Raw genomic sequence first — 72,089 nt, forward strand, 5'->3', positions numbered from 1 at the left:
TATGAGTGACACATGGCCTAGTTACATCTATTTTTCCCTGCCAATAGCCAACCAAATACCAGATGTGTGAGTGAGGCCACTGACTACCAGTTGATCATATACATGAATGAGCACAGATGATACCATATGGAGCAGAGATGAGCCATCACAAATGGGTCAAATCCACATTTTTGGTTGCTGTCTTATGCCAGTAAGTTTTGTGATGATTTATTACATAGTAAAAGCTAGCTGATGCAAATACTATGTGCTCTATTCCTAGATCTAACCTGGCTTGACAGGTTCTTTTAGCTCCTCAGTAGTGGCCACTCCAGATTCTTCTTTGGGTGTCTTCTTATTTTTTTCCACCTAAGCAAGGGAGTTTCCACATTATTCCTGACATCCCCTTTGTTTACGTCCCACAATTGTTAAATTTCCCTTTATTCCATTTCTCCCAAAAGTCAAGGAAAAATTTAAAAAACTATTTATGGAATTTTCCTCCTAGGAGGAAGCCTATGGTAAGAAGCAGAGAATTCTTTAACACATTATTAATCTGAGTAGGACATGCATTTAGAATTGCTTTTCAGTTAATGGAAATAAATTCGCAGGTAAGGCTTGTACTTATGACATAGCAACTTGATGATGCCTGAATTTTTTTCTTTTTACATTTTCTTTTCAATTTTTGTTTCGTTTTCTTCTTACTCAGAGTAAGAAAACGGTGATCTGAGGAGGGACCATGGGGATCACCAACATTTAACAGGTGGAGACAGAAAAGAGATAGAGAGGTGAGAGGAAAATGAGAAGAAGATGGAGTCACAGAAGCCAAGAGCTGAAGAAAGGAGACAGTTTCAATAGCATTTAATGCAGATGAGAAATCCAGAGAGGGCTGGGACTAGACTGGGAAATGCCATCGAGTTGATTCTGACTTGTAGCGACCCTATAGGGATAAAAATATTCACTGGATATGACAATTAGGAGGTTACAGATGATGTTGGCATGAGTGGTGTTCATAGTGTAAAGAGAGGAAGCCTGACTGCAGTCATTTGTGGACTGAATGGCATGTGAGAAAGCAAAGACAATGTGTATGGAAATCTCATTCCAGAGGCATATGACAGAGATAGAATGGCTGCTGTGGGCGTTGGGGTGAGGGGGCAGGGGGCACAGTGTGACTGGCAGGCAGAATTGAGATGTGAGCATTTTTATACCCTGGAAAAGGAGCCCTGGTGGCACAGCAGTTAAGCATTCAGCTGCTAACTGAAAGGCTGGCAATTCAAACCCACTTATCAGGTCTGTGGGAGAAAGACCTGGCAATCTGCTCCCATAAAGATTTACATTTACTCCAATGTAAAGATTGTTTATATTACACTGTACTCTGTCAGTTTCTGGAGCCTTGTTTTTTGCTAATTTCTTCAGTGCAGCTTGGCTTTCTTCCTTCTGCACCATCGATTCTTGATCATATGCTACCTCCTAGAACTGTTGAACACTGACCAATTCTTTTTGATAGAGGGATAGGAGGGGAGAATCAGACTGTTGGATGCTGTGCTGATTGAAATTTGAACAAACATCTCTTTGACCTGCAGGATAACGTGATGTTACACAAGGTGCCGGCTTAGCCCCGTAAACACTCATTACCATCCTTGGTAAGTGACGTGATAAGGAAGAGTTTAGTTCGGCTTAATAGAACCTAGGTGAAAGACTTGAGTGTGACTTTCTCTTGCTTCACTGTTGTTGTTAGTTGCTGTCAAGTCGATTCCAACTCATGACGGCCCCATGTGTTCAGAGTAGAACAGCTCCATAGGGTTTTCAAGGAAGGTCGCAGATTGCCAGACCTTACTTCTGAGGCATGCCTGAATAGGTAAGTTTGAACCTCCAACCTTCCTGTAGTAGTCCAGTGCTTAACCATCTGCACCACCCAAGGACTTCAAAGGGTGTCAAAGGCAGTGCTCTCAAGAACTTGGAAATGGAATTTCAAAAGGAGTTGTTTTTTGAGAGTAAAATTATGTAATTATTATCTAATCACTGGAGGTCCAGGTTGTGAAGGGAGGGAAGGAGAAGCGTATATGGGCTTCTCATGCCTCTGTTCAGAACTACTACATTTTTCTGCAAATAACACATGCCTTCTAGGTTTGTTTTCCAAACACTTCTTTCCCCGTGAGGTATTTTCGTAAGCTTGCTATACTGATTTTTTTTTCTTACAGCAAAATGTAAGAAAAATTGGCGTAGCAGCACTTACAAAAATACCTTGTGCGCAGAGGGAACCATTGGCGAACAATCGTAGATGACATGCATTATTTGCGTAAAAAATAATATGCTTCACTTCCGCTCAGAGTCCATTGGCCAGAACTAGTCACAGGGCCTCACTTAAGTACAGCTGTGAAATATAGCAGAACAAATAGGATCTTTAATGACTATAACTGTCTAGGTCACACTCAGTTTCCACACTTGTTGATGAAGATAATAAATATAATAGAATTTGCCTCATAGAGATGTGGGGAGGGTTAAATGAGATAATGTATGTGACGTACTTAGCACAGTGCCTGGTCCACAGAAAGTGCTCCATAAATTTTAGCCATAAAAAACATATTATTATTATTGTATATTAATTATTATTAATAATAATTATTATTAAGTGAGCAATAAATTATAGTGTTCTTATTATCATTATCATTTTGTGATTCTTCTAAGAACAGAAGTGACCATGACTAAGCTCTTAACCATCTGTCAGTTTTGGGACATCCCGTTATTCTGCCTTGAGCTTCAGCTCCAGGATCAAGAAAAGGGCCATTTACAAAAGACTCCAGGAAAACTAATTGGTGGTGGTGGGAGGGCGGGGGTTGCTTTTCACTCTCTAACCTTGCCTGTACCTTTTGCCAGTACTCCTAGCCATGAATGTTTCTGCCAGCAACCCATGGAAAAGTCTGAGGATGTTAGAAGCCTCTAGCACTTTCTTCTCCTAAATGATTTTCCAAGGATCAGCATCTTCCTACACTCCTAGGCTGCCAGAGAGAGAAACGTGGCTGTGCCCATGGGAGGCATCCTGGGGCAGTTCAGGATTCCTGGCAGTAAGGTGCATATGCAAAGAGAACTGGAGCCAGAAGTACTCATAAAAATGGTCCTACTCAACAGGCAGACTCTTGTCTGGAAATGCTTTTCAGCTTTCTATTCTCTCTTTGGTTTGCTAGAGTTAAAGATTCCACACCATCTGACTGAAAACAAAAAAAGACTGTTGAAGGAGAGACTGTTGCCTGTTTGTTGGTCAGCATTAGAATGTAGAGAAAACTGTTCTAAAGGAAGGAGCAATGATAGCTGGTCTTTGAGTCTGGCACATGGTAAATAGTGCAGCAAGCTTCTGTTATAGCCTGAGAGTTAAGGCTATCTTACGACCTTGGCTTTTCTTCCTTATATCTGGGCTTCCAACTCAGGTTTTACCAACTGCGGGAAAGTGGGAACTACCCTTCAAACAGCATGAAGAAAATGACTGTTGTTTTGAGGAAAGCAAGGTTTCTTATCAAGAATTATTATGGGAATTTGGAATCCCAAATCAAATATTCTTCTGTATTTTCCACCTATTTAAATGCTAAGGAGCTCTATTCCAAACTGGTCAATGTATCACCTGAGTCTGGGGCTCTTGGCCATTTGTTCTGCGCCATCAACCTGTGGGACAATCAACGCTAGGTGAGCTCTGAGCAAACTTTTCTTATTCATCCAGTGCTGCTATAGCAGAAATACCACAAGTGGGTGGCTTTAACAAACAGAAATTTATTTTCTTAGTTAAGTGGTTAGAAGTCCAAAATCAGGGTGCCAGCTCTCACGGAAGTCTTTCTCTCTCTGTTGACTCTGGAGGAAGGTCCTTGTCCCTTCAGCTTCTGTTCCTTGGCTCCTTGGTGATCTTCATGTGGCATGGCATGTATCTTTCTGCAACTCTGCTTACTTGCTTGCTTGTTTAATTTCTTTTATATCTCAAAAGAAATTGACTTAAGACACACTCTACAAGAAAACCCATTCCCAAATGGGATTTTAACCACTAGACGGGTTAGGATTTACAACATGTATCTTTTTGGGAGCACAATTCAATCCATAACAGAATTTTACAAGGTAAAATCCTGCAGGAAACTCTGGTCTCCTATCTTGGGTTTCCCTGCAGGTAGCAACACAGGGATCTACTTGGTGGCCTGGGAATGATTGGGTAGTTAATGTCCCACGTGGCAAACCTTTGACCACAGGGAGATAGAAGCTGGCAGATAAATTATTCTCCCATCCTTGTTAGTTTTTCTCCTTTCCTTGTTTTTCAAGGCAGAATAATGAGCCTTTGAGAACTACAAGAATTTGTACTCCACTCTTAAGACCACTATCCACAGACAATGGCTCCATAGAAGTTATTTTATTTACATCTTCCACCAGTAGCGATGCTGATTCTAATAAAAATGTATGAAGCCCCAGCTCAGAGTCATCACTGGGCTATGGTTCTCGGATTACAGATAAGTCCTCAAGTAGGGAAGGAGAATCAATAATGAGTAGGCAAATTATAGTATGTTGCGATAAATATCATAAAAGAGGTATGAATAAAATATTGTGGAAACAGAGAAGATGGGGGAAATAGTTATTCTTGGGGGAAATGAAAGACAGTGTATTTCGTTGGAGAAACTATCTCAATTCTCTTGAACTCAGAGTTTACTGGAGTCTCTGGATGGTGCAGTTAACACACTCAGCTGCTAACCAAAAGGTTGGAAGTTCTAGTCCACCCAGAGGCACCTCAGAAGAAAGACCTGGTGATCTACTTCTGAAGGAGCAACGGTTGAAAACCCTATGGCACACAGCTCCACTCTAACATGCATGAGTTTTCTGTGAATTGGAATCATAAGCTCTATGAGGAGAAGGGCCATGTCTATTCTGTTCATTTCAGTACACCTGGCAGCTAGAATCATGCCTTGTTCAGAGTAAAGCACTGAGCGAATAAAATAGATACGGAGTGACTACGATGGGCCAGGCACTATGCCAAGTGCTTTCCTTGCATTATTGCATTCTGTTATTAAATCCTCACAGGTACTTTATAGGCTCTGTAGGAGAGAACCATGACTTAGAGAAATTCACCATGATTTCTCAGCAGAGGCAGAGCTGACGCTGACCCAGCTCTTTCTGATTCCAATTCCATGCTCTCAACCACTAGGCCAAGCTCACTCGGTGAAGGGGAGCTGTGTTGCTGCGTTGATGACTGCTCTTGATATGATCATTATCCATTTGTTGGCTCTCTTACCTATTTTCATAAGCACATTGGAGACTGTCAACAGCTGGGATAATTAGAATGGGGCATGAGAATCCTTTGGCCAGGTGCCCTCTGGAAATAACACTACCAGTTTGCACAACATGGAGAGCTTCATTCCATCCTTGAATTGTGTGAGGATTTCCCTGATGAACCGCTGTTGACCAACTGAGAACTAATTAGTCCTAGGAAATAACTAATGGCTGACCACACAGGGACCTTCTTTCCACCTGTTGGGGATCCAGATGCTGGCCAACCGTTCGAAATGGCAACTTATTTAGGATAAGGCTCAATTCCGGTACTTGAAAAGGTCATCTGGGAATTGCCTGCCTCAGAATAGAAGGTGTGCTTACTGAAAAATCCACAGTCCTGGGTCAAGCTTCAGGCCTACAGATTCATAATCTCCCAGATGATTCTTGTGCTCGCTGACCTCTGAGAATAACTGCATTGTTTGGTGTTGGGAGATTAAAGATGACACTTTTGTTTTTAGGTTTAAATTTTCTACTCCAGCTTCTCCAAAGAAGTTTCCAATAGGTTGTTGCTCTTTGGTGCTGATGAGTCCATTTCGACTCCTAACAACCCCATGTGACAGAGTGGAACTCCCCACAGGAGTTCCTTGGCTGTAATCTTTATGGAACCAGATCCCTAGGTCTTTCTCCCATGGGGCCACTGGGTGGGTTTAAACAACTAACCTTTCAGTTAGCAGTTGACCTCGTAACCGTTTGAACCACCAGCATAAAAACTGACAGCATAAAAATCCCATGGCTCCTTTCCATTGGTAGTTGTTGGTGTTGCGTGCCGTCGAAATGATTCCAACTCATAGTGACCCCATATGAAGGAGCAGAACTGCCCCATAGGGTTCCCTAGGCTGAAATCTTGAGAGAGGCAGATCGCCAGGTCTTTTTCCCACAGAGCGGCTGGTGGGTTTGAACTTCTCTTGATAAACCCCCAAAAGTGGCAACATGTAGGTCTTCTTTTCTGAACCAGCAGTTGGCCAGGTTTTTGTAGATGCTGTTATGCCCCCTACCCCTGTCAAATTCATATTTCAAAAACCCTATTTATCTAATATTAATCCTTTGCTTTAAAATTTTTTACACTAGCCACCATTTACTGAGTATCCACTGCTTTAGGCACTTTTACATCACTCTTTATTTCATGCAAGCTTCGCAAGATTCTACAAATTAGGCACCAATGGTCCAGCTTTGTAGTTGAGTAAGCTGAGCCCCAAGGCCACACTGATGGTGAGAGACAGAGTGAAGCTTCAAATCCTCATCCATTTAACTTGAAATACCAGTGTTTTTCCCACTTGACCTGCCTTTCTCAAATTCAGGTACCCGTGTTCCTTGAGTTTACTCCAAACCACGGAGTAAGAAAGACACATCTTTCCGGCGTATCAATGTTTCTCAAAGTCTGTGGCAGGAGATGCACTATTTTTAGAAACTCCTTCCATCCATGGATCCATTCAGCTACCATGTGCTCAGTGGTAGTAAGTAGCCAGAGAGAGATGTTCTGCACAGAGTGGGGCCCGACATCAGTAGTGGCGAAAACTCCCTGAGTGATTCCCATGGGCAGCCAGCTGAAGAACCGCTGCTGTACACGAGCAGCCCGTTATGTCTCTGACCTTCCTTCCTATTACTCCCTCTGCCCCACCCTCACTTTGTCCTGGGTATACGGGCCTTGCTTTATCTGGAACATGTCGGGAATACTTATGCTACCGAGTTTTTGCACTAACCAGTCCCTTTCTGAAGCTCTTCCCTTACACAGCCCCTTGTCTAACTCCCACCTCTTTCAAAGTCTGGTCTTCTCACTGAGGCCTACCCTGACCATCCTATTAATACTGCAGCCTAACCTCTTTTAGATTTTTTATCTAAGGTTATTTGTTCATTATTTGTCTTCATGCTAGAAAGTAAGCTCTATGAAGTCAGAGAACTTTGTTGCGTGCATTCATGAACTCTAAGCACCTTGCATAGGTTTAGAATTATCCAAAATTTAAGACTGTGTGCTATTTTAATGTCATGCTGGAAACACGCTGATACAGTAGCCACTAGTCACAAGTAGCTATTGAACACTTGAAATGTAGGTAGACTGAATTGAGATAAGCTATAAAATACCTGCTAGATTTTAAGGGCTTTGTACAAATGTAAACTATCTCAAATTTTAAAACTACTAATGTTTTGAAATATTTTGGATATATTGGATTAAATAAAACATTTTTAACGCGGGTACTAGAAAAATTGAAAGCTACCTATGTAGCTTGTACATTTCTACTGGACAGCACTGAAGGTATAAATTTAACACGGTATTTGCTATTAATTAGGGCCCAGATGTCTTACAACCTGTTACCATTTTATTGTTGTGCCAAGAACCAGTTTTGTATTAAATCGGTGATCTTTAGTATCCCTCTTTTCATTGAAAGCACAAAAATTCCATTTCTTGTATTATTGAATGTTGTCATCTTGCTGGTTCCCTTATCAATGAGTTAAAGAGAACTTTGACGTGCGCTGCTTGGTGTGTGCGCTGCTTGGTGTGAGCATTGCATTAACATTTTGACAATTATGTTGACAGCACTCAAATTATCTGTTGCATGAATGGGGGCTGCTGATCTCTTAGTTGAAGTGCGTGCGGTCCCTCCATGTGGAGATGGCCCTAACATGATGCACCCCAAGATCAGAAAGGTTAGGGACCTTGCTCAAGGTGCGTGCAACTAAGTGGCTTGAATCAAGGCCAATGTTATCCGCATTAAAATTTAGCTGTATTTTCAAAGTGCTTTTAATTAGTTCATAGGGATTTTTACAACTCTTAGAACCAGGGAGGACTTGAATTTCATTTTATCTTACAAGTGGGCTCAGATAGATTGAAGCTTCTTGAGTTTTAGGCTCCATAATGCAATTAAGATCAGAGCTTGAATTTCCAGACCCCAGGTGATTTGAGGATACACAGATGACATAACCTTGCGTGTTGAAAGTGAAGAGGACTTGAAGCTCTTACTGATGAAGATCAGAGATCACAGCCTTCAGTATGGATTACACCTCAGCATAAAGAAAACAAAAATCCTCACAACTGGACCGATAAGCAACATCACGATAGATGGAGAAAGATTGAAGTTGTCAAGGATTTTACTTGGATCCACAATTAACAGCAGTCAAGAAATCAAACGACATATTGCATTCATTGGGCAAATCGGCTGCAAAAGACCTCTTTAAGGTGTTAAAAAGCAAAGTATCACTTTCAGGACTAAGGTATGCTTGATCCAAGCCATGGTGTTTTCAATCACCTGATATGCATGTGAAAGCTGGGCAATGAAAAAGAAGACTGAAGAATTGATGCCTTTGAATTATGGTGTGGGTGCAGAATATTGTACAGACCACGGACTACCAGAAGAATGAACAAATCTGTCTTCAAGTAAGTACAGTCAGAATGCTCCTTAGAAACAAGGATGGCAAGATCATCTCACTTAGATTGCACATGTTATCGGGAGTGACCAGTCCCTGGAGAAGGCCACCATGTTTAGTAGAGGGTCAGGGAAAAAGACGAAGCCCCTCAATGGGATGGACTGATACAGTGGCTGCAACAATGGGCTCAAGCATAGCGACGATTGTGAGGATGGCACAGGACTGTGCAATGTTCCGTTCTGTTGTACACAGGGTCACTGTTAAGTCGGAACTGACTCAACGGCACCTAACAGCAACATTCTAGGCTCCAATTTTACATTCACAGAGGCAGTCAGCCCCCTATCTTTGGGTTTAAGGATGTTGTGTGCGCTGTCGATTCTGATTCATAGCGATCCTACAGGACAGAGTCTAACTGTTCCACAGGGTCTCCTAGGCTATAATCTTTAAGGGAACGGATTGCCAGGTCTTTCCTCCCAAAGAACAGCTTGGTGGGTTTGGACTGCCAACCTTTTGGTTAGCAACTGAGTAATCACTGTGCCACCAGATCTCGTTTGAGGATATCCTTCGTGGACACTTGGTGCTTAACAAACTTTGGTATTCCTACTTCGGTTGGCATCAAACTATGTTTACGACTTGGCAAGGTTTAAACCATAAAATCTTAGTACCTCAAAGCCCACAGCTGGGGGCAGGACTAGCCAGAGGCTTGGATGCAATATTCCAAGTTCCTGAATGCCTCAGCTTTCAGTAGGCTCCTCAGATAGACCTAGGCAATCTCCAGGAACTGCTCACTCTCCTAGCTTTGGACACAAGATTATAAACCCACAGCCATGTCAATTTGTGTATACTTAACAGTTTAGTGTATACCTATGCCCCAAAGCTTTCTTGATAGCACCAGCCATTTGCTGGTTTCATTTTTATCTTAAGACATTCTAACACACATTACAAGATTAGACATTTATCAAAGTTTGAGATCACATGCTTTTCGGTTAACAAGGAAAATGTTATGAAGACACACTATTCTAAGTCTTCCAATTTTAAGTCAAAGATCTCTTGAAAAACTCATTATTTGTATGAAAAATCACTCTAGGTAAGAAAAACAAAAAGGTGGAGGTTTGGCTATGTTAACTTCTTCAATCAACTTTTTACTAGGGAACACCACCAACTGAATAACCAATACTCCAAAACTGACAGCTTATAACACAACTTTTATTAGAAAAGTTATACATAACATAGCATCAACTATTTTCAAGAACAATATTAAACCCGATAAACAATAAAAACCAGACTAACAAAATGTGTAACAAGAAACTAATGACCTTTCTATAATCAAACATTCAATTATCTACAATGTCTTTTTACAAAGGGGGAAAATCCAAGGTTTACAGGCACATCATATTGAAAATAAAGCTGCAATAGCAATTTTATACAATTATTCTCAAGAAACTGAATCATTAAAACAGTAATTACGAGTTTATAAATTTAAAACATTTCACATAATTTTACATTATTGGGTATACACTTAAGTTTGAGTTTCAAGTGATTTTTTTTTCCACAAAAGTGCCAACACTTATGCTAGAACTTTCAGTGTGAGTAATTTTGCCCTAAAAAGTTAAGACATGTTTCGATGATCATAATAGTCACATAATTTCTGATGCTATCTGGTCTTTTAATAAAAAAAAATCTTTAGTTGGATGTGTGCGTGTGTTTCTTCACTTAAATTAGAGGAAACCGAGTACAGAATTTCTGTTGCAAAGCTATTAAAACAAAGTTCCAAACACAGGAGTGTGCAGCATTGGAAAAGAGATGAGCACTAAAACTTAACAATAAATATCAGAGAAGCCACTAGTTTTTACAGCATCATCTGCTTAAAGCCTAAGTCAACCTGGTGAATAATTTCCCATCAATCTGTACTTTTTAGAGGCACAGCAATTTCTATTTTCATGATTTGAATATTCAAATATATCCAAACATCTTTTAAAAACTTTGATTCATAGCTCCTGGAAAGTTAAAAAAAAAAAATTTGTAGTCATTCTACTTAAAAAAAAAAAAAAAAAGGTCTGTTTACTCTGAAGCCTCATTAAACAGATTTCAGGACAGCAAGGTTCATGAGGACTCAAATGAATGATGTACAAAACAGAACATTTTAAACCCCGTAATTCCTATCCTTTTGTAGCTGAAGGGAATCAGTTACAGCGTAATTTCACACATCTATCCTTGATCGTTATGGAATTATATTTAAAACATACCTCAAGAGGACGACCTCTGTTGTTTCAGGTACCATCACTAAGCACAGTGGGTAACAAAGATTGCCCGCGTTACCAATGGGAAAAGATAATCTCTTTTGTCAAAGACATGCACCATCATTTTTAATTAAATTGTCAGGCATTTCCCCAGACAAGTTTACCTTTTTAATGCAGTAATTGAGAACAAAGATAAAAATCATGATTTTCGACTGCTACTCAACATGCACCAATATTGCACACATCTGTTCTGAACTGTTATAATAATCTTTCAGGTCCTTGGGCTGCTTGTTTTCTCCATCAGAACACAAAAACAACCCATTTAAGTAGTTTCCTTTAAAGATGAAATTAATAAATTTAAAATACTGGGGGGGGAAATGAAGAAAGAAAAAGGCAGAGACTTTGTACAGACAATTATCTAAATTTTCTCAAAGGGTTTTGTGTGCCCTACACATGGGGGCAATTTTTACACACTAGTGAAATGAACACTAGCTATAATGCTTCTAGCTGCTCAAATGATGTGGAATCTTGGTCCAGGTGTGGCAATGATGTCACTGTATGGTTCTTCCTGTGTCAGCTCAATAGCTTGCTGCTTTTTAAGAACCAAGAAGCTGTAGAATTTAGCTGCAGCTTGCTTTCTGTTCGTGTTTCGACATAACTCAAGCAAACTGATAGATTCAGCTCCAGTTTTAGCAAGAGCTCGCTGAAATAAAACAAAAAGGATGAAATGAAATGAAAGTTAACTTGTATAATGACAATTTTAAAAGGATGCCGATTTTGGCTACTGGAAAATGTGCACTGTATATTTTGTGAAAGGCTGGAATTGGACTTGTAAAACTGGAAGACTTTTAAATCAGTTCTTGATTAAACATATGAGAATAAATGGTTGATTAGGGTCAGTTATGTGTCAGAATTGACTTGACAACAATAGGTAAAGATTTATAAAATAGAAACATACTAAATTTTGTATTTTCACAAAATCATTCAAAGTCTGCATTCTCCTGTATCATCTTACAACTAGAAAACAGAACAATTATTTTTGTTCTGAAGTTTATGAAGCTTGCTGTGCCGGTGGACTGGACAGTGATTTTCACATCCATCAGGAAGGTAAAGGGCGAAACCATATTCTATGTCTAAGATCGAAGGACAGTCTCTGGGTGGTGCAAATGGCTAACGTGCTTGGCTGCTAACTGAAAGGCTGGAGGATCAGGTGTACCCAGAGACGCCTCAAAAGAAAGGCTGGGCAATTCGAAATCAGCCACTGAAAACCCCTGTAGGGCACAGTTCTACCTGGACACACATGAGACTGTCAAGAGGCACAACTGATTTGACAGCAACTCGTTCCTGGTTTAAGGTCAAAGGAAGAAAGGCCAAGAAATAAAGCTGTTCCAATGTACACCATTAAAATGGGCCATTTCTTTGGGCCTCTAGTGTCTTACCATAGTAAAATCTGACACTTAAAACAATCCTTCAAATTTCAATTAAAAAAAAAAAGTAAAACTGTCCTTTGAGTCCATTTTAGGAAGCCTTGAGCAACCTGCCTGGTATTTCACAGATGCTCGTGACATCTCCTGTGTACCTGATAACTAAGGCCCAGGGAGAAGGGACATATGAGGCTACACACTGATCCAACAAATATAAGTGACTCAGTGCATTAAAATTACTCAACCAAAAGTAGGAGGATACAGACACACAAGGGAATCTCATAAAACACTACCACGGTTTTGCTTTTTAGGATAACTATGGGAAACAAAGTATTTATTTGTAGCTAACAGGTAGTTTATGTGTTTAAAATATTTTAAAAATAATGCAGTTTTGGAAAAAGATAGGTTTCACAAAGGTGTGCATTCTGGTTATAGTATGTAACTGTGCCTTCTTTTGAGGAAATAATGCCGAAGTCTTTCATAAAGTATTTTTCCCCTAAGACTACACCTGCATACCTGAAGACCATGAAGCATCTGCTGAGTTCTTTTGTTCCATCTTCTTTCTTCTTGATCCTGATCACCCCCCGAAGCATCTTCATCCTGAAAATGACAGACAAAAAACAGCTGACAAAAAACTAAACTAGTCTGCTGCAAAATGAAAGACTTCTAAATATCCTAAATGCTCATAATTTAAATTTCATATTTTGGCTTATAGAAAATTATATCTAATGCTGCTGAGAAATCAGCATCTAGTATGAACTCTGAAGTTTATTTTTCTTAAAGTATGAAAGAAAGTCCTCTGTACCTTCAAGGAAACATCTGGCTGACTGTATGATTCTATGTTGCTCTAGAAGGATGTGATCTATACAGTATGGTCTGGAGCCTGTTGCCGGTTGGTGAACTCTTGGTTACTGGCCCCCGTTAAGATAAGGAATTTGTGCCAGAATATAAACAAACTATGTCACTAAGCACACCACTTATTTCAACCAACTTTATTTTTTGGTAGCATGATTTTCTAGATGATTTATATTCCAGCAGAAGCTCCTAATCTCATTATAGACCAAAGAGCCCACAGAGGAGCAATGTTAAATAAGCAGTACTGGTCAATATGTCTTTTTAAAAAATAGGCTTTAACCCATAATGATTATTTTCCTTGAGCCATCCAGCTATCAACCTGCCACCTACAGACCTGACTGCGAAATGACATTTCGCACTCTGGAACTGACGGAGAACAGCTGTTAAAATGTTCCCAGGCTATGCTGGTACAATATACCAGATTCCGGAGACCCAGGATTCAGCAGCAGCACATGTGGCAGGAGGCACATCAGTTCTTCAATACTGGCCCAACAGTATGTCTGATGTAACGGTACACCCTAACAGACCTAGTGGCTTTTGGGCTAAATTTTGGTTTTAAAACAATCTAGTATTCATATTAAAGACAAGCACTAGGTGGTTGTAACATCTATATGGTTTATATAATAAATGTGAAATAAGAATAGATGTTTACGAAAATGTATCCTACTTAAAACCTTTAGTTTTGGAAGAAATTTAAAAAGTTCAGTGCTACCAGGAAGATACCTTATTTTAAATTTAGAAGCTTAAATAAAACATTTGCTATAGTATCAAATAGAAAAACCAATAGGTTTTATTCCAAGTCTTTTTTTTTTTTTTTTTAATTAAGTTTTACTGTGCTTTAAGCGAAAATTTACAAATCAGGTCAATCTCTCATACAAAAATTTACATACACCTCCTATACACTCCTAATTGCTCTCCCCCTAATGAGACAGCACACTCGTTCCCTCTACTCTGTTTCCTCGTGTCCATTCGGGCAGCTTCTGACCCCCTTTGCCCTCTCATCTCCCCGCCAGTCAGGAGATGCCAACATAGTCTCATGTGTCTACAAACCCGCTGCTGTCGAGTCGATTTCAACTCATAGCGAACCTGTAGGACAGAGCAGAACTGCCCCAGAGTTTCCAAGGAGTGCCTGGTGGATTCAAACTGCCTCTAAGTCTTATACAATAACCCAATGATCCAGAAATAACACCTTCGAAAGCCAAAACATGGCCTAGGGAAAGGAAATCAATTTCTCAAGCACCTCTACTTTTTTAAAAGTAAAAGTCATTCAAGCCTTCACTTAGTCTATTTTCACCAGATCATGTCCCACCCTGATTTAATTAAAATACAAACAAAATCTACACAACTAGAGAATGTTTGGTTACCTGATTTCCAGGCCACAGACAGAGAAGAGGTTATACAGAGGCAGAGGCTAACAGTAACAAGGACTGACCACTGAACTCAAAACGATAAAAAGCAGCCACACCAATTTTAAAAGCAGGCAATCAGTGAAGGGGCAGTCCGATGTCCTCCAAAAGCCCACAAGGGAGTCAATGAGTTATAGCACAGCATAAAATCTGATGTTCTTGACAATGTCCTATGCCACTGGGAGTTTGTTCAAATTTGTTTGCATTCAAACATTTTCCACTACTCTAATGATTAACACCAATTAAGCAAGCTTCAATATGAAAAAGTAAACAAACTGGTTAAAAATTTTTGCTAAATCTGGAATGGCAATTTATTCCTCAGGTATCTCTTTTACCAAGTTTCCCTACCTCCTCCTCTTCGTCATCTTCTTTCTCCTTCTCTTTCTCCTTCTCCTTCTCTGGCAGAAGTTCTAGCTCTGGGATTAGCTGGCAGATATTTGGAGGTTCTTCGGGGGGCAGCTCGACAGGAGGTATTTCCATCTGCTCTACCTGCTGAGGCTTAAAGCAACACAAATACAGCAATTTAAGATGTTTTAAGGTTACCTTCTTTTGAATATGCATATACATAAAAAAACTAAAAAAAAAAAAAAAACAACAGCTGCTGTTAAAGAAGTACTAGGGTGGTACTTCCATACTTTTCCTCACAATCAAAAATTGATTATAGTATGTACCTTGCTATTCTTTTATTGTAAAGCTGAATTAGTTTATGAAATTATCTAATACCTTATTATCCAGAACAAAAGTATTCATTTTAATACTTACTTTCCAAGAGTCAAATACTGAAAGCCCAATGTGAGAAATTTCCAAATAAGAAAAACTATAAACAGTAAAAACAAACAAAACCCCAACTTTCTGAAATAGTGTTTTAGCAAAAAATAAAATTCACAAACTCTATGGTAATAAGGTCATTGGTGGTTCAGCGGTAGAATTCTTGCCTTCCATGTGTGAGACATGGGTTCAATTCCACAATAAACATTGTGTGCAGCCATCTAAATAAGTTTCAGTGGTGCTTCCAGGCTAAGACAGACTAGGAAGAAAGGTCTGGTAATCCACATTCCAAAAACAGCCAATCAACAGTTTGACCTGCAACTGATCATGGAAGATGGCACAGTACCAGGCAGCATTTTGTCCCTTTGAAGACTGGGTCACCATGAGTCAGAGGCCGGCTCAATGACAACTAACAACAGCTATGACAATACCAAGGCTCTAAGATTAATTAGCTCAGTGCTGTCAGCCATTACTGCATAAAATTGTCTTAAGGTTATTATAAAGTAACAACATTGTAAGCTAGCCTCTCAATAAAGAGCCTTGGAACTCTTACAACAGCAAATAATAGGAATGAGGAGACTCCAATTTCCAGAAAAGTGACAGGGGAACAACTCCCAGAAGGAGAGTAGTGTTAGTCACCCCCACATTACGGCTTCTCATTTTCATTGCTGAGATCATCCAGAAAAATGCTCTCACTGACAACTCTTTACCACCAGAGGGCACAGAGGACTAGTTCTTAAAATTGGGAAAGAGAATTCTCCTGCCAGTAGCTCTTAGTGGAGGCTGAGCCAGGAGCCTGAGGTTACCAAAAAGCTTCCCTTTGCTCAAATTTATTTTTTCTATAGACTTAAGGCTGGGAAGCCCTAAACCAGATCTCATTTCCTTTATACTTAAATTGAGTTTTCTTATGCTAAGTAATCTGAACAGATGACCAAAGATGACCAAAGACTGAACAAAGTAGCCAGATGTTGCTTTACTTTTTTTTTCTGCTACCCAACAAGCATATTCTGACAGAACTGCTTAGTAGTGGAAACACTCAGAAATGTTTACTCAAGAATAAACCAGAAATAAGTTCAGAATCAGGTATCCTGCATTAGCCAAGGATGCTCACTTTGGGACACACCAAAACAAGAGTCTACTCAAGATGCAGGGGTCTCCCAGAACACCTCCCATTTAGAGAAGAGAGTTTTCATATCCTCAACTGCCATTCTTCCTCTCTGAACCAGTTCCCTGACGTGCCATTTTCTGCCTAACAGCAAGGTACTTCAAAAGGACTCCCTTGCTACTACCAGGAATGTAAAATGATTCTTTGAATACTCCCAAATATGTAGATGGATAGATTTGCTTACAGGTATCACAGGCTCCGGGTCAACTTGTCCAGCCTTTCGCTTAACTCCCTGAGGTGGTGGCGGGGGCATGGCTGACTCATCCAAGTTTGTTCTGCTGGTTTCCATTCCTGACTCCTGGAGGCGGCTTGGTTCTTCCATAATGGGCTCATCTGCAGTTGGTCATGAGGAGTGGAGATTAAGGCTTTAAGTCTTAAATAACATTTCAGAACCATTTACTTTAGATGTACTAGCACACTAAGACACAGGTGTTTTTTCTAATGAAGAAGGTCAGATAAAATTTTACCTCAACAAAGATTACTCAATTTATAACAATACTCTTAAAGCAGGACCAAAAAACAAAAAAAAACACACCTACTGGCGTCGAGCTGATTTTGACTCATAGTTACCCTGTAGGACAGTGTTGAACTGCCTCATAGGGTTTCCAAGATCGTAAATCTTTACAGAATCAGACTGCCACAATCTTTCTCCTATGCAGCGGCTGGTGGATTTTAACCGCAATCTCTCAGCACGCAGGTGCTGATCCACTTCGCCACCTGGGCTCTTTAAAGGTGGGAAAGGGTCTTAAAGGCACAACTCCCACTTCTAGTCCAATGCAGGACAATCCTTTAGCAGACTGTCATCCAGCCAGTTCTGAACCTTCTGGAAACAGAAAGCTTCATATCTAACAAGTTGATCAGATGCATTGCACTTCTCTGTCCAAAAATTTGAGCACACTCCCTTATTCCTGATTTCTTTCACTTTGGCAATATGCAAGGTAAATTTTATGCCAGATACTCATTTAAGCTGCATTAGGGAACTACTCCAAAAGAACAGACCAATAATATCACGCTGCTGATGTTGCTGTTGCTGGTCTTCTCTGGGAACCTCTGGGTTTTCAAATTCTTTGAGGAATTCATCCAAATTATCAGCCTCTCCTCCTTTCCTCCTTTTTCTAAGATCCTCTGGTACAAGTGGTGTAAGACAACGTGTGAAGAGCTACAGTAAAAATTTAGAAAAATTACACTAACTGCAAACATACTTCAGCTTCCCTAAGTATGTTTTTATAAGTCAAGGTATAACCAGTGTAAATATGATTTAGCATGCTTCTTGTTATACTCACACTTCATTCTACCTTAAAGTGACTTTAAACATGATTTTCAAATATTTACTACAGTAGTTTTAGAAAAGTTGAAAAGAAATGAAAATCTCCTTATTTGATGTCTTATAACTCAGAAATAACATTTAAGATTTTTAGTTTACCTGCTGTTTATTTTCATACTCACACAACTAAAACTCGACCCACCTGGAATCATACAGAGTAGCTTTACGTCATGCTTTTTACACTTACGGTTGGATGATGACCTTAGTTACCATTCTGTAACGGCTGTATAACAGTCCAGAGCAGACATATACTTCAACAATTCCTCTATTTTTCATTTTATTTTAGGTTTTTTTCCCCCACTGTAAACAATTTTGTAATGAACACCTTCTCATAAATAGCTTTTTCCCTATTTTAAATTACTTTAAGAAAAATTTCTTTACAATGAAAGAATACAAATATTTTAATGACCTTCCTTCCAAACAATTACAAGACATGAGACTTCCAAGAGAGCAGTCTCACCATAACGTGCTGCTTTGGAATTTATCACACTCAGAATACAGTGAAACAGCTTCTACGGACACTTCAGCTTTAGATAAAGTAACGGCCTAACAGCACTGCTTTGCTCATCAGGCTCTCCTAAACCTTATTTGGGAACACCTTGGAATCCAGAGATGAGAAAAGTGCCTGTAACTTAAAAATTACTCTCATAACATCAATGTGTTCTTTACTGTGGGGAAAAAACAGAAGCCCTATTTTACTCAGAAACCAACATGTACAGGAGTGCAGACCTGAAGCACAGTACACACTACCAAGGCAGCAGAACTAAGAGTTTCTTTTAAGAGGTTCAGGAGAGAGAACTATTTTAAGAACTTAGGTGATTTTTAGTACAGGGAAAAGGAATTCTCTTTTAGACTGTAGGTATCATGAATCACTATATTTCAACACAGTATGACAACGGATTTTTTTTTACAAGAATACAGTAGATTAAAAGATAAGGTTATACTCAATATACTGTGATTTAAGGAAGAAAAAAAGGGTTATTTGCCATAGAATTGTAAAATATTTAATAAGGAATGATTCGAGCAAAGGTTTAGAACTTTATTTTTTTAAATATTGATCAAAATTTCATGAAATGACAAAAATTCTGTAAACTATATTACCTTCAGTAGTCTATTATTCCATAAAGGCTGAGCAGGTAACGAGAAAAGTTTTTCCACTCCTCCTGTCTCTTTCCACATCATCAATTTCTTGGTGGGTGGTGCCAGATCCAAAGTAGTAACAATATCAGAGTAATCACTAAGCTGGGCTCTAATAGTCTTGCTATCCAACTCTTTCACACTGTCAACAATTAGCTTCCTCTTCCTCTTGGCTTTTGTTTCTTTGACTGGAAAGATAAAACAAAAAAATAAGGTCATCTTCCTGAGAGGCCAGCACGAAATATACAGCTACTATACTTTGGTCCTAATCTGTCCTGTAGGGCACTGAGTAGGAATCGACTTGACGGCAGTGGGTATACTCGGTTCTGAGGAGCTCTGGGGGTGCAGTGGTTAAGCACTCAGCTGCTAACTGAAAGATCAGTGGTTTGAACCCACCAGCTGCTCTGCAACAGAAAGATGTGGCAGTTTGCGTCTGCATAGAGCCTTGGAAACCCTATGGGAAAGTCCTGCTCTGTCCTATACAGTCACTATGAGTCGGAACAGACTTGACAACAATGGGTTTGGTTTTTTTATACCTGGTTCTCAATGTATCTCCTGCTTTTCTATACGCAGACCCCAGCAGAAAACTTAGGACTCTTAAGGGTAGGGATGTGTTTTATAAACTGATGTTTCCCAAGGACCTATAATAGGGGTTGGTACATAGCAGGTACTCAATAACAATGCACTGCATGAATGTTTCTAGACTCTTCACACAAAATAAGTACAATAATGCCAATATATTTTGCCCATGTAGCTCTACACTGCGAACACTATATCACACTTAATTCAGACTTGGGCTCAAGTCCTAGGTTTTACTATTCACTAGCTATGTTAACATGAAGCAAAGTTAACATCCCCTTGAAGCCTCCATTTTCTCGTTTGAAATACAGCCAACCACCCATAGGAGTTGTAAAATACTTATAGCCTGGTGTCCAGTATCAATTAAGGGTTGCATAAATAACTGCAATCATTATTACTTCTACTGGAAAAGTTACAATTCATATATGGCAGTTGTATAAGCAGCTTGGAAACCCTGGTGGCGTAGTGGTTAAGTGCTACAGCTGCTAATCAAAGGGTCAGCAGTTCGAATCTGCTAGGTGCTCCTTGGAAACTCTCTATAGGGCAGTTCTACTCTGTCCTATAGGGTTGCTATGAGTTGGAATCAACTCGACGGCGCTGCGTTTCATTTCGTTTTTTTTAATAAGCAGCTTGATGAAGTCAAACAAGTTCAAGCCCAGTCAGACTGACCCAGAAGTCTACCCTAGACACTTGTATATTCATTTCTAATTCTTGCTACAACCCTGCAAAGTAGGTAGCCTTATCTCCATTTTTTAAAATGAAAAAAAAAAAAAAAAAAAAAAAACACATGGGACTAAATAAAACCCTCAAGGTTTCGGTTTATCAGACATGTTATAATCTATGGATTATATATATAAAACTTTCATATGATTCAAAATTTGAAAGACAAAAAGATGTTACACAATGATGTCCTCTCTCCAACTCCTATCCTGCACCTACTGAGTTCCAATCCCCAGAAGTACAAGGCCAAGTCCTTAAAATGCCCAACAAGGTCTCTGAGCTCTTTCATGGATGCTGGGACATATACGTCCTTGTTACAGTTCCCGCCACTGAAGGTTTACTGGCATGCATGTGAGCTAGTTTAGTATGTTCTGGTGTCACGGCAGACACTGGTTCAAGTGCCTACAAAACAAGGAAGCTGGTTTGCACGATATTTAGACTGTTATTTTTCGAGTGAAAACAGTGTGTGGTGTACTTCCTGAGCCACGGAACTGATATGTACTACATTTGTGATACACTTCATGGAACATGGTACTGGTATGGCCTGCCTCAACTGGCACCTCATTTTTTTCAAATAAAAAAATTACCAACAAATAGCAATCCAACAACCATTTCATAAGTGAAAAAACATGGCATCACACAAACACAAAAAAACCCAAAAATAATTTACGCATGAAAGGATTATTTTACCTTTTATAGTTCTCTGTAGTATGTAACTATCTAATATAGCACATATTTGAATTACTTATTACTCATATTCTTCTAATTAGTATTTAAGTTCTACAAGGTTAGGAATTTTTTCATTAACACTGACTTCAGAACCTTTGACAGTTTCAGTTTAAAAAGCATTTTCAGGTTTTCCCAGATTGCAGCCCACCTGTATGGATCCTAGAGTTTTAGAAGGTAACTGATTCGTCAATTTTATTCTTTACTGTACCACACCCCACAATGTTTGCTAACTGTTACACACAAAGGAGCTAACATTCTGAGGACCACAAAAGACAAAGCAATAAAATAGCAGAAAAACCATTTTATACTTTTGTATTTCACATCGACGTGTACAGATATTCCAAAAGCTACTCAAATTACGATAGAATAGGTACTTTATGACAGATGACTATGACAAAGCAGAAAGCTTTGTTTTCTTCAATGATAGCAGCAGATCAGTAGAGATGCAAGAGCCAGAACTAGGATCTTATGTTCTAAGCCCTATGAATTGAAAGGTCTGTTTGCTCACCAGTGATATCAATAGGTTCCAAAGCAAATGCTTCCTCCTCATTCGGAACAAGTGTTGTTTGATCGGTCATGGTTGGCAATGGTTCAATATGATCCACTGAATCAGGACTATCGGGCCCACCCACTACAAAACAGAAATAGGGTCATGAAATGCTTGGTAAAATATGTCCTATAACTTGGGGGGAGGGGATATCTGTGGAATAGAAAGAAGCCTCACTGCTACCAAGAAAGAATACTTTCTAGTTATGAAGAAGTCCCTCCAAAGTTGACAACTGGCCAAAAAATAAAAAAAGGGGGGAGGGGGAGGACACAGGGTTCAACACTTAAGAGAGTAAAAACTAGTCATCAATCATAAACCCAGTTTTTCATGGTATTACAGTTCATTAAAAGTTAGGACTTCTAGTCTTCTATGTTAAATAGCTTTTTCGATGCCATACAGTCCTCCCAAGTACCCTTGGAAATTAAATGCTTACTCGACACATTATCCTCCTCATCCATGTCATCGTGTGCAGGCTGCTCTGGCAACATCACCCCCGTCTCAGAGAGAGTAGGGGGATCGTCGAAGATACCACCATCATTATTACTAATAAGTTTGTCGTCTGCGATAGGGAAAATAATTTAGTTATAATTTGAAAAACAAAGGCTAAAAGACCAATAGCCAATCACTGGAAAAATAAAATTATGTTAAATAGATTCAATTTAAATCTCTAGTCAGTATGCGCCAGTTTCTCTTCAAGGTAGTTTACAGAAATACAAAACACATATGAAAATTTCTCATTCATGTTTTCTATCTAATATCTATTTTAAAAACATATTTCCTTGGCATAGATAGTAAACACAAGTAGAGCTTTTTTAAAGATAATATTTAAAACTTTGAGACAAGCACATTTAAACAAAAACAGGTATTGTTATATAATGCTTTTAGGCTACAGGTGAACAAAAGACTTTGAACTGAACCAACTGGTCACAATTCACATATACATACTAAGATATCTGCTCAAGACCCAGAATTAACAACTGTTCCAGGACGTAACAACTGAATAAAGAAATTATGTTAGAATGACCACCTTGTTGATACCTACCTAATATGCCACCATCATTTCCTTCTCCAAAGTTGTCATCCTTATATTGGTCTTCATATTCTAAATGGTTAATTTTCTCATTCAGATTGCTGGTGCTTTGCTCAGGCTCAAGCAAGAGATTAGAAGTACTAGTGCTTACTAACATGTCATCATCCTCAAAGGCACTGCCTTCTCTCATTATCTCACGATCATCCATTCCAAAGTCGCCTGAACAAATTGTATAAAATTATTAGTTGAAAAAGGTTAGAAACATTGTGGCTCCAAAAGAAAACACCTAGTTTTGTATTACAATTATGACGTCACATTACTGAAGTCTTACTCATCTCTTTGACTGTAAAAACATCTATTTTAAACATTAAATTTTTAGCATCTAAATTTTATAAACTTAACTGATTCTTAATTACAAATAGCTATAACTCTGGGGCATGACTAGCAAACTCAAACTTCTATCCAAACTTTGGTTTTCCTAAATATGTTAGGTAAACCTAAATATTTATGTATGCCAGGTTCTATTAACATCCACCGAGTTAAAGTTCCCTGTTATAAAGTGTTTTCATCAAGAAAAGAATTTGGTTTGCTGCCAGTTTTGAATACCTAAGTTTTTGAATAGTAAGAAGAATATGCGACTGTTCCAAAACGATCAGTTTAAAAGTAAGCGTTATTTCAACATTGGGACTTTTAACAGCAATCACTATGTATGCTCTACCCCTCTGTATGGAAAGCAGGGTAGGCGAAGAAGAAACTATCGATGTAGCATGTAAGTGGAAACAATGTCTAACATACTGCTGGCACGGCAAATCCTTTTCCCTGATGGCAAGGCATTAGACGAATGTGAAATCTTTCTGTCAACATGAATGTAACATGTCTGGTTTTTTCTTTTTGAATTTGTTAGTAGGGTCACAACGTAATTATAACATTATGTCTAACGGCTAGCAATTTATTTCTCTATTACCAAAATCATTTTCTTGTAGAATACTGATGTTTCCAACTTCTTCTCTCATGGTTATCTCTTCCACTCTACTCTGGTTCAGGCTGAACTGCTGGGCCACATCAATGTCACTTTAAAAAAAGTTCAAAATACATTTTAAATATAAGTTTCATGTCTTAAGGTAAAGTATTTGTAAGGAAAAAAGACTCCAATTCTCTTTATAAGAAAATGTAACAAATACATACAATCCACCAAGCTTTAATATTTAATGTTAAATAAATTTCAATTCACTCCAAAAACACGAATAGCAATTTGAAAGTTAATTTAATTTGTATACCTAATACTTCTACTCTGTCCTATGGGTCGTTATGAGTCGGAATCGACTTGACAGCACTGGGTTTGGTTTGGTTTTGGTATACCTAATATGAGCCCCGGTGGCACAGCGATTAAAGTGCTCAGCTGCTAACCAAAAAGGTCGGCAGTTTGAACATACTAACCGCTCCACAGGAGAAAGATATGGCAGTCTGCTTCCATAAAAACGTACAGCCTGGAAACGCTATGGGGCAGGTCTACTCTATCCTATAAAATAGCTGTGAGCTGGAACTGACTTGATGACAGTGGGTTTGGTCTTGTTTATATCTATTTACCACCAATCATCAGCAATCAAAATAAAACACGCTGAAATTACGACATAAAGCAACAAGCTACACAGAAGAAAAACTCATGCGCTGGCTAGATAATAATACAGGGGTTTTCATCAGAACCCTGCAACTTACTGTGTGAATTCTGCAAAGTTACCTAGCTTTTCTTAGACTCTCCATTTCTTCCTCTAACAAATAAAACCAACCTTTCATCAAAAAAACCAAACCAAACCTGCTGCCATTGAGTCAATTCTGATACTGTTTAAAACTGATAAAAAACAAAAATCACTTAATGTTAAACACTGACTTGGAACACCATCGGCCAAATCCAGAACTTAATACTTCAGAACAAATGACTGTTCAGCAATAAATGACAAGGAAGAAAAACACTGACAGGGAGGTAGGTTATTATGAATTCTTCAGAGAGAATTACTAGACATAGCAACCAAATGAGGTCTGTGGACTTTGTGTAGACCCTCATTCAAGCAAGCTATGTGTCAACTGGGTACTTTTAAACACTTACTGGATATTGTATCAAGGGATTACTTTTTTTTTTTTTTTGAAGATATATTATGGCTACGTGTAAAAAACTTTTTACACCTCTATTTACAGGTGAGATACTGTATGTATTTGCTTTAAAACAACCCAGTGGGAGTGGGGTGAACTGGCAGAACACACATGAAATGAAAGTGCCACATACTGATCATCACAGCAGCTGGATGGGGCCAGGCATTAACACACGCACAAAATGAAAACAGGCCACACATTTACTCTGCTCATTAGGAGTCAGAGATTATTTCAAAAAGCACAGAAATCTGACATTATTTATAAACGGAGCATGGCATGAATAACAGCTTGGTGTAGAGTGTTTCCTGGCTGTCAACTGCAATACTCAGTTACTTAGAAAGCTAGTCACATACCCCACCATCGTGTAATAGCTGGGTTTTAAGGACTCATGAGGGAAACATACCATAGCCCTCTCACTACAGTGGCTATCTCTGTACAAATTTCTCCTCCTAAATGTGTGTTCTAACAATGACCCTTTCTTTTTTTAAAATCTCTATTGGTTTAAGTGAAAGTACACAAATCAAGTCAGCCTCTCATACAAAAATTTATACACACCTTGCTATATACTCCTAGTTGCTCTCCCTCTAATGAGACAGCACACTCCTCCTCTCCACACTCTATTTCTGTGTCCATTCCGCCAGCTTCTGTCCCCCTCTGCCTTCTCATCTCCTCTCCAGACAGGAGCTGCCCACATAGTCTCACATGTCTACTTGATCCAAGAAGCTCACTCATCACCACTATCATTTTCTATCCTACACTCCAGTCCAATCCCTGTCTGAAGAGCTGGCTTTGGGAATGGTTCCTGTCTTGGGCTAAAAGAAGGTCTGGGGGCCATGACTTCCAGGGTCCTTCTAGTCTCAGTCAGACCATTAAGTCTGGTCTTTTTTTTACGGGAATTTGAGGTCTGTATTCCACTGCTCTCCTGCTCCCTCAGGGATTCTCTGTCGTGTTCCCTGTCATGGCAGTCATCAGTTGTAGCCGGGTACCATCTAGTTCTTCTGGTCTCATGCTGATGTAGTCTCTGATTTACGTGGCCCTTTCTGTCTCTTGGGCTCATAATTACCTTGTGTCTTTGGTGTTCTTCATTCTCCTTCGCTCCAGGTGAGCTGAGACCAATTGATATATCTTAGATGACGGCCCGCTAGTGTTTAAGACCCCAGATGCCACTCTCCAAAGTGGGATGCAGAATGTTTCCTTAATAGATTTTACTAGGCCAATTGACCTAGATGTCCCCTGAAACCATGGTCCCCAAACCCCCACCCCTGCTATGCTGGCCCTCGAGACATTCAGCTTATTCAGGAAACTTCTTTGCTTTTGGTTTAGTCCAGTTGTATTGACCTCTCCTGTATTGTGTTGTCTTTCCCTTCATCTAAAACCGTTCTTGACAATGACCCTTTCTTGCTCCTCATACAAAGTTATCTCATCTCATGCTTATTAACAAAAAGAACAAAAATTGTGGCGCTGATTACATCTTGGCCAAGATCACTAGACTTTAATATATCAAATGTACAGCATAGCACTGCATATGTACACTTCTAAAAAATCATGAAACAACAGTTCAAGTTTACAGATATCACTACGTAAAGCACATACCCAGACAACTGTTCAGTTTACGCAAGTTTTGATCTGAATAACTCAGAATTCTCATACCTTAGTTGTGTTAAAGTTGACTGACTTCTTCTACATGATTTTCTGAGAAGAAACACTTTCTAGGTTATACATTTCATATTTATAAATTAACCTAAATAAAAGCATATACATTTAAGCTACGTGTTAACTCAATGTCAAAACATTCTAGGAAAACTATACATTTGAAAGCCAATAATATGTTTTCTGTAGACCAAGCCAACAATTAGGAAAAAAAAAAAAAAGAGAGAGAAAGACTTACTCTAAGTCAGGCAGCGGCTGATCAAAGTCATGAAATTCTTCAGGTAATGTTATGGCATTATAAGCTGCTTCACGGTTTTCCTCAGGTAGGTCAACAACACCTGGAAAAGAAATGCTAAGCTTGAAGGTCAAGCTACACCACAGATTATTTAGGGATCAAAAGCAGGCAGTCAGTAAAATTTCCTAAGACTGTATTCTAAGAGTTGCTAACATCTGCAGGGTACCTTGAAGCCCAAGCACTTCTGTGTTCCTATACTAAGCTGTACTACGTGCTTAACCAGAAAAAGTCGAAGCACTAATAATCATGTATTAAGCTGATAGATCTTTAAAAGGTCCATGCACACAAATAAATAGTACGTCTTTTAAAAAAGCATCAAATTTATAAGGGGAGAAGTCATGAGGCAAAGGAGAACTTCAAATGTTAAAGCGCTGATTTTAGAGACCGGGATTATGTGGTTTTAATTTTTCTTTTTTTCTGTATTTTTCAAACTGTCCATAATATATATTGCTTTTAAAAGACAAAAGCAAACAAAAAACAAGTTTCTTAAAATGTACCTAGTGGCCACATGTTAGAAATCCTTCAAGTACCTTAGTATAACCACAGCCTTTGCCTAAATGTCTTACTTCTAGATCTCAAAAACCTGGCTGTTCATGTTAAAATAAATTGAAATACTAGAATATAACCTAAGTAGAAACTATTCTACAGGAGATCTCTTCCATACATTCAGATTATTTTAATTAAAATTTCACCACTGCTTTAAAAAAATTATAGAATGACATATGAATTCAGGTAACTACCCTAGTAATTATCTACTCAAATGGAAGTCTGGCTGTCAGAATCTAGTTTTAGAAATCAATCATTACCTAAAACAAAACAACAAAAACCTACAGAGCACATCTAATGAGGAGCAACTAACTTAGGTTAAAAGTAAATTTACGAGTACACTAAAATTGGGAAAAAAATTAAAACTGTAAGATTTTCTTTTCTGAGCTATATATAAAAAAAAAAATCATTTAACAATTAGTTTTCAACATTTCAACCTCCAATAACTCAGTTCTACGTAAGTTGCTGAAAAATGGGTTAAAAGAAAAAGGTAACTCCAGAGGAAGAACAAAAAAGGGGTGATGTTCCATAATGTCACTGGCAGAACAAACTAAAGTGGGTTTGTTCCCTTGAACCATTGCCTCTCCAAGCCTTGTCCTATCTTTGATGGGTTCCTTGCATTGCAAGGAAAACAAAACATGCCGTTCTAGAGCATGTTTAACACTTTTCCACACCAAACACGAGAAATGCCAGAGTTAAAAAAAAAAAAAAAAAAAAAAGCCCAACAATACCTGGCCGAAAAGCCATCTTTATTTTAATAAATGCTTCATTACAGTCTGCAAGGAGGTATTTGGCTTTCCTGTGATAGATGCGAACTACTCCCAGTAAGAGATGTCCCGATGTTCGAAGAGCCATCTTCACCTGTAAAAAAAGCACTAATGTTCATCCAAGTCATAAAGTCACCTTTATACATTTAGAGGTAATTGTAGTTCAAAGCCTACATTTTGTGCAATTTATAAGCTGTTTTTCCGTTATCTCTTTATGCCCTTTATTAATCTTGAAACAAAATCATCTATATTTTATTTCTCACTGTCTTTAACTGTAAATTCCCTTAGTATCCCCAAATGATAGACTGGCAGTAACTTGTTTGAGTCAATAAAGATGTGAAACAGCTATGAAGCAGGTAGAAAAGTATCCCACAGACTGTGTCATTAGCACACCATGGGGTATGTGGCCTACTTGAAGCCATAATCTCCTCCTTGCTGGCTAAATAAATACTGATTTTGTTTGGGAAATGAGTATCTCCACACTTGAAGGATGATTGTCTCATTCTTCTCTGCTAACAATGCTTGCTCTTGAGTAACCCAGTTCACCAAAGAGTAGTAAGTGTAAAGTCTGCCAGAGGGTTTCTGAGAAAGATTTCCCCAAGGAAAGAATGTTCCCCCTTCCTGCTTTGTGAGCAGGGAGAGCTTAGAGCTGTCTGCAGTCACTAGGTAACCCTGAGGCCAAAAAACCAATAAACTAAGGAAGGTGAATCCCTGGATGTCATCGCTGACCTGAATCAATCATAAACCTTCTATTTCCAAACTTCTAGTTAAGTAGGACTTATATATTTTATTGTTTAAGCTACTTCTTCAGTGAATTTCTTTTTTTTTAAATTGTGCTTTATATGAAGGTTTACAGAATAAACTAGTTTCTCATTCAACAATACACATATTGTTTCATGACACTGGTTGCCAATCCTGTGATCTATCAACCCTCTCCTCCCCTTCTTGACCTTGGGTTCCCCATTATCAGCTTTTCTGTCCCCTCCTGCCTTCTCGTCCTTGTCCCGCAGCTGGTGTGCCCACTCAGCCTCATTTTGTTTTATGATCTATGGCTGAAGAGTTTGCCTCAGGCCCGACTTAAGTACTGAGTTAAAACGTTGTCCAGGGGCCATACTCTCAGGGTTTCTCCAGTCTCTGTCACACCAGTTAAGTCTGGTCTTTTCTGGTGAATTAGAATTTTGTTCTACATTGTTCTCCAGCTTTGTCTGGGACCCTCTTCTTGATCCCCATGCTTCAGTGAATTTCTATTACTTGACTGAAAAGCGTATTAACTGATAACGGATAATGGTTCCCATCTTTTTTCACCTGGAAATACACTCCTCAGCCTTTTTTTTTTCTCCCAAGGCTTATTGGAATCCAGTATGCTAGGTAAAAAGCAGTAGTTGGGCAAAGACTGAGACAGGTAAGTACCCCATCTAAACAGAATGATTCAAAATTCCTCTAGCTATAAATAAGAAACTTACTGAGGGAACAAAGCAACATAAAGTCAAACTTCCCTAGTTTTCTAAATCATACCATAACCTTTGCCAATTAGAAAGTAGCAAATGGTTAAACATTTGTTCAAATTTTAAATTATGATTAATATGTTACTCATTAAATAAAATGTTACATTTTTAAGTTATAGGTATACTCTATAGAACTCCAGGACCCCGTTTATAACGACTAGCTGGCTCTGCCATTTACGGCCATTTCACATGACTTACAGCGTAAAATTAAGATGTTTACTGCCAAAAGTTCTTAGGTATCTGAAATTGTAACAAATATGTGTTTATATGATAAATTCCTCATGCAAAAAGTAATTTGCTATTGAAACGTTCCTACAGAAAAAAAGAATCTACTTTTATGATGTGGTTTCAGAAGTTTAAAATTAATATTGACTGAACCTTCAACTAAGAAAGGAGGAGGACAAAAATCTCTGCACGTCATCATCTTGTCAGGAATGAGCAACTTTCAGAAAGTGACGTGTTTGCGCAAAGGCCTTCTTTCCGGATTAGTTTGGTTCCGAGTTTAGGCTGGGAGTGGTAAAATGTATGTAACTTTTGCTGTTGAGCTAATTCATATTAAGAGTCTAGGTATGATAAAGAGGAGAGATTATATATTCTTCACAAGTTCTGTACAGGGTGTCATTGGCTGTTCCAACTAGGAGAGAGGAAAAAGAGGGAAGTAGAGGGAAAAGAAGGGGGAAGAGAAAGAGGAAGAGAGAGGGCCAGAGTGGGGTGCGCAGAAAAAAGGGTGGACAGTTACAACTGAGCCACATGTCTGATCACCTGTTCTAAAACAACTAAATCATTTCCCCACAACAAGAACTGTACACCAACAGCAAACATAAGAAATCAAACAAAAACCTACTCAGAAATGGTTTTTAAAAACTTAATTCTTACACACACACCTCCACACCACAGCCTTTGACTTTATTCCCGAACCACAAGCCGCTTTGTTTGGTGCACACCTTCATACATTCCTAAACATAGGTCTCTTAAGATCAGACTGTCCCATGTTATTCTGTAGTGTCCCTAATAGAGAACAAAGTACTGTCTATATATTAAGAAACAGTCTGTAATCCTTCTGAGCTAAAAAAAAAATCCACAAAATCCATTGCCATAGAGTCGATCCCAACTCATAGCAACCCTAGAGGACTGAGTAGAACTGGTGGGTTTTAACTGCCAACCTCTTGGTTAGCAGCCATCGCACTTAACCACTATGTCACCTAAGCATACCTATAAAAAGGAAAAAAAAACACCACATTCTCATATAATTTGACCAGCAGTACAAACTGGTACAAGCTCTCTAGAGAGCAAACTGTTTACTCATAAGAGAAATCTTAAAAATAGTCATATCCCTTGGCCCAGCAGTATTCCTGAGCATCAATTTTAAGATCTAAGGATGTAAACAAAGAGTCAGCAAGCAATGTTTACTAAATAATTATTTTTAATAAAGAAGTTGGAAATAATATGAACTATCCAAAAAGAAAAGAAACAGGTTAAAAAAAAAAAAGAAAAACCATGCACAACACAAGCAAACCAATGAATTATAGATCTATAATTGCTTATCTGAGATCCTAATGTCCAAATGTGTATCAGGATTTAGAACTTTTTAAACGTTGTAAAGGGAATACAGTATATAAATACACACCATATATTTCCATATTAGTATTTCTATAGTGAATTTATGAACACCTCAGTTACCTCAGTTTAGGTCAAGTCTGTTTCAGAGATGTTTCTGTATTCTACTCTGTGGATAAGAGATTATGACCCTGTACAATGCAACCATTAAAAATGATGACAGAGCTGTGAACAGAGCTTTCTCTGAATGCAGCCTTTTTACAAAAAAATATAATGCAGTTTTTGTGTACACACACAAAAAAGAAAAATTATGTGCATACTACATGCATATACAAAAAGGGCACATCAAAATATAATTAAAGGTTTCTCTAGGTGGTAGATTGCAGGTCATTTTTATTTTCTCTTTTTTGGTTTGTAAAGTTTTTGTTTTAGTGAAGTTTTCAATTAGTACTGTCTCGATGGCAGAAATGTCTTTAACATAAACAAATTCCATCAGTTATAACTCTAAAACTAGCAAAATTCCACACACAAATGGGAACTTTATAATTCACTCTAATTCCAAGCACGAACATTCATTTCGTCTACTTCAAACATACACCTCTCCACATATCCTTTCAGCAGATTTCTCTGCTACATCTTCCGCTTAATTCCTCTATGATCCCCTCGCTCTTTATACAACTTCTCATCTTTCTTTTTTTTTTTTTTTAACACATCACGCCAGCACTACCCTAACTGGCAATCCACAAAAGCTTGGTTCCCAATGCTGGGAACACAGTTGTGATCTGGAAGGTTTTAACAAAAGGAGTGTGTGTGTGTGTGTGTGTGTGTGTGTGCGCGCGCATGCGTATACATGCACAGTCCAGGAAATGGCCATTAGAACAGATGTAATTTTACACACACACATAAAATGTATAAATTATACTTAAGGATTTTTCGACATTAGTCCTTCATACTTTTTTGAAGTCAAAATGTCTGTTCCAATGAAATGGTAATTATGTCTGTGTGTTTTAAAGGCTCTTTCTTGGTAAAACGAAAACTTCGTATCACTTTACATTATACTGTTTGTGAAACCCAAGTCTGGAAACCACTGCTTCAGGACAGTTTCAGATGATGTCAATAAAATCTCCTCTGGGAACAGAGCAGTAAACAAAGGGCATGAGGACATTCACAGGGCTTCCATTCCAGTGGGAGAGACAGTAATTAAGTCAGGGAGCGAACATCGAGGGTAAAAGCGTTTCTTAGAAAGAGCACCAACCCCACTGCCGTGGAGCTGATTCTGACTCACAGCACCCCTACAGGACAGAGTAGAACTGTCCCACAGGGTTTCCAAGGCTGTCAATCCTTAGGGAAGCAGACTGCCACATCCTTCTCCTGTGGAGTGGCTGGTGGGTCTGAACCGCTGACCTTTTGGTACACAGCCGAGCGCTCCAACCACCAGCCACCAGAGCTCTCTATAAATGGCACAGCCAAGTGCAAAGTTCTGATAGGGAAAAAGCTTGGTATCTTCAAGGAACAGCAAGTAGGACTGAGAAACTGAAGTGGAGTGAGTGGTATAGATAGTATTTGCCAGGTAGGGAACATAATTAATCCGGCTCCTCAGCTTTTTCATTAATGGGTCCTGCAAGGTGTGGAAACCCCATTGCAGTAAACAATTTGGCCTATGGACCTGGTTCCTGAAAGCGTGACCATACTACCTGATGCCAATAAGTTAGGGCTGACCAGGCCGAGAGAGATCACCTTGGGTGCCCAATATGAAGCCTCAGGAGGCATGACATATTTATCATGGCTATGTGGTGAAGCCAATAAAAGGCCCTGGAAGAGAAAAGGCTCACTGGAGCTTCCTGGGTGGAAAGAGCTAACACCTGCTCTGAAGCACATCCCCTTGGAGCCTGGAAGCTCTTTGCACAGACCCCTCCCAGACCTCACCCTGTGTGCCTGTATCCTTTTTTCTCCTGAAGATAGTCCGCTCCCTGCACTATGCGTCATTTCAAGGAATTACTGGACCTAAGAAACAGGAGGGGCCGCAGAGCAACCGGGGTCTGGACTGATCAGGGAAGGAGGCTGAGATTCCGTAGGACGCAGCTGACATGTGGAGTGGGACTTGTTATCCACCACACAATCTGGCATCAGAGGTGGCCGATCTTAGTCTCCCTGGACTGGTTTGACACTGACTTACAGTGCCTTATTTTGAATATTTTGTAAATTCGTAAATCAAGAACACATACACGTAAGTATAGAAACACCTACAGAGAGCAAATAAAAAACATGTGGGTACTGCCCCATGTCACACTTATCTGCCACTGAAAAAGGTACACGAAAATATCTGTGCAGTCACAGAATTTTTAGAGGAAAGAAGTATCAAACTGTGATCATATCAAATCATATCTAGAGTGATAAAGACTTAAAATAACAATAGCAATGAACACAGGTTTCTACCTAAGAGGTCGTTTTACGGAGCTCTATTTCACGCATCAGTGAACAACTGGCAGAGTGAATAAACATATCAGCATCAAACATCAAACATACCTTGGGTGAGATGATACTCTCCACACTGCTCTCTAAATTACACTCGAACACATGGGCTTTGGTTAGCTTCTTATCCCAATGGGCCGCCAGCCAAATTTTGGCCAGAGGCCCTCTTTTACTGAGGACAAAATGTGCGTAGAACATCGTTCTGGTTGACTATAAGACAGGAGGAAACCTGAGGGAGGAAGAGTTGATTTAAGAACCATATGAGAATCAAAATATTTACTGAGACATGTAAGAAAACCATAAAAGTATAATATGCATTTTAAAAAACAATCTATGGGTTTAACTTTGAGAACAATAACTCCAGAGTATTAAGAGCTGAAGAGAAAAGGAACAATAATTGTCAAAGCACACGCATGCCCTGTTGTCATCTTACTCATGATAAAAGCCCCATTTTTTTTTTTTTAAATAAAAATTGTCATCAAAAAACTGTTCTTCCTGAGGTCCTATCAAGCATTTAGTTCCATTCCTATCCTAATTACTGACTATAGAAATAGTCTCCTTACTGGATATCCTCCACTTGAAGAAAAAAATGCCTAAGAGGAAAAACTATTCCGGCACAGATATTAACTAATTTGGAAATTTCCATTTTAGAACTCCTTTTAAAATCGAGATTCTTAGTTAAAAGTTTTGTATGATAATTGCTACTATGTTCAAGCACTGTGCTAAGCATTTCCTAGCCAAGCAAAGGTAAGTATATGGGTTAGATCCATTTTATAGGTAACTTAGATATATTGAGGCTTAAAAAGGTAGAGTATTATATGTACTCGTCTACTTACAATTTACATACTAAACCCACGACAATGATAAAAACCTGCTGCCTGCCGTCAATTCCAACTCATAGCAACACTATAGGAAAGGGTAGAACTGCCCCATAGGGTTCCCAGGGCTGTAATGTTTATGCATGCAGACTGCCACATCTTTATCCTGTCAAGCGGCTGGTGGGTTCAAACCACTGACCTTTAGGTTAGCAGCCAAGTGCTTTATGACTGTGCCACCAGGGTTCCTGTATGACAATGATACGTTATAAAATTTAACTTATGACTAAAAAGTCTTAGCAGAAATATACGCATGTTATTTACATTTTATTTTTCTTTCAGCAAGTCAATGTATTAATACATAAGAAAAAAAGGCAGCTTGAAAAGTCCAGTTTGGATAAAGTACATTAACTGTTGAAACTGGTGTCTCTCTTAGTATTAATTTTCCTCTTTCATATATTAGAACAAATATATTTTACCAACTATCTTTTCCTAAAATTTTCATATTAGAGTAAGGCATACGAGGCATACTTACACCTTACATGTAAAAAGAACTTAATTTTTAAAAGACCTTTTCATTTTGAAATAGAGTCAGAGGAAACTGCAAAAATACTAGCGATCTCATTTACCCTTCATCCAGTTTCCCCTAAAGGTGACATCTTACAGTACAACATCAAACCAGAGGACTGACATTGGTCCAACGTATGTATGCAGTTCTCGGCTAGTTTATTACGTGTAGATGTGTATAACCACCACTGTAGCCAAAGTACAGAACTATTCTCCATCACCACAAGGCTTGCTCTCTCCCTACCCCTTTACACTCACACCCACCCTTCACTCCTTACCACCTATAAGCCCAGGCAACCATCACTCTGTTCTTTTTATTTACCTTTGTCACTTCAAGAACGTTATGTAAATGGAATTATACAATATGTGACATTTGAAATGGCTCTTTGCACTCAGCATAATGCTCCTGAGATTCACCCAAATTGATCTGTGTATCAACACAGGCAGTCCCTAGATGACGAACGCGCTCCATTCCTAGATCTGTCTTTAAGTCAAATTTGTTCGTAAGTCCGGAAGGAACAGTTAGGTATGGTTTCTATCTAATGTCAGTCAAATGTTTGTCTCAGTATGCAGTGTACCTTTCCATGCGTAAAAACATAAACACTTCCAGATACACTCAAACATCTTTAACACGATAATACAGTAATAACGGTTTGATGTGCGTTGCGAATTAGCACCCGTCCATTAGTACGAACACTGTATGTACCTCCGATTTTTAATATAATAGGCTTTACGTGGGCTGCTTTGTAAATGCGGGTTGTATGTATGCGGGACATTTGTAACCTGGAGACTGCCTGTAGTTTGTTCCTTTTTATTGTTGAACAGTATTCCATGGTATGGATATACCATCATGTTTAGTCATTCACCCACTGAAGGATATTTAGTTGTTTCATTTTGGGTTATTCCAAATAAAACCAAACCTAAAAACCCACTACCGTCGAGTCGATTCTGTCTCACAGGGACCCTATAGGACAGAGTAGAACTGTCCCATAGAGTTTCCAAGGAGCACCTGGCGGACTCGAACTGCTGACCTCTTGGTTAGCAGCCATAGCACTTAACCATTATGCCACCAGGGTTTCCATTTAAATAAAGCTACTATGAATATCATCTACAGACTTCTGGTGAATATATATTTTCATTTCTCTGGGATAAATGCTTGGATGTGTGACTGCTAGGTAGTATAGTAAGTTTATATTTAGTTTTTATAGAAACTTTAACGTAAGCTCTATCAAAATCCCAGTGAATTTTTTAAACAGACATGGGCAAAATTATCCCAAAACTTTTATGGAAAGGCAAAAGAACTAGAATGGATAAAACTTATTTTGAAAAAGAAGAATAATGTGAGAGAATTTAGTCTACCCATATGTGCAAATGATTTTTGACAAAGATACAAAAGCAATTCAAAGGAGCAAGGGTCATCTTTTCAACAAGTGGTGCTGGAGCAGTTATCCACAAACCAAAAAAGAACCTCAGCCTAAACCTCGTACCTTATACCATAATTAACTCAAAACAGACTATGCACTTAAGTATGTAATGTAAAACTATAAAACTTCTAGGGGGAAAAAAACTGGAGAAAATCTTTAAGACCTAAAGCTCACCGAAGAACTCTTAGACACAACACACCAAAATCAGGATCCATAAAAGAAAAAACCAAATGAACTAGCCTTCATCAAACTAAAAACTTTTGCTCTAAGGATCCTGTTGAGAAAATGAAATGACAAGCTACAGACTGGGAATATATGAGATCACTTATCTGACAAGCACTTGATTTAAAATACATAAAGCCCTCAAAACTCAAGAGTTAAAAAAAAAAAAAAAAAGAAATCCAGTTAGAAAATGGACGAAAAATATTTTAAAAACACATCACAAGAGTTACTAAAGGCCAATAAGAACATGAAAAGACACTCAACATCACCAGCCATTAGGGATATGCAAATTAAGACCAGAATGAGGTATCACCACATACCTGTTAAGACAAAAAACCTAACCTGTTGCCACCAGAGTTGATTCCAACTCATAGTGACGCTACAGGACAAAGCAGCACTGCCTTTTAGGGTTTTCAAGGCTGTAACCTTTATGGAAGCAGACTGCCACATCTTTCTCCCATGGAGAGGCTGGTGGGTTCGAATTGCCAACCTCTGGGTTAGCAGTCACAGCTTAACTACTGTGCCACCAGGGCTCCCCAACCCAAAAACCAAACATTGCCGTCAATTCCGACTCCTATCTACTAATAGTAGCATTCATTACCAAATGCTGGTGAGGACAGAGAAAAGCTGGATCTCTCATATACTGCTGGACGGAATGCAAACTTTCTTTTGCAAGCTTTAATTTTGAAGATTCAGGGGAAATAAGTTAACATTAACTTTCATGTTTTCATAGAGAATGTAAATTTTCCTAAAATGAGAACATTGTTTATTGTACTTTCAATTACAAATTGTGCCCATTCTTTCCAATGGTGTACAGAAAAAAATGTATCAGTTAAACATATCACAGGCAAGAAATTTCATGTGTGTCAAAAGCGTTTGGGAGACTGAGAGGCAGTGTTTCAAGCGTAATGCAATCAAGTTGTCTCATCTCCATTTTCCATCACTTAATGGCAGAGTTCTAAACTCTCATTTTCTGAATAAGTGCTCTCAAACAAAGCAAAACAAAACACCAGGTGCTGTCGAGTCAACTCTGACTCACAGAACTGCACTCCATAGCATTTTCAATGGCTGTGATCTTTTGGAAGTAGAACACCACACCTGTCTTCGGAGAAGCCTCTGGGTGGATCTGAACCACCAACCTTTTGGTCAGTACCCGAGCTTAACCGTTTGGGCCACCCAGGGAATCCTCACTCCCAGGAGATCATTAATTCACACTAAGACCATTTTCTCAGAAGAAAAAACAAAACAAGGATTCACCAATTGCCTAATGTGAATTCTCTTCCTCAAATCTGGAGTTAAGAGAAAAACTAAGCAATACTGTACTAGCATAAGAATTCACTCTAGGGTAGAAGTATTAAGTAATATCTTAAAACCAAAAAACCCACTGCTGTTGAGTCAATTCCGACTCATAGCCATCCTACAGGACAGAGCAGAACTGCCCCATAGGGTTTCCAAGGAATGGCTGGTGGATTTGAACTGCAGACCTTTTGTTTAGCAGCCAAACGCTTAACCACTATACCAGCAGGGCTCCAAAAAGTCCCCTATAGGCCACTTTGCAGTGCTTTACATCAAAATATGCCTTCCATTATCAAAAGTGAACCTCCTGTGCTGCAAACCAGTGTTTTATTTCAAGCCTTAAAAAAATTGTTAGCACAAAACTTAGGCTACCCCTGTAGTTGTTAGTTGTCCTCAGTCGATTCTGACACATGGCAACACCATGTGTTTCAGTGTAGAACTGTTCCATAGGGTCTTCAAAGCTGGGATCAAAAGCATATCTCCAGGCCAGTTTTCCAAGGCATCACTACACTAGGTGGGTTTGAATCGCCAATCCTTCAGCTAGTAGTCAAGCGCTTAATACTATGAATAAATCCTACAGGATTTTATAGACATCCAATATGGCAGTGTGTTCGTAGAACTCTAGCTGCAATATCATACATGAAAAGCTCCAAGCTTCCTGTATGAAAGCAGACAGTTGTGCTCCAAATAAATATACGAAAAAATTCCTTAATATCTAGGTCCCAGAAAAATGCCAGTCACAGGACAATTATTAAATATGTGCTTAATGAGTTAAGCAAATGTGATACGCCAAGTGATCTCATAATTGACATATGTAAAAAATTCTGGAGATTTTAGAAATTAAAACTACTGGTGCTTCTCAACAGGTGTCAGCAGTTCAAGGTCAACACTTCAGCTGCTGGTCAAAGCACCATGACTAAAATATCCCAGCTATGTAGAGGCAAAAGATTCCTAAATAGATGCCTTCTTGGCAAGGGGGTGAGGGATAATTAAAGCAGAGTCGTACTAAAATTCATCTGGGAAACAATTAGCAAGAGGAAATGACTGTAAGAACTAGAGGAAGGCCAAGGAACAGTGGAGGATCAACCAGTGCTTATATTTAAAAGCAAGAAGTACAATCACTGCTACCTTTTAAACCAAATTTTCCTTAGTAATACCAAATTTTATTCAATCTTAAGAAAAGAATGATTAATATCTGGAGGTTCTGGAGACCCCAAATTCTGCTCGTCCTCACAAAAGATCTTAGCAAAAACTGTGCATTTGGACCAAAGCATTAGTTTAGCAATTTCCTGATTTCAGAATCAATTTTTCTAAAGCAGCAGGCAACTTTTCTTCCAATTGAGCCTAAGAAGATAAATTAAGTCTGATGTGAAATGGCAGAAAAGCTGGTAATTTAGAACATACCCAGGAATGCAAAAAATATACAATTTCTTTAATATCATTCCAACGTACCAAAGTCAAATTAAAGCTCATGGTTCTACAATGAAGTCATTCATTACTAGTATTTCACTCAATCCTCCAGCCGCTCCTTGGAAACCCTTTGGGGCACTTCTGTCCTGTCCTGTAGGGTTGCTACGAGTTGGAATAGGCTCCACAGCAACGGGTTTTGTTTTTTGGTTAGCAAGGTGTCTTAACTTCTCAGTACTGCTATAACAGAAATACCACAAGTGGGAGGTTTAACAAATTTATTTTCTCAAGTTTCTTGCTGTTGGTAGTGCTGCTGAGTCAGTTCCAACTCACAGAGACCCCATGTACAACAGAAAGAAACACTGCCCAGTCCCGCACCATCCTTAACAATCGTTGCTATGTTTGATCTCATTGTTGTTGTCACCGTGTCAACATATCTCCTTGAGGGTTTTCCTCTTTTTCACTGACCCTCTACTTTAACCTAGCATGATGTACTTCTCCAGGGACTGGTCCCTCCTGATAACATGTCCAAAGTATGTGAGACAAGTCTCACCATCCTTGCTTTAAGAAGCATTCTGGCTGTACTTCTTTCAAGACAGATTTCTTCGTTCTTCTGGCAGTAAGTTCAATATTCTTTGCCAACACTATAATTCAAACGCATCAATTCTTCTTTAGTCTTCTTCATCAATTGCCCAGCTCTCCCGTTGCGTATGAGGCAACTGAAAATACCATGGCTTGGGTCAGGTGCATCTTAGTCCTCAAGGTAACATCTCATAGTTTAAGAAGCTGTAAGTCCAGATTCAGGGCACTGGCTCCAGGTGAAGGATCTCTCTGTCCGCTCTGTGGGACAATCTGTCTTCTCAGCTTCCACTCCTCTGTCCTTGGTGATCTCCATGTAGCATCTTTCTTTCCCCAATCTGCACTTGTTTATCTCCATGCCTAATCTGTTCTTTTTTATATTTCAAAAGGTTTAAAACATACCCTACACTGATACTGTTGCATTAACATTAACAAAGAAAACCCTATTTCCAAATGGGATTACATCTACAGGTACGGGGGTTAGGATTCCAACGCATTATTCTGGAGGGACACAACTGAATCCTGAATCCATAACAGAAAGCATGGCAGGGTAGTGACTGTAGAAACTGGTATGACCTTTTTGAAGAGCAATTTAGCAACATCTTATGAAAATTACAAATATACTTCCAGTGGTCAATGCCAAAAATATCCTGGAAAATGTATAATATTAACAACAAAGAAGCAAGCACTGGGCACTGAGTTAATCCTCCTCTGTCGTATAAGCTAAATACTGTCCCATTTTACAAATAAGGGAACAGGAGTGGATAAGTAACTTCCCAAACGTTACTAGTATTTAACAGAAGTGGCACTTAAACTTCAGAGACCGCAATTCTAACTACAGCACCATGTTGCCTTTCCAGCATGGCTTTTAGCAGTAAAAGATCAGAAATAACCTAACCGACCATAAATAAGTGACTTTCTAGTAATTGTTACATCCACACAACAAAATGCAATGCAGCCTCTCAACAGTACATAAAACTTGTACTAATAATGGAAACTCTCCAAGATAAAGTGCAGAACTGGTGTTACTTAAAAAAAGGGGGGGGGGCTCTCTATATACATATATGTTTACAACCACTTGCATCACATAAAATATCTGTGAAGTACAAATGAAACAGGTGACATTTGCTACCTCTAAAAATGGGTCTGCAGGGAAAGGGAGGCCTACTCTTTTGACTGATTTTTTTTTAATTTGGGGTATACATTTTATATTCAAAATAAAATCTACTACACTGGAAGTCAAGATACAATTCTGTTTCCCGTTAACCAGGAAGTTAAGCTATTTAACCTATGTAGTTCAGTTTCCCTAACTATAAAAACCTGGAAGGTTGAAATCTGGTGATTTACTAACTTTGGGAAGCAACACTTAACTCAGAAAAGACTGGAGCTATCTCTTTGAGAGGTGAGGGGGGGGCGCTGTGTTAAGGGGGTACTTCCAACACGCTAGAGCTCCCCTCCCTTTTGGTTCTAACATTCTTTGACCAAGGGTTTTACAGTCAGCCAGTCCCATGTTCAGCTATCTCCTTATTCGTTTTATAATGGTGAATAAGCTATTTAACATCACAGTTAGCTTTTTCATCTATAAAATGAGGATGACACTCACGAAACAAGGTTATGAGACTTAAAAAAGAACAGTATGCCGAACAGCGCCTGGCACAGTGCAGATGAAAAGAGTAACTTGAAGAAAGTCTCACAGCAGCACATATACCAGTCAGCATGAGCATGCCTAACAATTCTGACATGGCAACATTTAAGAGGAAAACAATTTTATTTTTACCGAATCAGAAAATTTCCCTTCTGTATCAAACTATAAAAGATGAAACTTCTCAGAGGTTGTATGTTCTGTTAAACAGGAATTCAGCAGGAAAAAAAAAAATCTCAACTTTAAGAATAGGCGTAAGCTGCTCTAAGTGGAAAGCTATCTATACTAATGTGTAATTTTTACAAACACAAAAAAGACAGTAAAGGTGGTTCTACCATTGAAACACTATGACCATTAGAACTGCTGTCAGTGACGTCACCAATCTACGAACTGTTAAGGGATTCAGCCATTGGGTATAGCACATGCCCTCATCACCGTCCTTTTTAAAAGTTACCAGTTACCCCCGCATTTAACAAAAACATTTAATGACTCTACAACTTAATGGAAAGCTTCTCCAGCCTGTCTCCAAAATTCTGCAGACTTGCTCAGCGCACTGGCATTTGCACTCATTTTAGGAAAACAGGATTTTTTTCCCCCGAAAACCAGTTATTCTAAACAGTATAATGAAAGCAAGTATTAACTTTCGCTTGCAAAGAGAAGCCGATAATACACACAAGCCTTAACCAAAAAGCCTTAAAAACGCAAGCCCCTGTTTCTGAACGCTGCAGTCTAAAAAATCACAAGGTGATCAAACAAACCCTCCAGCTTTTCCTTCTTTCAAACTTAAAAGCCGCTAAGTCTGGCAGCACAACCCGACAATGTCACCCCACACTATCACAGTAGATCATTCGCAGGAAAAGAACACCAAGTATTTGTCACAAACACACACCTCCCCAAAGCGTTCTCTTGAACACCCAATACCCTTAACCGTTAAAAAGAAAAAAAAATTAGAAAAGTTAAGGGGAAAACCAATTACGCTAACTTCCTAAGAACCAGAAGTTCCCTTAAACGCGCACTCTAGTGCTCTGTTCAATATTTAATGTTTCCAACGTAAAAATTTCCTCTAAAAAATCAAAAAAAGGCGGGGGTGGGGGGCGTCAGCAGTCCCTGGCCAGGGGCCCGCCGCGCCCGCCACGGCAGGGCCCGCATTTCGAGACCCCGCAGCAAGCTGGGCGGACGGGTCATGCCTTCCGAGCGGGCACCGCGGGCGCGGGGCACACCGCCGCCTCTCCCGCCCGGAATCCCGCGTCTTCCCAGACAGCCATTTTTACCGAGGAGTAGGCGGCCCGGTCGCCAGAGCGGGCTCGTTCAAACCTCCTCTCCTCCTGCCCGGCCCGCGTCTCCTCCGCCTCCTCGGAGAGATCGGGGGCCGGCTGCCCGAAAAACCCCCAGAGTGACGGCTTTTGTCGGTTGTGGAAAGGACCAGAATCATTTGTTCCCGAACAAGCGATGATGCGTGCCCGGCCTGCGCGGGTCTCAGCCGCGGGCGGGCTCGGGAAAAGGGGCCTGGGCGGGCGGCGCCACCGCTACCGCCCCCGCCCCGGGGACACGGCGGGTGCCGCCTTCTCCCTCGCCCTCCCGCCCCCCAAGTCCAGCTCCCCGACGGCAAGACGGCGGGGAAGTGGTGGGGGGAGGGAGCCAGAGGGAAAGAAGGGCTCGGCTGAGTTTCTTACCTTGCTCTCCACCGGGAGTAGGGCCGGGCTGGGTGGCCCGGGGAGGGGAAAAGGGTTGGGGGAGGGGGCGGGGAAAGGGGGGAGCCCTTGTGCGGTGTAGCTTCGGAGCAGCTCCCGCCGCCGCCACAGCCACCTCCTCCTTTCCGATTCACTCAAACAAACAAGATGGCTGCCGTTACGCCGCGGCTCTTCCTGCCGCCCAAAACCTCGGTTCAAATCGGCAGGATGTTTACGGTCAAAATGGTACCTGTGCGCCTGCGCAGCCAGTCTAAGCCCTAGAAGGCGCGGCGCAGGCGCAGTGACGACTTCCTTTTCTTTGGACACACCCCCCCCCACCCCCGCCGCCCTCTGCCTGTGGGGCCCGGAACCGAGCAAGCACAAAGGTGACTCTTGCCAGAGGGTCTTCTTGTGTTGCAGAGGGGCCAAATGGCGCACGCGCAGTGCTTGCCAGGAAGTGAATAGCTGCGTTTCGTTTTATTCTTGTTTCTTTTAAGGGAGAGAACTTCGGTTGTGCAGTTTTGTGTGCACCTGAGACAAAAATTCATTTTTACGGCTTTGTGACGACGAGGCTAACATAAAAACGTTAAACAAACTTCGTATACGCAGGAGTTCATTCATTCAGTCAACCTGTATCTATAGAAGGTCTTCTGTGTGCAACACAATGTGCTCGCTAGGCTCTAGGATACAATGATGAATACAGTAGAAATAGTATCTTCCCTCATGAAGCTTGCAGATGACAGGGAAGCATTGTAACATTTTCACAAGTACTTGCTTGTGCCAGATGTAGAGGGAGACCTGATAGTGGAGAAGGAGGGGGAGCGGAAGAAGAAATTGGAGGAAGTCTTCTCTCAGGAACTGATGGTGAAGCAGGAATGTAAAAGTTGACATGTTGTAATGACAAGAGAGCTGGATCAGTGTTGAAAAGGGAAAAGGAACAGCATGTGCGAAAGTCCTGTCGTAGAGAGCAAGATGGGGATGTTGTTGTCAGTGTCTGTCTACTCGTCTCCAACTCATGGCGACCGCATGTGTGCAAAGTAGGACTGCACTCCATAGGGTTTTCAAGGCTGTCCCCTTTCAGAAGCAAAGTCCTTTCTTCCAAGGCACCACCCGGAGACTCCTAAGATGGGGATAGAGGAAAGGAAAGAAAGCCTGGGTGGTTGGGCACAAAGGGAAGCTTCCGTATTTTAGAAAGATCACCCTACCATATTGGCAGGGGTACAGTGGATGTGCAGATGCACTTGTTCAGTTGAAGCATACATATATATATATATAATATGGAAACCCTGACGGCGTGGTGGTTAAGAGCTATGTCTGTTAAACAAAAGGTCAGCAGTTCGAATCCACCAGGCACTTCTTGGAAACTATGGGGCAGTTCTACTCTGTCCTGTAGGGTCACTATGAGTTGGAATTGACTCTGGCAGCAGGTTTGTTCTTTTTTATGTATATTATATATAATTGGGAAATAAAATCAATAGGAACTGGTGACCGGTTCGTTATGGAGGTGTGGGAGAGGGAGTTGTATGGATGATTCCTGGGTGTAGGGCTTGCAAAATTGGATGAACTGGACTGTAGCGCCATCCATGGAGATAAGGCATATGGATGAGGTCATGTAAAGTTTTATGTTTGGTTTTGTTTTGCTGTTTTTGTCACCCATCTCAATGTCAAACTTCTATTTGCTCGCTCATTGGCCTCCTTACTGGCCTCCCACCTGCACTCTCTCATTAACAATAAAACTCCTTACAACAGGAAATTCAATGTCTGCCACTTTAAAATAATCTGTTTAAGTGTTGTTCAACTGCTAAATGATCTCCTAAAAGTAATCACTTGAAAAAAGTCTCCTGTCAGGTTAAGGGTACACTGCATGGTGAATCCTTCTTTGTTAATTTAAAATTTCAGTTTAAATCTCTCTCAGGTTAAAACTGTGGTGGGATGGATATGCATTGCCACTTCCTGTCTCTCCTACATTAAATTAGCATTTAGAGTTTTTTGTCTGTGAGATCATATATATTTCCTCTGAATTTGAAGAAAAGCAATACTGTTCTCCTAATTTCTAGTGACAAGTCTGATTCTAACACTTAGATCAACCGGTTTACTTTTTCTCTAAGACTTTTATTTCTCTGCACTTGGAGGATGGTTATGAACATGAGCTTTGGATTCAAATTCTAGTTTTCTACTTCAGCTGTCCTACCACGTGCAATTTACTTAACTTCTCTGGGCTTCAATTTCGTTATCTATACAAATGGGATAACACCTGCTTTTCAAGATTTTTGTAAAAATTAAATGAGTTCATGTATACAAAGTGCGTAGCATAATGCTTGGAACTGAGAATTTATCCACTCAATAAATGATAGATATTACTCTAGCTCCTTCTATCTTCTGAGTAATGAAATAGCTAGCAAGGTATGGAAAATATTTATCAAATATTCAACTTTTAAGAACATCAGGAAATATCTGGAATACTTTCAATGCCCCATCCTGACATACCTTGCTCTATGCATATTCTGTTCTAATCCTTATTAGAAACAATTATTCTCTCTCTGTCTCTCATCAATAATCAGTAGAGAACTCCCATAGAACTATCACTTCTTTCCTCCTTAGCCATTTGTTCCAACCCAATAGCTCTCTACTCTGAGCCCATCTTCCCATTCGTGGATTTCCTCAGTTTCTTTACATACAACTCAAGTCTAAGCTGCACTGAAGACATTGGTGAAAAACGAGGCTCCAGGAATTGATGAACTACTAATTGAGATGTTTCAACAAATGGATGCAACGCTGGAAGCTCTCACTCATCCATGCCAAGAAATTTGGAAGACACCTACCTGGCCAACCAACTGGAAGAGATCCATATTTGTGGCCATTCCAAAGACAGATGAGCCAACAGGATGTAGAAATTATCTACCAATATCGTATGTGAGTAAAATTTTGCTGAAGATCATTCAAAAATGGTTGCACCAGTACATTGACAGGAACTGCCAGAAATTCAAGCCAGATTCAGAAGAGGACATGGAACAAGGGATATCATTGCTAATGTCAGATGGATCCTGGCTGAAAGCAGAGAATACCAGAAAGACGTTTACCTATGTTTTATTGACTATGCAAAGGCATTCGACTGTGTGGAATGCCAATATTATGGATAATGTTGCAAAGAATGGGAATTCCAGAACACTTAATTGTGCTCATGAGGAACCTGTACATAGCTCAAGAGGCAGTCGTTCGAACAGAACAAGGGGATACTGCGTGGTTTAAAGTCAGGAAAGGTGTACATCGGGGTTGTATTCTTTCACCATACCTATTCAATCTGTATGCTGAGCAAATAATCCGAAAAGCTGAACTATGTGAAGAAGAACGGGGCATCAGGATTGGAGGAAGACTCATTAGCAACCTGTGTTATGCAGATGACACAACCTTGCTTGCTGAAAGTGAAGAGGACATGAAGCACCTACAGTTAAAGATCAAAGTCCACAGCCTTCAGTATGGATTACACCTCAACATAAAGAAAACAAAAATCCTCACAACTGGACCAATAAACAACATTGTGATAAACAGAGAAAAGATTGAATTTGTCAAGGATTTCATTTTACTTGGATCCACAATCAACACTCATGGAAGCCAAAAAAACCAAACCAAACCCGCTGCCGTCAAGTCGATTCCGACTTATAGCAACCCTATAGGACAGAGCAGAACTGCCCCCATAGAGTTTCCAAGGAGCCCCTGGCAGATTTGAACTGCTGACCTCTTGGTTAGCAGCCATAGCACTTAACCCCTACGCCACCAGGCAGCAGTCAAGAAATCAAAAGACGCATTGCATTGGGCAAATCTGCTGCAAGAGACATCTTTAAAGTGTTGAAAGCAAAGACGTCACCTTGAAGATTAAGGTGCACTTGAGCCAAGCCATGGTATTTTCAATCACATCATATGCATGTGAAAGCTAGACAATGAATAAGGAAGACTGAAGAATTGACGCCTTTGAATTGTGGGGTTGGCCAAGAATATTGAGTATATCATGAACTGCCAAAAGAACAAACAAATCTGTCTTGGAAGAAGTACAACCAAAACGCTCCTTGGAAGCAAGTGTGGTGAGACTCTGTCTTACGTACTCTGGACAGGTTGTCAGGAGGGATTGGTCCCTGGAGAAGGACATCATGCTTGGTATACTACAGGGTCAGTGAAAAAGAGGAAGACCCTCAACCAGAGGCACAGTGGCTGCAACAATGGGTTCAAGCATAGCAACAATTGTGAGCATGGCACAGGACCAGGCAGTGTTTCGTTCTATAGTACATAGGGTCGTTATGAGTTGGAACCAGCTCGACGACACCTAACAACTACAGCAACATATGCGTGTGGAAGCTGAACAATGAATAAGGAAGACTGAAGAAGAATTGATGCCTTTGAATTATGGTGTCAGCAAAGAATATTGAATATACCATGAATTGCCAGAAGAACGAACAAATCTGTCTTGGAAGAAGTACAGCCAGAATGCTTCTTAGAAGGGAGGATGGAGACTTTATCTTATGTACTTCGTATCTTATGTATCTTATGTACTTTGGACATATTATCAGGAGGGATCAGTCCCTGGAGAAAGACATCATGCTTGGTGAAGCAGAAGGTCAGTGTAAAAGAGGAAGACCCTCGAGAAGATGGCCGATTCAGTGGCTGCAACAATGCGCTCAGACATAGCAATGGTTTTGAGGGTCGCACAGGGCCGGGCAGCATTTGGTTCTGTTCACTATGAGTTGGAAGCGACTAGACAGCACTGACAACAGCAACAATTAATTCTTTCTGAATTTTTCTTTGATCAACTTCAGAAACAGTGTACAACAGATATTTTATACTTTGATTTTTCTTCACTTAATTTTTTTTTTATTCTGATGCAACTTATTTGACACCTACCACATTAAAAAAAGCCAAACCCATTGCAGACAATTTCATTCCTACTCATGACAACCCCATGAATTTCTAATATTGAAATAAATATTCCTGAAACTCTATCTGCTTGCCTTATTCTTCTCCTAGTCTAACTTCTCCTACTTATAATTTTTTCCTATGTTACAGAGAATCCTGTTTTAAAAAGCTTAGCAGTTCAGAGAAATGAGTCTACAAAATTGTGTGCAAATCTTAAAGAACTTTGCTGCCATGTGCTGGTCATCGATTTCTTTAACATTTTTTTCACAAAAAAAGTTTTGTATGTGCGTATCATCATAAAATAGTATGAGCTAAAAAGAACACAGCTAGTTTCCCCGTTGATGATTGTCCCAAATCATACTTGTCATCGACTAACTAGTCAGAAAGCCGAAGCAGACCATTTTCAACTGAAGGAAGAGTAAATCTGTAATTTAAATCTCTCCAGCCATGGTTTTTGGTGAAATAAAATCACAATTACTAAAAATTGGCAAGTGCATATTCACCAAATCTGTATTTCTGGATAGCAAAAAAACTGTTACCATGCTATCACAGGGCAAACTGAGATGGTTTCCCAAGGTGCAGCTGCAGTTGAGTGGCAAAGCAAAGACTCAAATCCACACACAGCTTCTGATTTTAAGTGGTATTTGCTTTATACTACAGCTAACTTCTGCAACAAGAAAATTTATCTTAACATTTTATTTAGTACAAGGAGATGAATGGGTATGTTGATAGGATGGGACTCCAAGCTGGAACAGAACATATTCGTTGTTCAAAGGAATTGAAAGTACCAAGTTTAGAGAACTAGTTGTATTCTATCTGGTGAAGTCCATGTGTATAGTCACCGTTTATGTTGGCAAAAAAAGGTACTCGAAATGAAGAGGTTGCCAATCTTAAAAAATTTTATCATGCGATCTTTAGCATTGTTTCTATCACCAAGGCCATATTTTCCAACTACCAATCCTTTGTTTCCAACTTTTTGCTTTCCAATCAACAGTAATTATCAATGCATCTAGATTGCATGTTCCATCAATTTCAGACTGCAGAAGCTGATAAAAATTGTCAATTTCTTCGTCTTTGACCTTAGTGGTTGGTGCATAAATTTGAATAATAATCGCATTAACTGGTCTTCCTTGTAGGCATATGAGTACTTCAGGACAGATCTTGAAATGCTCTTTTTGACGAAGAATGCAATGCCATTCCTCTTCAAGTTGTCTTTCCTGGCATAGTAAAAAAAACCCTATGATTGTCCTATTTGAAATGGCCAATACCAGTCTATTTCAGCTCACTAAGAATGAATAGCCTCTTTAAAGTTTTGGGTTAAGCAGAGAAAAATAGACTGAAAGTGGCTGTTAAAAAGATTGTAGATTCTGTCTTTCTTACAAATGTCAATGTTCCTAAAAGGGAGAGTAATGTTTTGATCACAAGGGGAATACATTCTAAGGACACAGCTTATAGTCAAAACATCATAACTTCATAGAAGTTGTATAAGGAACAGAGGGATTAAGGACAAAACATCGTTATTTGATTTATCAATTCTTAATACATTACATATTAAGTAATTGATGACACTGTGTGAGAGAGGACCTCATAAACCTTAGAATGGTAGATTTCATCTATACTCACACGCTCAGCTTCAGGCAGGAGTTGTGGAGTTTGGGTTATGGCTGTGCTCTGGGAGGGACTGCACATACCCCCGTCAAGGCTGATCCAAGTCTGTTCAGGCAGGTAGGTGTCAGCGAAGAAAAGTCACCAGAATTCAGGAGCTGACCCCAGGGCTGCTGGAAGGAGATGGTCTCTGGGCCAGATGGGAAAGTGAGTTTGTCAGGGACTAAGGTTGAGATGAAGGACGTGTGGTGACACAATGGTTAAGCGCTAGGCTGTCCTATAGCTCTGCAGGAGAAAGATCAGGTGCCCTATGAGGCAGTTCTAATCTGTCACATGATGTCACCAGGAGTCAGAATCAACTGGACAGCATCCAACAAAAAGGTTGAGACCAGAGCAAGCCATAGAGGCAGAAGCTGGGTCAGGGTCCATGTTAATCACCTGGACTTTTCTTAGAAAGTTTCATTCTGCTAACAACAAGCTCTCCAGCCAAGTGAGCAGTAAGCCCATTAAAGTTGGAGAAGCATCACTGTATGCCATCCTGCCAAGATAATAAAACCCCTGGTGGACCACTGGTTAAGAGCTCTGCTGCTAATCAAAAAGGTCAGCAGTTCAAATCCACCAGCTGCTCCTTGGAAACCCTATGGGACAGTTCTACTCTCTCCTATGGGGTTGCTATGAGTCGGAATCGACTAGATGGCAACAAATTTGGGGTTTTTTTTTTGGGGGGGTACTTTTAAGAAAAGAATTTCGATCTGTTCTGTTGCAGTGTGAGCTTCTGTAATAATGCAAATAACTTGCATATGATCATCAACTAGGAGAATGATTTCCAAAGGACGTGGAAGTTGAGGGCATTTTTAATTCTTTAGCTGGGAGTTTTTGTCAGTGACCATTTCAATACGGTACCCTCTATCAAATCCATTATCTCTTCTGTAAGAAGTACTGTGTCCTTGAGAATCATGGATGCTTATCCAAAAGCAGAGGATAGCGTTTCCTCTGAAGCCCTCTAGCCATTTAGAATGCAGGTATTTATTTTTGTTGTTACAACATGATGTACATTGTTCCCTTCATTCTGCAAAATTGCCTACTAAAAATAACAGGGCTAACTGGGGGAAAACAGGATGGGGGTAGATCATTTAAAACCCATGCAGCTAACAAAAACAGTAACAATCCTAATAAAAATAGCACAGTTAAAAAGACATGTGAGATTACCACTAAACCGGGAAATAATATAGCAAATACAGTACTTTATAAAGAAGGTGAAGGTAACTTGATGAAAGGGAGGTAAGGAAGGGTAGAAGTTGCCGAGCTATGAGACAAGGGCAAGATGCTTGGAGATAAGGGAAGCTCCAGCAGTCAGCACTTCCAAGACACAGCAGGGGGCTAAACTGAGCAAAGAACAGACACTAAGTAATTGGGCATCATGTACAATACGACCCTGGTGGCGTAGTGGTTAAGAGCTATCGCTGCTAACCAAAACGCTGGCAGTTCAAATCTACCAGGTGCCCCTTGGAAACCCTATGGGGCAGTTCAACTCTGTAAAAAGCCTGTCCTATAGGGTCACTATGAGTTGGAGTCAACTTGACAGCGACAGGTTTGGTTTTTGACTTGGTACAATACAACGCCCTCTGTGGCTCACTTCTCGCTGTATTAACGAACTTTGCAGTAACTTGGTGGGAGCAAAAAATGAACGTGCTGGGGAACAAAAAATCACACCTGAACCAATGTAACTTTCTTGTCATTCAGAAATCATCCTCTTATGTGATAATCATATGTGTTCAGTTAGCATTATTACAGAAACTCACACAAACAGAAGAGGCTGAGAATTTTTTCCTAAGACTGAAGTCGGAATTTTATTGTCCTGATCTATTCACGGCAGGATGGCATAGGGTGATGCTTCTCTGCTTTAATGGGCTTACTACTCACCTAGAGATCTTGTTAATATACAGGCTTGCATTCAGTAGTTTGGGGTGGGACCTGAGATTCTGCTTTTTTAACAAACTTCCAGGTGACTCCAAGGCTGCTGAACCACACTGGGGAGCAAGGGTTTATAAGAGACTAGACTTCAGAATGAAATGGACCTCAGTTTACATTATGATCCTTTCACTTAGTAGCTGTGTGACCCTTAGTAAATTGCTTAACCTCTCTGAGGCTAGGTTTTCTTATCTGTAAACCAGGCTAATTGTATCTATCCCTTCAGGGCTGTGGAGTTCATTCCATGAGATACATATCTATAAAACATTTAACATAGTGCTTAGCACACTGTTTGAGCTCATAAATGTGTTTTAATACTATTATGGTTACTATTATTGGTCCTTGAATATCTACTGGTGTAAGTTATTTTCTTCAACATATTTTCTATTCTTTTCTCCTGAGATCTACTAACCCTCTCCTTCACTATAGGTCTTAATACTGTATTTAGTTCTGTGACAAAAGCTGAGAATTGCCTCCCAACATCTTCCTCTTCTTCTTTAGTTGGGCACACAAACCAAAAACCAAATCTATTGCTGTTGAGTGCATTTCGATTCATAGCGACTAGGTAGGGCAGAGTAGAACTGACCCGTAGGGTTTCCAAGGCTGCAGTCTTTATGGAAGCAGACTGCCACATCTTTCTAGTGCCAAGTGGCTGGTGGATTTGAACCCCTGACCTTTCAGTTAGCAGTCGAGCACTTAACCACTGTGCCACTAGGGCATCTTATGGCACCCAGCTAAAAGATTTATGTTTCCGAGCCTCCCCCTGTACATCTAAGTGTAGTCAGGTGAATATGTTCTCCTCAGTCAGATGTAATCGAAATTGTTATGTGGGCATTTTAAGAAGATTTATTAAAAGTAAGGGGCTCGCTCTTTTTTTCCCTCTAGCCTGCTCTTTAGAACACAGATGTGATGAGTAGTGCTCCAGCAGTCATCTTGGAGCACGAGGACAGGAATCATACTAAGGATAGTGGAGCAGTGAGATAGACAAGCCTAGGTCCTTGATAACTTTGTAGAGCTGCCATGTAAGCTTTCAACTACCTGTCTCCAGGCTTCTTTTAAGTAACTGAGAGATAAAATTCTGTATATGTAAAACAAAACAAACCAAACCCAGTGCCATCGAGTCGATTCCGACTCATAGCAACCCTATAGGACATAGTAGAACTGCCCAATAGAGTTTCCAAGGAGTGCCTGGCGGATTCGAAATGCCAACCCTTTGGTTAGTAGCTGTAACACTTAACCACTACGCCACCACGGTTTCCATGTATATGTATATATATATGTATATGTGTGTATATATATAAACAAAAACCAAAACTGTTGCGGTCAAGTTGATTCCAACTCATAGTGACCTCGTAGGACAGAGCAGAACCATTCCATAGGGTTTCCAAGGAACAGCTGACAGATTTGAACTGCCAACTTTTTGGTTGGCAGCCAAGCAGTTAACGAGTGCACCACCAGAACTATATATATATGTAAAACCCAACCCAGTGCCGTATATGTGCAGGCATATATATATATATATGTATGACTCAATGGCAACAGGTTTTTTTTAAATATATATACACATATATATATATGTATATGGAGTCCTGGTGGTGCTGTACTTAAGAGCTCAGCTGCTAACCAAAAGGTCAGCAGTTTGAATCCACCAGCTGCTACTTGGAAACCCTATGGGGCAGTTCTACTCTGACTTATAGGGTTGTTATGAGTTGCAATCAACTTGACGGCAATGAGTTTGGTTTGGTTTTTATATGTGTATATGTACATAAAAATGTTTTTTCTGTTAAATGCTACTTTATTGAATCTTCATTGATACACGCAATTACATGGTTCAAGCACTTTACAAGATACAGGGGCTACAAAAATGAGTAAGCCTGGTCTCTAAGTAGCCCAGTCTTCTATGTCATTGCTGTAAGGTTCCATTTAGTCCATTTTGACCCATAGTGACACCACGTGACAGAGTAGAACTGCCCCATAGGATTTTCTAGGCTGTAATCAAGAGCGGGTCACCAGTTCTTTCTCATTTGAAGCCGCTAGGTGAGCTCGAACACCAACCTTTCGGTTAACAGACAAGCACTTAACTGGTGTGCCACCAGGACTCCTTTTCTATGTCATACCAGTTGTTTTTCTTAGAATAATTTTATTGGGGAATTTTCTCTCCTATAGACTTCACTTTCAAACACCCCTCATTTTTTTTTTTTTAGATCATGGTCTTAAGCCTCCCACCAAATGTGTTCTTCCAAGTCTTTGTCATACATTCCATTCTTCCCTAAAAACAAAACATTTTAAAACATAGAGGGAAAAGTCAAGACCTATAAATTAATATCCATATAGCTAGATTCTCCAATATCTTTCTTTTTTCTTTTGGAGTCACTACCTTCACCGTGAGGGATTGAATTTCCGTCTCTATCACCAAGACGTGCAGACACAGAAGCCCTAGTTGCACACTCTATCATACAAGGTTGCTATGAGTTGGAATCGACTCAACGGCAACAGGGTTTATTCCAGACATGAGACTCACTGGTGATAATTTACAGGCTTTCTTTGAAGGCAACATTTCATGTTATTTGTCTGAAATGGTTAGTAATTGGTGGATTTGACAAGTCCTGTAAAGCTCTATTATAGCTCTACTCCAAACGCTGCCTCCAAAACCAAACATCATGTCTCTTCAGTCATGTCATGTCTGTATAGCGAAGTCTCTGCACACCTCAGGAAATTACTGGGGTGCAGGGTGCATGGATTACTCCTGGGGCAGAGTTTTTGAGTCAGCAACTTCTTCCTCCTTCGGATTCTACTGAATATAGGTGACCATGGCTGCTTCTCTGGATGTTCCAGAATCCACCACCCTTCATTGGAAAAATCCCATCTGCTATAAAACTCTTCTTATGCACTGTGTACTTCTTTGTGGAATTAATTGAATTTAATGAATGTTGAAGTGTTACTTCAACCACTGGATAGGAATTTAAGGCAGAATAAAAGTTTTTAAACTGATCACATTCTTTATCCACTAACCAAACCAAATCTGTTACCAACAAGTCGATTTCAAATCATGGCAACCCTAGAGGACTGAGTAGAACAAGACTGCAATCTTTACTGAAACAGACTGAGACCTCTTTCTCCCATGGAGCAGCTGGTAGGTTCAAACTGCCAACCTTTCAGTTAGCAGCCGAGCGCTTAACCACTGTGCCATCAGGGCCTATGGAAAGTCAAGTTCAAAAGGATGGTATTAAGGAGTTACTATCATTTTAGGTGTAAATGATGTTGTGGTTATGTTTTTGAAAAACGTGTTTATCCATTAGGGAAGCTCTGGTGGCATAATGGCTAAGAGCTGGGCTCACAAGGACACATCAACTGGACCCGGAGGTATAAAGACCATAGCTAAAATAATCTTGGAAAATATCTTTTAGGGACCCTTTCACGTAAGCCAGAACACAAAAGACTTTCTACTCTTATCTTTTTCTATTAGCATTTATTGAATAGAAATTGGTTGGACCAGTGAAGACCCTCCTGACCATCGTCACTGAAACCTGTACCAATGATTGCTAAGAAAGGCAATTCAAGATGTAGGATCACAGTTTCTAGCCAACCTGTGAAAAGGTGAAGCTTTCAATGGTTTTGCCCATTTGTAACATTAATATGTACTGATGACTCTGTAAGGTTCCTCAGATTCGGGCAGACATGGCTGTGGCAGCATGCTTGTCTGTTTTCCCATTCTTGTTTATTCTGTAATATTTTCTGGACTCGGGCAGACGTGGCTCTAGAAACATGCTTGTCTGCTTCCCACTTCTGTCTTTTTGAACATATGCCAAATAAAACTTTCTTTTTGCTTTACTAAACTTTGTGATGTTTTGTTTTTTCCCTACAACAAAGGTAGGTCATCACAACAGAAATCCAATGTCTTTGAATCTTTCCTGATTCCTGGACCTTTCCACACTCATACATATTTATCAAATCTAATATACTGGATTGCCAGGCTTGGGAATTTGGCCTCACATTCCTGACAGTACAACAGATAGGTTACTTTATTTTGGACGCTGGTAAACTCCTGATATTTGTAAAAAATAAAAGTACTCTCTGAATAATCCTTATGAACAGCCTAGGAATGGTGTGTCAGTCAGGGTCTTCCAGGAGACAGAAACCACTCAACAATTTGAAAGGGAACTTTTAATACAAAGAATTATTAACTAATAACAGAGGGTTAACTAATAAGGGATAAAGAAAACTCTAAAGAATACAATGCTAGCAGATACGGGAGGCAGTCACTATCTCTGTAAATCGAACCCAAACCAAACCAGTTGCTGTCGAGTTGATTCCAAATTATAGGGACACCATCTCTACAGCTGGGGCTAAAGTATCCAAGGAAGGAAAATACTTGTAAGAAGGCCCTTCAACCTCAACGCTGAGATGCAGAGCCCATTGGACAGGGCGTGATTGCGGATCAGTAAATGGCGGAGAAATTTGTCCAGGGCTGCCTGAAACTGCTGGCTGGGGCACCAGTGAAAACGAGCTGGGGATCAGTCCTCTGGGATGCCGCTGAAACTCATTGGGTAGCCACCTCCCGAGGTGCCAGTGAGACTTTACAGTGCTGCTGGCAAGATTCGCTGGGGGGTGAGTGCCCCTGGGTGTCTCACACACTGCTTAGGGTCAAGTCCCCAAAAGAGAGAAGAAAAAAGTCCTGGGGAATAAGGAAGAGGCCCCTTCCTCCTGCAATGTCCCTCCAGCGCCCTCTGCTGATAAAGGTTAATATTGTAACCCCTGGAAAATGTTTACATATTCCAGCTCCTGTATTCGCAAAGCAAGACAAAAAATGGTGGATTTGGAGCTGAGAGGCAATAAGTCGATAACTGGCACAGTTGGTGATTTGTGACTATTTGAGGAAAAAATCCGAGAAAAAGGAGAGTTCATGAGGAAAAATTTCAGAGGTGGTTAATAATGCAGTGGAGGATAGAAGTGTGACTAAGAAAAAAGCTTAGTAATGTCTGAACCAAAAAACATGTAAGAATTAAGAAGTAGGTATTTTAAGGATTATCTGAATCTGTGAGCCAAAAAATCCCCAAACAAGAAACTCTTCGTTGGAGCCAACTGAAAGAAAAGCAGGTGCTCTCTAGTTAAGTATGAGTCCACAAGGCATGTTTTAAATCAAGTATTCTATTAAGCGAAGAATTGCAGATATCAGTGAGAAGTTGATTTTGTTTGTTTGTATGTTTTGGCTGGGAGTGCTGTGGTAAAAGAGCCTTGAAATCAGACGGGGTCTATTTATGAGGACCTTGAAAAAATAAAAATTCTTCCTCGTAACGGTGCATGACTTAGGAAGGCTTTGTACTCAAAGTTGTAAATGATCTACGGTGGCTTTAGAAATAAAGAACGAAGATATTTAACTATCTCACATAACAAAGCAGCTGGAGATAGATAACTTCAAACACTCATGTCTTTTGCATTTTTTCTGCTCTACCATCCTTAGAATATCGGCTTTTGCCTCCCGGTTGGAACATGGTGACTGTAGCTCTCAGCGTCATTTCACCAGTTTAGACAAGATGGAAGAAGACAGTTACCAGACTTATCTGTTTCAGCAAGCATCACTGGTGCCAAGCTATTTGACAAACATTTATTGAACACTTCATGTGTGTGGTAATATATCAGGCTGTGGAATTTAATGATAATTTGGAGAATTTAGAGTCCCGGCCCTTTAGCAAGTCCTAGTGATCCAAATGTGTGGCTTCTCCTTCTTAGAGTGTCCTTTTCACCTCACAAAGTCCTGACAGTACACAGAATTGTTATTGTCCAACCCCCATACACTCACCACAATTCGTCTGTATGGAGTCTCCCTGGTACATTCTGAAAGTTTACCTATTTATTTATACTTACTATGTAATGTATTAAGGAGCCTTGGTGGCACAGTGGTTAAGCACTCGGCTGTTAACTGAAAGGTTGGTGGTTTGAACCCACCAGCTGCTCTGTGGAGAAAGATGTGGCCCTCTGCTTCCATAAAGATTTATAGCCTTGGAAACCCTATGGGGCAGTTCTATAGGGTCTGTCCTACGGAATCAACTTGGCGGCAATGGGTGTGGCTTGGTTTTATATAATGTATTTAAGACAGCATTTTAGGTAAGGGTGTGTGCTGCTTTAATTCTCTAATAGAAAGTCTTTTTTAAAATATAATTTCTATTGATGGTAGCAAAGATTTTATTCTCTCTCTCTCATCTCTCATGTTTAAACCTAATAAACAATTATTTTGAACAGTATGGAAGTGTCATTTTTTTAAAGGACATTTTCTTTGCTGTTAGGGTCTAACTTCCATTTGGGCATTGGGCAGCGTATTGCTGACTTTGATTATAAGGACAGAACATTTTCTCTTCATAACTTCTGATAATAATGTCTCATTAGCTAACTTAAGCCTTTGGAGGGACTCTTCATTTCTTCTGTACTTTATTTGGGCCAGTTCTTAAGGTCTCATGGAATAAATCTTCAAATAGAAAAAACGCAATGTGGTAAAAGTGCAATATAACTAATTCATGCTTATTTGATAACCTTGTATTACTAACTTTCTGGAACTAATATCTAACTAGTATCTCTGAAAAATATATGTTGACCGTATTTATCCTCTGATCCCTCATCTTCATTTGCTTTCTATATTATGGTATCTCCTGTTACAAGGGTTGACACCAGATAAGGACCCTGTTCTTGGCCTGTCTGCATAACGTTATGAAAATAATGGAGAGGATCCCCCCCATGATATTTTTATGAGATGGTTTTCTTTCACATATATGTTATCAGTTTCAAAAGCAAGCCCCACAAATACACATGAAATAACTAGACATGGAAAGAGTTTAGCTGCTTCAACAGAATGTACACAGGACAGGAAGCAGCAGCCAGATTCTCAGCCTCTGATTGTCCCAAATCACACAAGTCATCAACTGAGTAATTAGAAAAGCAAAACAAGCCATTTTGAGTTAAAAGAAGATTCGAGTCCATAATATGCACTGTAAACCCACAATGAGTGTTTTTATAACCAAATAGCTGTTTTTTGTGGCTTGAGTTTCCCAGCACAACATACCTTGAAAATTCCATAAAAATATTTTACAGGGTACATTATGCGATATGCTCAAGTATTCAAATGCAAGATTTTCTTACCTTTCGGGAGAGCCTTAACAGGCATTGGTGCAGGTGCAAAAAAATTCCAGGAAGAGAACTGGGCTAGAAAGAACATATTTATTCTTCAGTTCCAAAAATCTTTGTTACTGAGGGATTAGGAGGGGATTTCTGGGACTCAGTAGGTTTAACAATCCTGAGCCACTGGAACATGAATCTAGGATTGTTCATTTTGTTTGTGGGATCATGGGCTTGACTTATTGCTGTCATTTAGTGTTTCTGATACTCAGCTTTCTTATTAAAAAAAAAAATCAGTTTTCTGATTGTGAAGAAGGGGGTGTGATATTGTGTTGGGAAGTTCTTGGATGGTGCAAGCAGTTAATGAGCTTGTCTGTTAACAGAGAGGCTGGAGGTTTGAGTCCACCCAGAAGAGCCTTGGAATAAAGCCTGACAATCTGCTTCCAAAGAATCAGCCATTGAAAACCCTATGGAACGCAGTTCTACTCTGACATACATGGGGTCACCATGAATCAGAGCTGACTCAGTGGCAACTGGTTGGATGGCTGGAATACTGAATTAGTCAGAATTCTTTTGTAGGTAATGAGAAAGTATTTAGATAATTTAAGAGGAATGAGGTTGATTATGGAGAAGGACTGATTCTAGGTTGGGCCTCCAAAATCAACAACCAGAATAACAACTGAGAATCATTCCACTAAAGAAAGCAGCTAGCTTTGCCACTGTCTGGATGCTGGGGAATTAGGAAGGCACTGTCTCGACACCTGGTTCCAGCGCTGAACTATTTTAGCTACACACTGAAGTAAGCAGCTGCCCTCAGCGTTATAATTCCAGACTTACACTTGCTAAATCCACTTCAGCAAAATGGACATTGCCAGCATCACCATCTTTTCTTCTTTGTATTTATTAATTCATGTGTCACATATTTATTGAATACCTACTACAAGGAATAAGTAGAACATACAGCGCTTTAGAAGGTGGATGTGTAACAGAGAAAAGCAGGGGTAAAGGGTTTGGGGGTCAAGAAAGACTCTTTGAGAAAGAGATATTTATGTGAAGATTTGAAAGAGGTGAGAGCGTGAGCCATACGGCTATCTAGGGGAGGAGTGTCCAGGAGGTGGAACAGAAAGTGCAAAGGCTCTGGGACAGGAGCTTCTCTGGAAGGTTCAGAGAACAGCAAGGGGACTGCTGGATAGAAGTGAGTAAGGAGACGAGGCCTCTTTCAGATTCATACTCAGTCCAATTTGAAATATCTTAGGAAATTTGATGCTTGGTTTGCCATATAGGTAGCATATACAGCTACACTTTAAATTGGAATATTCAAAGATTTTGATAGAATTCAAACTAATAAATGTTCCTTCAAAAGAAAGAACAGATATATCAATAACAATATATTTAAAGTTACTGAGCTTTCAAATAATATTTTGTGCTCTTACCCACCCAGTGCCGTCAAGTTTGTGCTCTTAGCAATGTCACTATCTGTTTTTGTTTTAGATGTTACTATCATAAAAAGCTTTAAATGCAAACCTGTCTTTGATAAAACCTCTCTTTTGGTAAAGAGTAAATGAGTTACATGATTGAATTCTACCTTCTGGAAGCATCTTACCAATGGTTTTTATCTTTGTAAAAGTACAGCTATTACATCTGAAGTAAGTAGTACGATTTGTCAGACTCATCATTGAAACGTGGCTTAAGGAAGGAGAATGTTAAGTATGCTGGCTTCTGACACACTGCCTCTTCCAATGCAAGGATAAAACTGCCACTAATCTGATTTCTGAAGGAAATAACAATATATGTTTTCTTTCCTTTGACAAAATATCCACGCTCATAAATGATACACATGTCCTAGAGTACTACTTTTTGTCTGAGACAAAGTGATCTTATTGTAAACCCATTGCTTTGTAATAATATGTTAGTTTGCTCCTTGGAACACATGGTGGTGGGCTGAGGAGAAAATTACACAAGAGACTTCTAAGAAAGAGAAAGCAGTAGAGCGGTATTGACATTTTGGCTAGCTAGTTCTTCGTCGGGAGGGCCTGTCGTGCGCATTGTATAATGTTTAGCAGCATACCTGGAGACTCAGGAGAGTACAGGTAAAAAGTTTTTTTTTTTTTTTAGAAAGGGAATGTTATGTAAGTCTGAGGATTTTCTACTACTCTGAGAGATAAAGGCAAAACCAGCCTGAGGAATCATGGAAGTCTCCAAACTTGAGTATCTCCATCAAGATAATGAGAAACTCAGTCTAGTCTTTTAGGTCTCATCTGCTCCAGAGCATCATGGGAGGATGGTTAAGTTACTACGTAGTTTTTATTTCTACTTATGGCTACAACCTGGTTTATACTCTGTGAATAATTTTACAGAAAGCAATTAATTTAATAAAGAAAAGGAATTGTTGCCAAAGGGCAAGCATGGAAGGACAAGACATATAGTCAATGGACAATGGAAACAAATGTGGATTAGGAACAAAGTTCTTTGCACATGTCCATCATGACAATGAGCTGGAACAACAGAAATATCTTCTCTTACTCTTTCCACTCTAGATACTGAGGCCTCCTTGCTCCTCTTCTCTTGTTTCTAGAAAACAACCTTCAGAGTCTTTGCAATTGCCATCCTGCCTACCTGGGTTGCTTTTTCTTCTGATTATCTGCAAGGCCTACTACCTCACCCTCTTCAGGCCTCTGCTCAAATCAACCTTATCAAAGAAGTTTAATAAATTATCCAAGATCACTAGAAATGTATTTAAACCCTGTCTTAGGCTAGGTTCTCTAGAGAAACAAAACCAGTGGAGACAGTGAGAGAGAAAGAGAGAGAGATTTATCTCAAGGAAATGACTCACACAGTTGTAAAGGCTGGTAAGTCCCAAGTCTGTGGGCTAGGAGTCAGGCTGGAGAACGCCTGACTCCTGACTCACATAGCTGCAGGGGCTGATGAACCCAAAATTGGCAGGTCAAATGGCAGGCTGCTGGCTCACGGGCTGCAAAGGCTGATGAATCCAAGATTGGCAAGTTATATGACAGGCAGCTGGCTCAAGTCCCAAGAACGGGAGGTCAGATAATGAGCTGGATGCAGGATCTAGAGTAATCAAGCCAGCTTTGCCGGAAGTCCATACATATATTGAATGCAAGCCATACCCCAAGGAAACTCTCCTAACAACTGATTGGCTGATCACATCAGATCATATCATGGAGGATGACTACATCATTACATAATTGACAAACTACATCATTACATAACTGCCAAACCACTGAGAATCATGGCCCAGGTAAGTTGATACACAACCTTAACCACTGTAGCCCACCCTTTGTCAACTTGGCATCTGTACACACCTCCTCAAACCATATGCAATCTCTAAATAAAGACACTTACAAAGTCATACTTGCACCTAGCATGATACAAATAACATGGATATAACCAAAAACATTTACATCTTATAAGTGAAGAAAACAAAAAATTTGATTGTATGCACACATAAAAGGAAGAAATAGTCATAAAAATTAGTCTTCATTTCTGCACTTGGTCACATGGTTGTAACCGGTATTTAGAAGTGCCTTTTTCCACCACACTTTCCTTATTCCCATTACCCTCAGCAAGAGCTGGTTGTGTTTCTTTGCCTCATGGGGTGACCCAAACCTTTGTTCCTGAAGGGTCTGGGCCATTAGTAGTCATGTTGGAATTGAGTTGCTGTAGATTTCCATTGACTTTAATCATAGGGCGTAGTAGTACTAAGGATTCTCCCGTATTCCAGGCATACTCTTTTTACCTCCATTATGCAACATCAATCTGACTTTCCTTTGGTGGTCAGGGTCAATCACACCAGCCAATATGGTAATTCCCTTCTTTGCCTGTTGATTTAGAGGCATGAGGAGACCAAACTGGCTGGGTGGCATTCTTAACTTCCAGTTCAGTGGAATCTGTGTTGCATCTCCAGGTGAGAGCATTCTACCCTTTGAAATCACAGAACATAGGGTCACAGAGACAGGAAGCAAAAATTTTGTGAGTGGATCATTAGGGACAACAGAGGTGCCACTCTCCACCTCTTGATTCCTTAGAACTGTGAATCCTGGTGTTATGGATTGAATTGTGTCCCCCCAAAAATGTGTGTCAACTTGGCCAGGCCGCGATTCCCAGTACTATGTGGTTGTTAGCCATTTTGTCATCTGATGTGATTTTCTATGTGTTGTAAATCCTATCGCTATGGATTAGAGATGGATTAGTGATTAGTGGCAGTTATGTTGATGAGATCTACAAGGTTAGATTGTGGCTTAAGCCAGATATAAAAGAAAGAAGCAAGCAGAGAGTGGGGAGAACTCATACCGCCAAGAAAACAGTGCCGGGAGCAGAGCACGTCCTTTGAACTCAAGTTTCCTGAGTGGGGAAGCTCCTAGACTGAGGAAGGTTGATGACAAAGACCTTCCTCCAGGGCTGACAGAAAGAGAAAGCTTTTCCCTGAAGCTGATGTCCTGAATTTGGACTTCTAGCCTCCTAGACTGTGAAAGAATAAATTTCTCTTTGTTAAAGCCATCATCTTGTGGTATTTCTATTATAGCAGCCCTGGATAACCAAGACATCTAGTTATACATATAGAAGCAAAAATGGGTGGTGGGGTGGCTCCTGGAGACATTTAGCAATGTCTTGTAAGCCATCTACCTCAGATGATGCCCCAGGTGATATCTCAGAAAAAGATTCTTTAGGCACAGGTGTGTTAATCTCATTAGATGGGGGTGGAAGAGATAATGATTTTACCGGGGAGGGTGGTTTAGCAGACAAAGATGGAGTGATCTCTTCAGACGGGAGTAATAGGGCTGGCTGTGTTGGCAGAATTGATTCAATGGAATTTAGTTGCTCAGTGTCCCCAGTTTCCTGATTATGTGCCCATGTGTCCCCATTCCAAGTTTCAGGATCCCATCACTTCCCACTCAATGTCCTCACTTTAACATCAGACACCATTTGAGGTTGGGAATTCATTGGCATTGTAATTCAGCCACTGATACATATACCAAAACACTGCCCCGTCCTGCACCATCCTTAAAATCGCTGTTATGCTTGAGTCCATTGTTGCAGCCACTGTGTCAATCCACCTCATTAAGGGTCTTCTTTTCTGCTGACCCCGTACTTTATCAAGCGTGATGTCCTTCTCCAGGGACTGATCCCTCCTGACAACATGTCCTAAGCACGTAAGATACGGTCTTGCCATCCTTGCTTCTAAGGAGCATTTTGGTTGTACTTCTTCTAAGACACATTTGTTCTTTCTTTTGGCAGTCCATGGTATAATCAATATTCTTTCCCAACACCACAATTCGAAGGTGTCAATTTTTCTTCTGTCTTCCTTATTCATTGTCCAGCTTTCACACGCATACGATGCGATTGAAAATACCATGGCTTGGGTCAGGCGCACCTTAGTCTTCAAGGTGACATCTTTGCTTTTCAATACTTTAAAGAGGTCCTTTGCAGCAGAATTGCCCAGTGCAATGCATCTTTTGATTTGACTGCTGCTTCCATGGGTGTTGATTGTGGATCCAAGTAAAATGAAATCCTTAACAACTTAGATCTTTTCTCCGTTTGTCATGATGTTGCTTATTGGTCCAGTTGTGAAGATTTTTGTTTCTTTAAGTTGAGGTGTAATTCATACTGAAGCCTGTGGTCTTTGATCTTCATCAGTAAGTGCTTCAAGTCTTCTTCACTTTCAGCAAGCAAGGCTGTGTCATCTGCATAATGCAGGTTGTTAAAGAACCTTTCTCCAATCCTGATGCCCCGTTCTTCTTCATATAGTGCAGCTTCTTGAATTATTTGCTTAGCATACAGATAGGATACATATAAATAGATAGATAGACAGACAGATGGATAGATAGCCCTTGTGGAGCAGTGGTTAATTGCTCCACCTGTTAACCAGAAGGTGAGCAGTTCAAGTCCACCAGTTGCTCCTTGGAAGCCCTATGGAGCAATTCTACTCTGGCCTGTAGGGTTGCTATGAGTTGTAATCAACTCAACGGCAGCAGACTTATATACAAAAGTATATATATGTATATGTATATATATGCATGTACATACACATATGTATGCTTATCTCAAGAAAATGGCTCACGTGGTTGTAGAGGCTGGCAAGTCCCAAGTCCATTGATAAGGCATCAGGCTGGAGGCTTCTTCTGACTCACATAGCTGCAGGGGCTGATGAACCCAAGATTAGCAGGTGAGATGGCAGGCCTGTGGCTCACTGGCTACAGAGGCTGATGAATCCAAGATCGGCAGATAATATGACAAGCAGATGCCTCAGGTTCCAAGAACCTGAGGTCAGATGATGGTGAGCTGGATGCAGGATCCAGAACAATGTAGTGAGCTTTACCAGTATGTCCACATGTATATTGGTTGCAGGCCACACCTCTGAGGAAGCTCCCCTTACAACTGATTGGCTGATCATATCAAATCACATCATGGAGGATGACTACATCATTATATAACTGCCAAATTACATCATTATAGAACTGCCAAACCACTGAGAATCATGGCCCAGCCAAACTGAACCACAACCTTAACCATCAAAAACCCTGACACTGTAGCTTCATAAGCTGTGCTTTTAATCACTGGGCTAGTGTTTATAACTTTTTATAATATTATTGATAATCACTTCAATGTCTTGAGCATGTACTATATTAAAGGTAGTGTGATAGGTGATAAGTGAAACTAAGCATGGACACTGTTTACTAGAAAGAAATAAAATATACATATATATAAATTATTCTTTAAATAATCCCATGTTATAGATACTATTATTATCCCACTTTACAGATGGGGAAGTGAGACTTAGATTTAAGTGTCTGTAAGTGGCAGATCCATATTTTGAACTGAGGTCTGTTTGACTCCATAATCCATGGGCTCAACAGGTAAACCAGTGTCAGCTTAATACCCGGCTGGCCTTTGGAAATTTGTTTTTGCCGGTGGTGTTTGCTGCATTCTGCAGGTCTTTTCTAATACTAGAAGAATCCCTTGGGAATAAAACAACTTTTTGCCTGAAGCCCAAAGATGGGATCAAAAAGCTAACATCTCCTTTAAACTGTGCAATTCCAGCACATCATAGGTTTACAACTCATCCTAGATTTCAACCGTGATGGCTTGTTCCAAATACAGGCTATAGAGAGCAAATAGTGTGCTTCGTGAAATATGGGATAACAGGAGGAGCCTTTCGGTTTTCTAATGTGGAGGGACAGCATGCCAGCAATAACTTCCCATACTTCCATTAAGATATATTTTTGATGCTTGCATTCATATAGTTGAACCCATAAATTTATAGAAAATTATACTGATTTTCTTCATCCCAGAAGCCAAAAGTTTTCAACTGGGAGAGCAAATTGACTTTCATGAAATTTTCTTAGTTTGTTTATGCCGAAGAACATTTAACTATCTGAGGTTTTCTGAGTATGAATCTTTCACTTTTAATAGCATAAACCATTTGGGAGTTAGTTCTTATCTGTTAAATGAGTAGTTCATGGAACTCAAATTTTTAGAGAGCATATCCTAAATTCATTGTAGAATGGAAGTCCATTTTCCTGATGGAAAAACCTTTGCTGCTATGCATGAGGTTGGTTTTGACAAAGATTGCAGTTTTCTCACTGATTTAATTAGGAGATTCTCATTCTATTTTACTTTAAGGAGAGTCTCTATGGGGTTCATTGAAAAAAATTTTTTTAACAGATATATGATGCAGACAAGAACTAGTTATCAGCTAACATCAGAGGCTGTCGACTCAGTTATTAGATTTTCAGCTGAAGAGGTTTAAGATTAGGAGATACTGTTGAAGAACACACTTCAGGTAGTAAAAATTGGACAATATTCAATATGAGCTTTTCCCTTTGTATTAACAATTTCACCTTTTAGAATTCAAGACAATGATGAAGAAGAAATTCCCTATTAAACACTTTCTGTAATAAATACTCTGTTAAACATTTTTTCAATGTGGAATTTATTTAATGAAAGATGGACAAATTCAAATCCAACATCCAAAACTATCCCCTTTTGTTCTAAGTGGAACACAGTTCTCTAGATGTGGTCTGACCATCACAGAATAAAACTGATTGATCTCTCTCATAGTAAACTACTAATGATGATATGTAAGAGCCAAACACTATGCAGGATAAACACTTACTGAATTTTAATTGTATTTGAAGATAAGTCTGAGTTCATATTAGCTTTTTCCCTGCTGTATCCTACTTTTGACCCACGTTAAGCACACTGTCAATCAAAGCCCCTCTTTTTTTTTTTTTTCTTTTTTATTACACCTGGCGCTGCTAAAACCCTATGGAGCAGTTCTATATCTCATGGGGTCATCTTCAGTCAGAGTCGACTTGATGGCAATGAGTTTGGTTTTTGTTTTTCTTTGATGCTGGAAAATCACATGTTCCTGTATTTGTGCAATTGCTTCTTACATTTATCCTTAGTTAATTTCTTACTGGTGGATTTCCGGTTCATCCTGGATTGTGTAAGTACTTTTTTCAGTTTTTAGCTTGTCAACAGTGTTATCTGAAGTATTTTGGCTATAACTGTATTCAAATAATTAATGATGTACAATAAGCAATATTAGTTAGACAGGACCAAGGACAGGGTCAATATCTAGTCACGTAGTTAGGTTCATTCTGTTACTATGTGTGTATATGTGAACTCAACTTTAGCGTTAATGTATACTTAAAAAAAAAAATTACAAAAGACTAATTCATAAATCAGAACGCCAGTGGACTGATTCGTAATAGAAGATTTAGCTGCTGTGACTAATGCAATCAGCTAGATAACATCAGCTGGCCTCTTCCTTCTTATTTTCAAGATACCTGAGACTCCAACTCATTGTTCAGAGAGTTGCTTACCGAGAATGATATTGCAGAGCAAAATCAAATTGCATTCATGTAAGGAATATTTTCATCCTTTTGTATTCTCCTATGCAGATCAACAGAAAGTCTCAATTTACTGATTGGTTGTGTTTCAAATGTCTACTTGTGATTTTTTGCTTGTTTGTTTGTTGGTTTAAAATCTAACATATTTTCCCCGAAGAATAACATTACCATGGTGGTTAAGTTCCCAGGCTATTCCATAAAAACTTATTTGAGCTGCAATGTGAATGAAATAATGTACTTTTAAACAAAAAAAGTGAAACATGGTAGCTGTGTCAAAACTAACAAACTAAACAAAAACATTGAATGAAAAGTGGTTCACAAAATATTCACAAAAATTCTCCCACTTTCAATTAGTCTTGTGTTAAGATGGGCCCCCTCTGCTTTCAACACTGTTCCCCCACCCACCTGGCACACTGGTCATGTGTATAAAGTGGCATTTATGAACTCTACTGTAATGATTGACTTAATAGTTACTTTCTTCACTAGAAGAATCCTTTGTAAACCATGGCTTTGCTAAACAATGTTTTGAGATTTTAAAAAACAAATAAACACTTTCAGATAATTTAATTATGAGCATGCTGCAAGGGAAAAGTCATGGAGAAGTCCAATTAATTCAAAGATTCACCCTTGATAAGGGCATTTTATAGGAAAAGAGAATGGCTAGCTAGTCTTTGTTGGAACATAGAAAATAGTATTTCTTAACAATCACTGAATGACAATCGGCTGGGAGGGTAGATGACTGGTTTCTCAGAACAAGTCTTAAACTCATAAAAGTTCATCAGAAAATTGCTTATGAATTTTACTGTTGTTGTAAGATGCCATCGAGCCGATTCTGACTCATGGTGACCTTGTGTGAGCAGAGTAGACCTGCATCACAGGGTTTTCAGGGGTGTGACCTTTCAGAAGCGTATCGCTAGTCCTGTCTTCTGAGGCACCTCTCAGTGGGTTCAAGCGGCCAACCTTTTAGCTAGTAGCCAAGCAGCCCAGAACTTAGCCATTTGTGCCACCCAGAGACCCATGCATTTTATTAGGAGGGCTAGTTTAGTGCTACGGCTGCTAACCAAAGGGTCAACAGTTCAAATCCGCCAGGTGCTCCTTGGAAACTCTATGGGGCAGTTCTATTCTGTCCTATAGGGTCGCTATGAGTCGGAATTGACTCGATGGCACTGGGGTTTTTTTTTTTTTTAGTTTCTTCCCAGGGAGGTCTGGTGGCGTAATGGTTAACCACTTGGTTGTTAACCAAAAGATTGGTGGTTTAAACCCACCCAGTGGCCCTGTGTCACCAATCATAAATCTTTGCCTACTTCAATGTTTCAAATGTAGTCTTTTTTTTTTTTTTCTAGAAGCTTTCTATTCCTGGATTTTACATTTCAGTCTATGATACATCTCAAAATGATTTTTGTGTATTGAGTTACATAAGGGTTGATGTTCATTTTTTTCCATATAAATATTCAGTTTGAGCACCATTTGTTAAAAAGAATTTATGCTACTGAATAGGTCTAATTCCTTAGCCAAAAATAATTAATTTTATTTTAGTGGGTACATTTCTGGGATCTTTATTCTATTCTAATGATAAAGCTTTCTTATTAGGTGTATACATTCTAAAATGTTATGTCTTCTTGATGATTAAAATGGTATAGGCCAATGTCCTTCCTAGCACAGAAAATTGGGCAAGATGGTGTTTGCTCTATGTAGATTTTAATATATTGATTTAGTACCATTCTACCCCACAAGTATAGCGTAAACTCAAAAAATTGTATATTATTGTCTACCATGCACTTTTTGCAAAGAGTTACTAATCATCTTTTTCCTTTAAATAATTTTTATCTTCTAAAATATACTGATTATCAGAATTCTGCTGTCAGATGAATGTAAAAAGTTTAAATAGACCATCTTCTCAACCTAAAAACTAAGAAAGGCTAGATAAATTAGAATATCACAGATTTTCTGAACTCATCAGAAAGCTGAAGATACAAAGAAACTTAAGCGAACTAGACTGATGGATGCCTCAAGGTTCCCGGTGCAAGCTCAGTTGTCAGCTTCACCTGCGGGAATTTAATGCTTTGGTTCAGTGTAAGAAAGATCCTCTGGCTGCACTTCCAATATAGCTTTTGTCAGTAATCCTGTCTCTTAGTGCCAAACTCAAGACAGGAAGAAACGGGTGGTGTTTATTGGCCTTTTAAAACTCCACACTCAGTTCAATTACATAAAGGACTGCTTTGTGAGGTAGAAAAAGATTTAATGGATTGGTTTCCTAGTTAGACATCTTTGTTCCTAGAAGATAACATGTGAACTGATAAGAACGTTCTAGTTGACTTGACAGTTATATTTCTTATTGTAAATTAGTATGTGGCTTTTTTGGTTTATGAAAAGAAAAAACTAGCATGTGTATTATGGAATGACTCTGTGGGCCAAGTCAACTTTCTCTAGCACGATGTCCCCCTCTAAACATGATACGTACTGTTGTTGTGTGTTGTGGAGTTGATTCTAACTCACTGTGACCCTATAGGACTGATTAGAACTGCCCCACAGGGCTTCCTAGGCTGAAATTTCCAAGGAAGTAGGCTGCCAGGTCTTTTCTCCTGCAGAGTGAATGGTAGGCTCAAACTGCCGAACTTCCTGTTAGCAGCTGAGTGCTTAACCATTGCGCAACCAAGGCTCCTAAACATGATACATAGAGCATAAATTAAGTATGAGCCTTTACCCCATGCCAAAACTGCAAATAGGCTCTAGCTTATATTTTTAAAATTTTACCAGAATGAGAACATTTCTACTTGAATAAAAACCCAATAAAACCAAACCTGCTGCAGTTGAGTCGATTCCTACCCATAGTGACCCTGTAGGACAGAGTAGGACTGCCCCATAGGGTTTCCAAGGAATGCCTGGTGGATTTGAACTGCTAACCTTTTGGTTAGCCTGAGCTCTTAACCACTACGCCACCAGGGTTTCCTCTACTTGAATAGAAAAGCTGAAAGCCAGAGATACTTTTGCCAGGAGCTGTTTTAATTATTAAGCACCCCTGAACAGATATTTACGATCCTTGGACTAAGGGATCAAATTTTATCTTGCTAATAATTGCTTGAGATTATGAAATCCAGTAGAAAAAATTTATTATGTTAATTAAGAGACATTGTAGTGACATGTTTAATAGTAATAGGAATCAGTGTTGTTAAGGAGAGGCTAGACGTATGAAATAATGTTTTCATGACTAAAAGTTATCCTGATTCACTTTCTAAAAATAACTCTTTTAATAATTTCATTTCTCTGGTGCTTTTATTATAATTCTCTATGACTATCATTTAGCCTAGGCAAGATACTTATTAATTAAGAATATATTATACTAAGTCACAGCAGGAAATAATAAAGTTAGGTGCAAGTGTTAAAATATCCAAGAGTAAATGACAAAAATAAATTCAACCAAACTGCCAATCATAAAAATAAATTACTTAGGTCGAGGAAAAATATGAACCTCGAATAAAAAAGAGAAATTGGATTCTAAATCCAAGGCAAAATTGATTTCCATATGAAGAAAGGTTTGAGTCCATAACTATACTGACACTTACTTCAAACCAAGAAATCTCAGTTTAGATTCTTTCTTGTTTATTAGCTGCAGCTAGTGTGTCTCCATTTTGTGACAAATACTGTTGAGAATGACAAGGAAGGGTGAGTTGAACCAGCATGAAGCTCCTCGTAGAACAGAATGGCATCTGTGTGAAGAGAAAGAAGACAAATTAGGACCAAATTAAGTATATCACCAGTATGATTAAAATTAATGTATTTCACCAGCATCCCCAAAACACTGACTCAAAATGAGGCAAAGTAAACCCTTTGTCATGTGCTACTTTAATTTTCGGTAGATGCTGGGGGAGTAACCAGTTAAGTGTAGGTTTTTCCCAACAGGAAACAGGTGTCTTTCCAGGAAATTCATGGTAGTAAGAGTAAGTTGTCAATAAGAGAAACGTTAATGAAGGCCTCCCTCAAAAAACACAAATAAAAAACCTGGGTTATTTCTATTTAAACTTTTTGCTCAATTTTAAAATTCTAATTTACTTCTCATATATTTTTTTGCAAATTTTCCCCCAATAATGTGATTGGTGCTCATTCTTGAACAAACTCAAAAATACAGAGAAATAAAAAGCAAAGAAATAGCCTATGAAATGTTTACCATTTAAGAGACTTAAAGAAAAGCAGTTGTTGCAAACCCTTCTAAAATTTTAACATTGTTTTTAATATAGTTAGATTCATATTGAATATAATTTTTGTGTCTTACATTTTTATTCCCTTATCAATATAACATAAGCATGTCTGCCTGTTATAACACACACTTCATCAGGATAATTCTTAAGGACTTCACAGTATTCTGACAAGTGTATGCATTCCCGGAAGTTGAATTAGTAGGTATGAATATTTTATTGGCTTGATATAGATGACTCGCTTTCCAAGGATTGTACCAATTTACGCCATTATGCTACCATCAGTATTGTGTGACTGTGTTTATTTTACCATTCTTTTCG

The 72,089-nt window shown here is 39.5% G+C and overlaps 1 protein-coding gene across 2 annotated transcripts; it reads right to left on the reverse strand.

Moving 5' to 3' along the window:
• Window positions 1-10,666: 10,666 nt before the first annotated feature.
• On the reverse strand, window positions 10,667-43,303 carry RAD21 (RAD21 cohesin complex component). 2 transcript variants are annotated; one of them, XM_010588466.2, is made up of 14 exons: window positions 43,118-43,303; window positions 33,547-33,721; window positions 27,923-28,052; window positions 26,589-26,688; window positions 23,517-23,623; window positions 22,565-22,771; window positions 21,956-22,081; window positions 21,484-21,606; window positions 18,912-19,135; window positions 17,486-17,645; window positions 16,671-16,819; window positions 14,902-15,051; window positions 12,809-12,892; window positions 10,667-11,571 (listed from the first exon to the last, which is right to left on the reverse strand). In XM_010588466.2, the coding sequence occupies exons 2-14, from the start codon at window positions 33,688-33,690 to the stop codon at window positions 11,380-11,382; spliced, it is 1,896 nt and encodes a 631-aa protein (XP_010586768.1). In that variant the 5' UTR covers window positions 33,691-33,721; window positions 43,118-43,303; the 3' UTR covers window positions 10,667-11,379. The 2 variants fall into 2 exon arrangements, with proteins under 2 accessions (XP_010586768.1, XP_003408494.1); XM_003408446.4 differs by lacking the exon at window positions 43,118-43,303 and adding an exon at window positions 42,716-42,874.
• Window positions 43,304-72,089: the final 28,786 nt, after the last annotated feature.

The sequence above is a fragment of the Loxodonta africana genome, chromosome 14 (assembly GCF_030014295.1).
Source record: "Loxodonta africana isolate mLoxAfr1 chromosome 14, mLoxAfr1.hap2, whole genome shotgun sequence".
Taxonomy (NCBI): Eukaryota; Metazoa; Chordata; class Mammalia; order Proboscidea; family Elephantidae; genus Loxodonta; species Loxodonta africana.

Coding starts and splice junctions, on each gene's coding strand:
- RAD21 (XM_010588466.2), bottom strand. CDS start 33,690: ATGTTCTACGCACATTTTGTCCTCAGTAAAAGAGGGCCTCTGGCCAAA. Junction 19,136..21,483: donor GGAACCTATTGATATCACTG/GTGAGCAAACAG, acceptor TTATCTTTCCAG/TCAAAGAAACAAAAGCCAAG. Junction 11,572..12,808: donor AGATGCTTCATGGTCTTCAG/GTATGCAGGTGT, acceptor GTTTTATTTCAG/CGAGCTCTTGCTAAAACTGG.